The following is a 60948-nucleotide window of genomic DNA, read 5'->3' as shown; positions in this document are numbered from 1 at the left end:
TAAAGCAAAGGGACTGACTCTTTGCACTGCGGTGACATCCAGTCCTAATTTAATCCAGGAGGAAGTTGCCAGGGCACTTAAGAGTGGGCTGTTTCTTCTCACCTGAAAGTTGGGGTCTTCCAAAGAATGTCCTGAGAATATCCAGGGGAACAGTCATTTTATTTGTAGTTATAAATAAGTATAAATAGACATTAGACATCCCTGTCTTCTAGCAGTGACAACTACACACGTCTACTAACCAATAGGCAAGCAGGATGTGGACTGTGTGTATCCGTGTGTGTGTGTGGGGGGGTGGTATTTGCGTGCATGTGTCAGAAATGGGTAATCTTCTCGAACGCCATATTGCTGTAGCTTTTGTCCTTCGGATCATGGCCTGGAATACGGACCAGGTTTTCTTGCCTGAGTCCATTCTGTAAGACAGATTCAGCCCCTTGTTTCCAGGAACTGCCATTCTCAAGGTTTTCCTGAGGAAAATGAAAAGACACATATTAGGGAGTTACTCTTGATGTATTCCAAATCACACGGAGAGAATCTAGCTGAGCACCTCCCCCTCAAATGATATATGATCACATGATATGATATCGAATCCAATGACATGTAAATATGAAAACAATGCCTTTCTTGATTGATAACTATGATGACTCAATCCATGTAGGTACTATTTCTAATGATAATAAAAACAGAAAGAACAATTTAGTAAGCATTTGCAATATATCTTGTGTTGTGTGAAGAAATGTATATTGTATATCTGTCAGTTAGTATCATAGCCCTGTAAGGTAATAGTCTCAGCTCCTGGGGAGAGACAAACCTATGTGTCAGATGGTGGTGGTGCCCTTCCTTCCTGTGAAGAGCAAGGCCTCTAGATCATAAGAGGGGAACCTGCAGGCAGACTCCCCCAGAGGCTGCCCAAGGTCATTCTTCAGGGAAGGAGCCCAAGAATGACACACTAAGTGTTTCTTCCCCCTCTCAGTGCAGCCTTGAGGACAGAAGCTGCCTATATCAACAGGATTTATCATCCATCCCTGGAAATTCTTGCCCAGGAACGTAAGTCTGTAAATCAGTAAATAACTTGATTATTTCCTTCTAGAACTTCCTCAAAAATCCATTTATCCAAATAATACAGTGCTCGATCAGCTGCTTTCTCAGCCAACTAGATTGCCTTCACATTCTGAATGCCCGGCACGATGGTGCTCTCCTTACTTCAGTAACTATTACACTCAGCTTTACTTCATCTACATGTTATTAGGGTGTTTGGGGGAAGGAGAACAATTCACAAACTAGGTGATGTGATATGGGTGCAGAGTTTGTCTTCTAGAGTACTAAAAGAACAAAATGTCTGCGACTGAAAGAATGTGAATAAGCCGCAACTAAGAAAAGGAAAAAAAACAAAAAACACTCCTGCACTTCAAGAGGCCAAGAGGACAGACATAGATAAGACCATTTGCAAACTTAACAGGAAACATTACATCTCCCAAGGTTCTGCTGTTGTCAAATGCCATCACAACGTGAGGGATTATTGCTCTCTCACCAAATGGGCCCCAGACGGCTTTGTTTTCATTCCCAGCTTCCCTTAGACTCCTCTCAGAATCCTTCAGTGGGAACCCAAAGCTTACAAAAGTCATGGCCAGAACCCCTCTTGTTAAGGGTGGCATTGCCTGCTTCCCTGGAGTGTCCGCACCGCCGGGAGCTGCATCAAGTCAACAAGTTCAATTTGGTCTGACCCCAGGCTGTTCCTGGTGGTCTTTGGCTGCTACAACCCTAATAATACTTGGATAGTGTCTCTAGCCCTGCCTGGTCTAAACATAATTCTCAGCGGGATAGCAAAGGTGTGCATCCTGCTGCTTCTCTAAGAAGATCCCCCTGTCCATCTGACTATATTTGCACTTCATGGAGCTAGAGATGTCTGTGTCCAGGTGGCACTGGATGATCTTCCCCCGGTTCCCAGGTAAAAGCTGAAGTTCAAAGAGGTTAAACAATTTACCCAAGGCAAGTAAGACGCGGAACTGGGATTCTCTCCAGGGCTGACCCTCAAGGCTGTGCTTTTCACCATGATACTAGACTGTTACCCCTGCTTTATTCCTTTTCTACTGTTCATTTTTATATTTTTCCTAGAATTCACTTTTAGAAGGGTTAACAGGATTAACCTGTTATCAATTTCTCTCTCTGAAATTGATCACTTGCTGGGCCAACAATTCAGCCTAAAGATACATTTACCTACCAACATATTTCTGTGCTCAGAAGCTAATTAACTGAGGTAACTGAAGTTGAAACAAGATACGGGTTGTAACATTCATAGTCTTCCTTTCTCACAGCCACTTTTCAGGTGGTTTAAATGGGCAAAAAGGGAATCCCTTTGAGCTCGTATGTTTTTCAGAAGTTCACACATCAGCTCACCTGCTCCATCCCACCGTCATGCTGAACACCACACCAGCACAGTCTTTTGTATTTCTCAGACCAAAAGCAAAATAAATTGCAAACCGGTCTAATTAGCAGTGGTTGAATATCCTTGCTGCTCTGGTGACCTATTAACAGAAGGACAGACGGATTAGGCTGATTGCATGCTTTCCAAGGCTTTGTTAAGGGTCTAAGTACTGTATACTTACTAAGCAGGTCGCTTCTTAGTATAAGGGTGAAAATAGGCCTGACTTGTTAATAGATAGAAATTGGTAATTGCTCAAAGTGAGTGTGGGGATAGTTTTTAAATATCCACGAACTGTCAGGTCAGGCAAACTCACAGATACAGAGTTAGCCAGAGATACCATACTTATTTTTAAATATGAATTATGGAAAACTCTACTCTTACACTTTGTAGGCTACCAGGAGGGATAGCACAAATCATAATTTCTTCCTCTAGGAAAACTGTTTTTCAGCCACATCGGATATATTAGAGGTCATCAGAGTCGTTATTTGTAAACTTTAAAATGTTCTTCTTACTGTTTCTTCTTCCTTCCACCCCAGCATCCTGAATCAGCAATACCCTCACATTCCCTCCAGCTAGTCTAGACTTTCTTCACACCTCCTTTCCAATCATTAAAACATACCTGTCCAATGTCCCATTCCTTCAAACCCTGCTGTGGAGTAAGAGTCAGTCACATTGATATTTAAACCAAGATTTAAAGACTAACAGTGCTTCCTGCTAGAACCTTTGTAAATTTTGGTATAATGATAACTGTTTGCAAATACCCAATCTCATTCAATGGCTGTCTTTAATTCAATAGCCAGTTTAGTCTAAATGTCCCTAGAAGGGGTAGCAGAGTAGCAGTTACAACCTTGATCCCATTCCTCCTCTGTACCAGACACTGTGCCTGTCCACAAGCTTTTTCCAAATTCAAATTTCTTTCTAAAGATAAAATAGATTTTATCTATTGCTAAAACTCCAAACTGAAGTTGAAATGATATATTCCCTGGCATTACATTACTCTGTCAAAAGACATTCAACCAAATAGAAATGTACTGCTCTTAATAATAATATTTATTTATTAGTAAGTACCTTCTATGTACTAGGCACATTTTATGTAGATTACAAAACATATCTAATATTCATGAAATAGATATTGTTGGGGCACCTGGGTGGCTCAGTCAGTTATATGTCTGGCTTTTGCTTTTGGCTCAGGTCACGCTCTCAGGGTCCTGGGATCGAGCCTCACATCGGGCTCCACACTCAGCGGGGAGTCTGCTTCTCTCTCTCCCTCTGCCTGCTGCTCCCCCTGCTTGTACCCTCTCTCTCTGTCAAATAAATAAATAATAAAAACATGTTATATATATTAATAATAATGTATTTGATAATCAGGAGGATGGTTTTGCATATCAGCTTGGAGAGAGTAGACATATGTCTCTGGGAAGAAGGGCTTCTTGCCATGGATCCAAAATCACCAGTAAGCCATCTACCTGGCCCACCAGTGCATGAGGCCAGCCCATGTCTTCCTTGGCCCCAAAGAGAGGAAGGTACGGAACCCACCTGTTATGAAGCTAATGATTATCCCAGCAGCAATGCATCCGAGGCAGCCCACGGTGCTGTAGTAAAGGTAGGAGAGCGAGTACCAGGTGTCGGCAATGGGAGGCCTGTGGATGACAACAGCACGTGGCAGCAGTTCCATGAGTTCTGATGTTATGGTCCACAGTGATGTGGAGGACCACTGACGGTTCACTGTAGGGCCTGGCATTTCTCAAAATCCCAACACTTTAATTTTTTGCCATTCGGTTATTATTTTTTTAAAGAATCAATTGTAGACTAGTTGTGCTTTGTATTGCACTCAATCCAACCCATCCTTGCATTCCAAATATTGCCCTGTAGATACTAAATGATGAGAGATACAGTGAGGACCATGCCTCCCATTTCTTTTGTATTATTCATTCTTTAGACATTTATCAAGCCCAGATTTAGTGCCAAGAACTGTGACAGACATTGGAGATAGAAAGATGAGTAAGCCACAATGTCTACATAGAGGAGCTAATGGGCAGTCATAAAGGAATGGTAGCACCTGGGTGGAATAGGAGCAAAGGATTCTGGGAACATTTTAAAAGAGTATCAAATCCAGGCTTATGTGTGAGATAATACCTGAGCTTATTTTTAAAGACTAATTAGTAGCTAATCAAGCAAGGAAGGTAGTTAGGGCCAGGATTTAGTACTCTAAGAAAGGAGGACGGAAAAAGCACAGCCAGGAGAGAAGAAACATGGTGGACTTGGGAACTATAATAGGTAGGTATTATTTGTAAGATTTATGGAAAGAAATGGTTCTAAACTAAATGAAACTCGGAGGCAAGTGGAAGCAACATAATGGAGTGCTCATAGACTGACTATGCAGCCAGGACAGTTCTAGGATGCAGTTCTACCTCCTTCATCCCTCAGCACAGGCCATAATAATTTTTCCACCTGATATGCAGAGTTAAGGAGCTATTCGACATTTCTTAGATTTGTTTCCACAAACAATGAGAGTGTGAGGATGTGCGTTTATTAAAGTCAGGGACAGTGCTACAGGCTATGCATATCTTCTCTCATTTAATCCTCTCAAACCACCAGCAAAGTAAGGATTATTACCCTCACTTTTCTTTCAAAGACTTGAGAATTCAAGAAGTGACAAGTTACTAACTTGTGCAGACATAGAGTGGATAAATGGTAAAACCCACATCCAAACCTAGGCATTTCTGATTTCAGAGGCCATGGTCTTTTCCCTATACCGTGTTATCTCCTGTGTTTGGTATCTTAAATGACCTACGCCAGCCAGAAAGAGAAGGAAGATCTTTTGTTAAACCCACTTGGGTTTGATCTAGAAGCTGCCAGTTCACATCAGTGCACCCAGCTGAGTATGTCCACAACCATTCTCCTCATTGCCCACAGACCTATTCTACTCAGGTCCTTTCCTCTTTCAAGGGCACCATCTCTGATCTTCATATCCACCCACCTATTTTCAAACCCTCCACTACTTCTCCTGTTTTGCACTTAGACTTCCGATTAAAGTTTTTGCTGAGTTCACTCTTGTGAATCCCGGGATGAGGGCAATGGATATCTGCGGAACATTCAACAGCCCTGCACGGCACTCTTCAATGCTGGGCACAGGCCTGGCGGGCTTCTCACAGGAAAGCAAGATCTGGCTCGTTGGACCTATCCTTGGAGAATGCATCTCCCTTTGTCCCGGTTACACACTCCCTGGGACCGAACACCACCTTCAAGGTCCACATACCTGCTAGGTAGCTCTGTGGGCACTGACTCTGTTACATTTGATGGGACACAATGGTCTGTGGATAAAGGCAGGGGCCATGTCTTGGAGTCTGGTGCAGGGTAGACAAAGGCTCCAATGGCCACCCAAAATGACAAGGTGATTCCAGTCAGCAGGCCACCTAATGCACCCTTGATGAAGGGAAAGAAAAAGTCAAGGAGAGATTAAACAAAGCTGTTGAAAGAAAAAGGAGATGAAGTGTCCATGCCTCAGAGATTCTTATTGTCCATCCCAAGTCTTGGCCACATGGGCTGGAAAAAGCCCACCCAAACTGCCTTTTTTCCAACTCCCACAATGCAATTGTATTTAGGAGTCACTTGTTCCTTCAATGAAAACATTGGAGAATGTCAAAATGGTCACTATTTTTAGATTTTGAGCAGGAATTTTTTCCCCTCCTTTTAGCTTCTTCTTACCATTTAATCTATTCAGAGATGTACAACAGGATGACTGTAGTTAACACTACTGTATGACATACACGAAAGTTAAGAGAGTACATATTAAAGTTCTCATCACAAGGAAAAAAAATTTCTTTTTCTTTTTTTATCTGTATGATATTATGGTAAATTTAATGTGGTAATTATTTCACTATATATAAGTCAATTCATTATTTTGAACTTCTTAAACTTATACAGCGTCATATGCCAATTATATCTCAAAACTGAAGGGACAAACACCTGTTGAGATCTCGGTTCCCAGTAGAAGAGTTTCAGAAGCTTGACAGGAAAACCTCAGAAACTGGAGACAAAGTGGTCATTTTTCATTGACAGCGATTAGCTGTCTCCCATATCTCTTCCCAAGTGATTCTGGCAGAGACCCTGTTCACAAGCTTGGAGGTTTTTGTTTGAGTCTAAATACTAGCAAGCATATTTACTAGTCTTGTCATTTAAGGGTTATATTCCTTGATAAACAGTGAAAAGTCAATGAGTAATTGAGTCATTTCTCCTGCATAGGAGATAGAGCAGTCTGGCAGTGACCAGAACTGGAAAATAAATCTGGATGCTCCCAGCCTCTGCTGGACAGCTGAGCCTTCTCTGTGAGAGAAAATAACTTGTTAGTTTATTTATCCGGGAAAATACTTTCTGATAAGAAGACTGGAATGTTTTGTTCATTATTGTTTGGGGAAACTAAAGCAATGTATATGATTCAAATACTTGTGCCTTGGTCTAGACCAGGGGTCCACAAACTCCTATTACAAACAGCCAGCTAGGAAATATTTTAGGCTTCACGGGCCATCCAATGTCTGTCACAACTACTTAGTTCTGCCCTATCACACAAAAACGGCCATACACAATATGTAAACCAAGGAGAATAATTATGACCAGTAAAACCATTTATGGGCACTGAAATGTGAATTTCATATATTTGTGGGTCATGAAATACTGTCTTCTTTTAATTTTTTCCAACCATTTAAAAATGTCAAAACCATTTTAAGCTTGTATGCTGTACCAAAAACTGGATGCTGGCTAGATTTGGCTTGAGGAGTGTAGTTTGCTGTCCCCTGGCCTACCAGTAAAGGGTGAATGGATTTCAGCCGTAGGTTCAACCTTCAGTGATTTATAGTAGCTGCCTAGAAAACCATCCTGAGAAGGATTCTGGGTTTTTATCCACGTTCTGTGGAAAGAGAACCATGACTGATTAGTAGTATCAGCCATGGACAATGACAAGGGGGGAAGTAACCCAAATTTGTAATGTGTTCTTTCCTTTACCTGGAACAAGGTGGTTTTCTGAACTAAATAGAAGGACCACAATTCATTAACATAGATAATAAGTTAATGTGTAGAAGGACAAAGATGTTATATATTATGTAGCTCATTATTAGTTTTTTCATGGCCAGGATATTGCCTTCCCTCATATCATCTCCCCAAAACATAGTTATCCTTGTCAACCTCAATATCAGAAAAGTTAATTAAAACAAATAAGACTGTAAGGGAAGCACTACAAATTACCAAATGCTCCCTACCTATCCATGCTCTTTACCTAGCTCCGAAAGATTTATCTAGAATAGAGATCAGTAAGGGTCAGATAGCTGCAGAGACGTAATTAGATATATCATGTGACTCAGGCTTCATCGAGCACCCTACAGTATTTAAACAATATGCAGTTAGGTTTTTTGTAGTCTGAAGACTTTTTTTTTTTTTTTTTTTTCGTCTAAAGACTTTCTAAAAATATATGCATGGAAAAGTATGGACAGCAATAAGTAAAAAAAAAAAAAAGACAGTTTTGCTAGATTGAGAAAATTATGAGTTTTAAGCTATTTTAAAGTTACTATTTTTCCAAATAAATGTTCATTTTGATTTATATTTATTATAAAGTCATCCAACCAACATTGACTTAAAGATAAACCATTAGCTTGTGAGATCAGAATATACCAGGATTGTTTACTTTCCCTTTCTTAAATTAGTTAATTAAGTTAATTAAATGTGTGATAATCTTAGGTGAAATATGGAAAAAATGAAATTCACATAGTTTTCTAAGTTTTCAAAATTTTTTTAACCTAAATTTTTCCTGAATTCAGTATATATTTTAAATTTCATTTTGTGGGCCCTGAATTCAGGGAGGACAATTTAAACCCTATAAGAGTCAACTTTGATGCCATGACAACTGTACTTCGTGTTCATCTCTTACTTTCCTTGTTTCCTGTCTCTAAGAAGGCTTCACTGAAGTCAGAGAAGGAGTTTAGTTTAGTTCTACTATGGAAAATAGCCACCATTTTTTTTTCCTGGTACAGAGAAATGGCCTTTCCAAGAAGTGGGAAGAGAGAGAAAATGGCTGCGCTTCAGTTTTATTTATTTTATTTTTATTTTTCAAACAATTGGAAAGGTAGATCCAGGAGCTTTTATTTTACTTATTTTTTAATTTAAATTCAAGTTAGTTAACACATAGTAGTTTATTGGTCTCAGGGGTAGAATTTAGTGATTCATCCAGTGCTCATCCCAACAAGCTGGGCTTCAGTTTTAGCTGGGAATCATGGAGAGACATGCAGGATCCTTACCTTCCAGTTCACAAAAGGGAACAAGATTCCCAGAGAGAACAAGCCCAGCATTGGTCCCCCGCACATGCCATGGATGCTGAGAGCAGCCTGTGGAACAAGATAGATCAGATCAATGTGCCCACTCCCTGAATTCATGGTCACCTGGGATCACTCTTTCTTAGACTCGGGATAAAATTTAGCAGCAATGCCCACAATAGCCAAACTGTGGAAAGAGCCAAGATGTCTATCGACAGATGAATGGATAAAGAAGATGTGGTATATATACACAACGGAATATTATGCAGCCATCAAAAGGAATGAGATCTTGCCATTTGCAACGACGAGGATGGAACTGGAGGGTGTTATGCTGAATGAAATAAGTCAATCAGAGAAAGACATGTATCATATGATCTCACTGATATGAGGAATTCTTTTTTTTTAATTTTTTATTTTTATGTTAATCACCATATATTACATCATTTGTTTTTGATGTAGTGTTCCATGATTCATTGTTCATAACACCCAGTGCTCCAGGCAGAATGTGCCCTCTTTAATACCCATCACCAGGCTAACCCAACCCCCCAACCTCCTCCCCTCTAGAATCCTCAGTTTGTTTTTCAGAGTCCATCATCTCTCATGGTTCGTCTCCCCCTCCGAATTACTCCCCTTCATTCTTACTCTCCTGCTATCTTCTTCTTTTTCTTTTTTCTTAAAATATCTTGCATTATTTGTTTCAGAAGTACAGATCTGTGATTCAACAGTCTTGCACAATTCACAGCACTCACCATAGCACATACCCTCCCCAATGTCTATCACCCAGCCACCCCATCCCTCCCACCCCCAACCACTCCAGGAACACTCAGGTTGTTCCTGAGATAAAAAATTCCTCATATCAGTGAGGTCATATGATATATGTCTTTCTCTGATTGAATTATTTCGCTCAGCATAACACCCTCCAGTTCCATCCACGTCGTTGCAAATGGCAAGATCTCATTCCTTTTGATGGCTGCATAATATTCCATTGTGTATATATACCACTTATTCTTTATCCATTCATCTGTCGATGGACATCTTGGCTCTTTCCACAGTTTGGCTATTGTGGACATTGCTGCTATAAACAATGGGGTGCACGTACCCCTTCGGGTCCCTACATTTGTATCTTTGGGGTAAATACCCAGGAGTGCAATTGCTGGATCGAATGGTAGCTCTAATTTCAACTGTTTGAGGAATCTCCATACTGTTTTCCAGAGTGGTTGCACCAGCTTGCATTCCCACCAACAGTGTAGGAGGGTTCCCCTTTCTCCACATCCCTGCCAACATCTGTCGTTCCCTGACTTGTTAATTTTAGCCATTCTGATGGGTGTGAGGTGGTATCTCATTGAGGTTTTGATTTGGATTTCCCTGATGCCGAGCGATGTTGAGCACTTTTTCATGTGCCTGTTGGCCATTTGGATGTCTTCTTTGGAAAAATCTCTGTTCATGTCTTCTGCCCATTTCTTGACTGGATTATTTGTTCTTTGGGTGTTGAGTTTGATAAGTTCTTTATAGATCTTGGATACTAGCCCCTTATCTGATATGTCATTTGCAAATATTTTCTCCCATTCTGTCGGTTGTCTTTTGGTTTTGTGGACTATTCCTTTTGCTGTGCAAAAGCTTTTTATCTTGATGAAATCCCAATAGTTCATTTTTGCCCTGGCTTCCCGTGCCTTTGGCGATGTTTCTAGGAAGAAGTTGGTGCGGCTGAGGTCGAAGAGGTTGCTGCCTGTGTTCTCCTCCAGGATTTTGATGGACTCCTGTCTCACCTTTAGGTCTTTCAACCATTTTGAGTCTATTTTTGTGTGTGGTGTAAGGAAATGGTCCAGTTTCATTCTTCTGCGTGTGGCTGTCCAATTTTCCCAACACCATTTGTTGAAGAGACTGTCTTTTTTCCATTGGACATTCTTTCCTGCTTTGTCAAAGATTAGTTGACCATAGAGTTGAGGGTCCATTTCTGGGCTCTCGATTCTGTTCCATTGATCTATGTGTCTATTTTTGTGCCAGTACGATACTGTCTTGATGAAGACAGCTTTGTAACAGAGCTGGAAGTCCGGAATTGTGATGCCGCCAGCTTTGCTTTTCTTTTTCAACATTCCTCTGGCTATTCGGGGTCTCTTCTGGTTCCATACAAATTTTAGGATTATTTGTTCCCTTTCTTTGAAAAAAGTGGATGGTATTTTGATGGGGATTGCACTGAATGTGTAGATTGCTCTAGGTAGCATTGAAATCTTCACAATGTTGGTTCTCCCTAATCCATGAGCATGGAACGTTTTCCCATTTCTTTGTGTCTTCTTCAATTTCTTTCCTGAGTATTTTATAGTTTTCTGAGTACAGATCCTTTGCCTCTTTGGTTAAATTTATTCCTAGGTATCTTATGGTTTTGGGTGCAATTGTGAATGGGATCAACTCCTTGATTTGTCTCTCTTCTGTCTTGTTGTTGGTGTATAGGAATGCCACTGATTTCTGTGCACTGATTTTATAGCCTGCTACTTGACTGAATTCCTGTATGAGTTCTAGCAGTTTTGGGGTGGAGTCTTTTGGGTTTTCCACGTACAGTATCATAACATCCGCAAAGAGTGAGAGTTTGACTTCCTCTTTGCCGATTTGGATGCCTTTGATTTCTTTTTGTTGTCTGATTGCTGTGGCTAGGACTTCTAATACTATGTTGAATAGCAGTGGTGAGAGTGGACATCCTGCCGCATTCCTGACCTTAGGGGAAAAGCTGCCCATTGAGAATGATATTTGCTGTAGGTTTTTCGTAGATGGCTTTATGATATTGAGGTATGTACCCTCTATCCCTATACTCTGAAGAGTTTTGATCAAGAAAGGATGCTGTACTTTGTCAAATGCTTTTTCTGCATCTATTGAGAGGATCATGTGATTCTTGTTCTTTCTTTTGTTAATGTATTGTATCACGTTCATTGATTTGCGGATGTTGAACCAGCCTTGCAGCCCAGGGATAAATCCCACTTGGTCGTGGTGAATAATCCTTTTAATGTACTGTTGGATCCTATTGGCTAGTATTTTGGTGAGAATTTTTGCATCCATGTTCATCAAGGATATTGGTCTGTAATTCTCCTTTTTGATGGGGTCTTTGTCTGGTTTTGGGATCAAGGTAATGCTGGCCTCATAAAAGGAATTTGGAAGTTTTCCTTCCATTTCTATTTTTTGGAACAGTTTCAGGAAAAAAGGTATTAATTCTTCTTTAAATGTCTGATAGAATTCCCCTGGGAAGCCATCTGGCCCTGGGCTTTTGTTTCTTGGGAGATTTTTGATGACTGCTTCAATTTCCTTAGTGCTTATAGGTCTGTTCAGGTTTTCTATTTCTTCCTGGTTCAATTTTGGTAGTTGATACATCTCTAGGAATGCACCCATTTCTTCCAGGTTATCTAATTTGCTGGCATAGAGTTGCTCATAATATGTTCTTATAATTGTTTGTGTTTCTTTGGTGTTGGTTGTGATCTCTCCTCTTTCATTCATGATTTTGTTGATTTGGGTCCTTTCTCTTTTCTTTTTGATAAGTCTGGCCAGGTGTTTATCAATCTTGTTAATTCTTTCAAAGAACCAGCTCTTAGTTTCTTTGATCTGTTCTACTGTTCTTTTGGTTTCTAGTTCATTGATTTCTGCTCTGATCTTGATTATTTCTCTTCTCCTGCTGGGTTTAGGCTTTATTTGCTGTTCTTCCTCCAGCTCCTTTAGGTGTAGGGTTAGGTTGTGTATTTGAGACCTTTCTTGTTTCTTGAGAAAGGCTTGTATTGCTATATACTTTCCTCTCAGGACTGCCTTTGCTGTATCCCAAAGATTTTGGACAGTTGTGTTTTCATTTTCATTGGTTTCCATGAATTTTTTTAATTCTTCTTTAATTTCCTGGTTGACTGATTCATTCTTTAGTAGGATGCTCTTTAGCCTCCATGTCTTTGAGTTCTTTCCGATTTTCCTCTTGTGATTGAGTTCTAGTTTCAAAGCATTGTGGTCTGAAAATATGCAGGGAATGATCCCAATCTTTTGGTACCAGTTGAGACCTGATTTGTGACCTAGGATGTGATCAATTCTGGAGAATATTCCATGGGCACTAGAGAAGAATGTGTATTCCGTTGCTTTGGGATGGAATGTTCTGAAAATGTGTGTGAAGTCCATTTGGTCCAGTGTGTCATTTAAAGTCTTTATTTCCTTGTTGATCTTTTGCTTAGATGATCTGTCCATTTCAGTCAGGGGGCTGTTAAAGTCCCCCACTATTATTGTATTGTTGTCAATGTGTTTCTTTGCTTTTGTTATTAATTGCCTTATATAATTGGCTGCTCCCATGTTCACGGCATAGATATTTACAATTGTTAGATCTTCTTGTTGGATAGACCCTTTAAGGAGGATATAGTGTCCTTCCTCATCTCTTATTACAGTCTTTGTCTTAAAATCTAGTTTGTCTGATATAAGGATTGCCACCCCAGCTTTCTTTTGGTGTCCATTAGCATGGTAAATGGTTTTCCACCCCCTCACTTTCAATCTGGGGGTGTCTTTGGGTCTAAAATGAGTCTCTTGCAGACAGCATATTGATGGGTCTTGTTTTTCAATCCAGTCTGATAGCCTGTGTCTTTTGATTGGGGCATTGAGCCCATTTACATTCAGGTAACTATTGAAAGGTATGAATTTAGTGCCATTGTATTGCCTGTAAGGTGACTGTTACTGTATATTGTCTGTGTTCCTTTCTGATCTTTGCTGCTTTTAGGCTCTCTCTTTGCTTAGAGGACCCCTTTCAATATTTCTTGGAGGGCTGGTTTTGTGTTTGCAAATTCCTTTAGTTTTTGTTTGTTCTGGAAACTTTTTATCTCTCCTTCTATTTTCAGTGACTGCCAAGCTGGTTATAGTATTCTTGGCTGCATATTTTTCTCATTTAGTGCTCTGAAGATATCTTGCCAGTCCTTTCTGGCCTGCCAGGTCTCTGTGGATAGGTCTGTTGCCAATCTAATATTTTTACCATTGTAGGTTACATATCTCTTCTCCCGAGCTGCTTTCAGGATTTTCTCTTTGTCTCTGAGACTCGTAAGTTTTACTATTAAATGTCGGGGTGTTGACCTATTATTATTGATTTTGAGAGGGGTTCTCTGTGCCTCCTGGATTTTGATGTCTGTTTCCTTCCTCACATTAGGGATGTTCTCTGCTATAATTTGCTCCAATATACCTTCTGCCCCTCTCTCTCTCTCTTCTTCATCCTGGATCCCAATTATTCTAATGTTGTTTCGTCTTATCGTATCACTTATCTCTCGAATTCTGCCCTCGTAATCCTGTAGTTGTTTCTCTCTCTTTTTCTCAGCCTCTTTATTTTCCATCATTTGGTCTTCTATATCACTGATTCTCTCTTCTGCCTCATTTATCCTAGCAGTTAGTGCCCCCATTTTTGATTGCACCTCATCAATAGCCTTTTTGATTTCGACTTGGTTAGATTTTAGTTCTTTTATTTCTCCAGAAAGGGTTTCTCTAATAACTTCCACGCTTTTTTCAAGCCCAGCTAGTATCTTTAAAGTCATGATTCTGAACTCTAAGTCCAACATCGTACTAATATCCATATTGAGTAGGTCCCTGGCTGACGGTACTACCTCTTGTTCTTTTTGCTGAGGTGATTTCTTTCGTCTTGTCATTTTGTCCAGAGGAGAATAGATGAATGAGAGAACAAAATGCTAACAGGTTTACAACGTCCCCAGCAAATATACTGTATACAAATCAGAAAAGACCTGAAACCAGGGGAAAAGAAAGGGAAAGAAAGAAAAAAGAAAGAGAAAAAAAAGAAAAAAAGATAAAAACAAAAACAGAACAATACAAAAAAAGCAAAATATGATCAAATATGATCAGGCTAGTGCATAGATCAGTGCCACACACTAGATTTTGGGCGTATTTTGGTCTGTTAGAAAAAAGTGCCTCCTAAAATTTTAAAGGAAGAAAGACATATATGTACAAAATAAGGGTTGATACAATGAAGGGATGGAAGATGACTGTAAAGATGAAAATTATAAAAGATTTTATAAAAGGACTTGATAAGAAGTTGTTTGAAAAAAGAAAGAAGAAGATTTAAGAAAAAAAGAAAAGAAAAGAAAAAAGGGAGAGAATGTGATCAGGCAGGAGACTAGAACAGAGCCATACACTAGTGATTTAGGGTATATTTTGATCTGTTAGAAAAAACTGTATCTCAAAATTTTGAAGAGATAACAACTTATATATATATGCCAAAAATAAGGGTAACTACTATGAAGGGATAAAATATGACTCTAAAAATGAAAAATAAAAAATGTTTTTTTTTTAAAAAAGAGATTGATAAGATGTTGGTTGAAAAAGGGAAAAAGAAAAATAAAAAAAAAACAGTTAACAAAAATTAACTTTGATGAACTAATGAATCATGGTAAAAAAAGCCATGAATTCTATGTGCAGTATTCCCCTAGCGCTGGAGTTCTCCCGTTCTCCTTGGTCGGTAAACTTGGTTTTGGCTTGCTGACTGTTCGTGCTGATCTTCTGGGGGAGGGGCCTGTTGCTGTGGTTTCCAAATGTCTTTGCCGGAGGCTGAATTGCCCCACCCTTGTCAGTCCGGGCTAAGCAAGCTGCTCGGGTTTGATCTCAGGAGGTTTTGTTCCCTGCAAGCTCTCGGTACAGCTTTGGAGGACCAGGGCAAAAATGGTGGCCTCCCAATCTCCACCCGGAGGAGCTGAGAACTCGGGGCCCCGCTCCTCAGTGCGCCCCCAGAGAAAAGCAGTCACTCCCGTCTCCCCGGTCTCCGGCCGCACTCCGTGCTCACCCGGCCTGTGACCGAGCGTTGCTATCTCTGGCACCTGACCCCGTGTGGAGTCTCCAAACCCAGTAGATCCCTGCGGTGCGTTCCCGCGCTGCTCCTCCCCGGGAAGGAAGGGGAGTCTCCCCGGCTCTGCCGCTTGTTGGGTCCCTGCTGGAGGAGCAGTGGCCCGAGTGGGCCGCGGATCACAGTTTATGGCAACCCTGAGCTGAGAGCCCGTGCCTCGGCTCTGTCTCTGCAGCCAGCTTCCCCGCTCCGATACCTGGGAGCTCTGGCGCACTCAGGCACCCCCGGTCTTTCTGTGACCCCAAGGGTCCTGAGACCACACTGTCCCGGGAGGATTCCACCCCCCGCTTGGCCACTGCAGCGACGTCCCTCAGCGGAGCCGACTTCTAACAGTTCCGATTTTGTGCCCCGCGGCTCTAGCACTTGCCAGAATCGGCCGGCGGAGGCCCCCTCCCCCGCCGTCTATCCTCCAGAATATCGCCTCGGATTCACTTCTCCGCACGTCCTACCTTCCAGTGAGTGGTTGCTTCTCTGTTCAGAGAGTTGTTGCTACCCTCCTCTTCGATCTCCTGTTGTGTTCGTAGGTGTTCAGAATGGTTTGATCCCTATTCAGCTGAATTCCTGAGACCAGACGAAATCTAGGTCTCCTACTCCTCCTCCGTCTTGCTCCGCCTGATATGAGGAATTCATCTCAGGAAACAAACTGAGGGTTGCTGGAGTGGTGGGGGGTGGAAGGGAGGGGGTGGCTGGGTGATAGACATTGGGGAGGGTATGTGCTATGGTGAGTGCTGTGAATTTTGCAATACTGTTGAATCACAGATCTGTACCTCTGAAACAAATAATGCAATATAGGTTAAAAAAAGAAGAAGAAGTAGAAGATAGCAGGAGGGAAAGAATGAAGGGGGGGAAATCGGAGGGGGAGACGGAGCACGAGAGATGATGGACTCTGAAAAACAAACTGAGGGTTCTAGAGGGGAGGAGGGCGGGGGGATGGGTTAGCCTGGTGATGGGTATTAAAGAGGGCACGTTCTGCATGGAGCACTGGGTGTTATGCACAAACAATGAATCACGGAACACTACATCACAAACTAATGATGTAATGTATGGTGATTAACATAACAATAAAAAACTTAAAAGAAAAAAAATTTAGTCCTAATCCTGATGGTGGCACTCATTAATCATGTGCTTTCTGGAAGCCATTTTTCCCTTCTGGGGAGATAAGCACTATGTAAAATAATAAAAATACATACCAACATATGTTTGTGTATTTTTGTGTGTGTGCATGTATATACACACACACAGGTAATTTGGATTTGGTAGAAGTAGTTTTTCCTTAAGGTGGAACTCATTGATTTGCTTACATTTTCTATCTTGTCAAAAAAAACGCTTTCTTTTTATAATGTACCAAATAAATATATCTGTGACTAATGTTTCATATCTTACATGACTGATCACCTATTCTAACTTAGTTTGAACAATTCTATCATTTTGATAATAATAGATTACTCCACTCCCACCATCTCACCCAGAACACCTCAAGGATGTTGAATCATTAAGTTAGGACATGACAGGGAGGCCACTGGACACTCCGTATCTCATGTCTCATTTTCACAGCTCTATTTTCTTTGAAAATTGAGGGAGTTTGACAAAGCATTTCTATATCTCTTAGCCTCTGTCACTGAGCCCACTGAATTGGTAAGGAGTTTTCATTAAATTAATTTTCTATTGACCTGTAGCCTTTTCTATGGCCTTCCAAGAGTCTTGGACATATACATGCACTGATATGCATGCAAGTGCCATGCATGTGTGTGTGCACGCGTGCACACACACACACACACACATACACACACACCTAGCTATCCTGCAGTGCAGTCCCTATCTTGTTCTATCAATGCAACTGTAGGACTCTTAGATCAACAATTGAGAATAGGATGCTCTAAAGATCCTCTATATACCTTACGTTTGTCAGGCACCACCAATGTGCCAGATAGTTAAGATGAACTACCAGGCACGCAAGATAAATGACTTCATTCAGCCTCACAATTACCCTGTTTAGTAGGTATCACTAACTGAATTTTATAGGTGAGAAAACTGCACTGACGGAAAACATATTAAAGGTATAATTCCATTTAGAAAATGGGAAAGGTAAGATTTAGGAGATGTAATCTAAGTTTGTTAGGCTGTAAAACCCACATTTTCTCTCCTAAAGGAAGTCTGCAGAAAAAAAAGAAAAAGAAAAAAGTCAAGAACACAAACCCTCTTAATGGCCTCCTCCTATTGTTTAAGGGAAAAAAAGTTCTGAAAGATTCCATCACTAAGTCGGGATATTTGGATTCTAACTTTGGCCCTGCCTGTCATTACTATGACTTGGTGAACCTTCTGTTATTAATGCAGATACATTCTATTTCAGAGAGTCTTCTTTATGAAAAATAGATAAGACCAAGAGGCCGTCAAGTGCCCTCCATCTGTAACGTAATTATTTTTCTCTAGAAGGATGAGCTGCAATGCATTGTTATGTTTCTTCTTCCAGGTTAACTTTTTTTGAAGTCAATGCCACAGATGGATCTTTGACAAGAAGGAGGCAGATAAGATTAAAGTCAATATTCTTCCTCAAAGTCAATAATTTAATATTCTTGACGTTTCCTCTGTTGATTGATAGCATGAATTCATAGTTGTCGTGGTTGCTGAATTTGGAAGCTAATTTACTAGTTATTATATGGGAGAATCAATACGTTTAGGTAAGGCATCATGTCCCCCAGTGTAGGAAAAAAAATTAACCATCTCTTATAAAGTCATCAGCCAATATGCTTCTGGAAAAGAAATGGTCTTCACATGATAGAAAGAAAAAAAAATCCAACAGTTTCTGGCTTTTGAAAATATATATTTCTGTAATTTACACGACTAAACTAATTTTAATTTTTATCTTTCTTTTTGTTATTGTTCTTAAGCAGGTTCAGTTGGAGGAAGGCGGAAAGCTCATCCAACAGCTTTTTCCTCAGTGGGCAAATCTCACATAAGTCGCTCCTGTAAGCAGGGGGTGATGGCTAAGAACATATGTTTGGGGGGGTTGCCTTGCTGTGCCTTAGCTTTCTCATATATCAAGTTGGGATCACAATGCCCGCTTCCCGGGTTTTCTTGTGATTGTTCAATGTGGGATCTGAGAAAGGCCAGAATAGTGACTAAGCATTCAGGAGCACGTAATAAATATCCCCCAAATGTTATCTACTATTATCCTTTGTTTCTTTTTCTTAAGTTTTAATTTTAATTCCAGTTAGTTAGCCTACAGTGTTATACTAATAAATGTTTATTAGAAAAACTATGCCATGCCGAGATAATATAAAGGATGTTGAATACAAGTGGGATGGAGAGGGCCGAAGCAGAAGGTGAAGATGGGCTTCTCTGCTGTTGTTTTGAGAGGTGGGCGATTTGTGGAGGGAAGAGAGGTGGCTCAGGAGACAAGGGACGTAAACTCAGCCATTGATCGGCTGTGAGAACCTGAGCAGTATATGTTCACTCTTTTCTATAATCATCTCCAAAATGAAGATGCTGAAACAGATTATCCTTGAGGCTCCTTCTAGCATCATCCTTTTCTGGAAATGGGAGTTGGACAGATGGGAGGCAGGTAGAGGTGGGCTCCCCCACTCCTTAACTCTGTGACTCTGGGACAATCCCCTCGCCTCTCTACTTCTTAGTTTCTTCATCTGTAAAGTTAGTCCATGAATCATAGTAACCTGGAAGAAGTGATTAAATGAAGTAATACATCTGGGATGGTACCTGGAACATAGTAAGTCTTCCATTAATAGCAATTGTTCTAATTTTTTTGCACTTATAATAATCACTTCTACTTTTATTTCAGGATCATATATTCTCAGATCTGGATTTTAAAAGGGCTTCTAATTTAATTACAGTGTCCCATGTCACTGACTTCCATTACTGGTTTTTAATAGCTTCTCCTTCTGAAAGTAATTTCAGTTGAAACTTCACATGTATGTTTAACTCGGACCCGGTATCAGGGAGTCTCAGCATATGGTGCTTGGAGGAACAGGCAAAGCATTAGCAAAGAAAGTGGGTAAACAGCTGCTCTGAAATCAAAGGTGTCTTTTTTCTCTTTCATTACCTGCACGACGCCCCCCATGAGGGATGCAGCCACAGCCATGGAGGTACACAGCACGCCAAACAAGAGACCTGAAAGAAAGAAAGCTCATGACCATGGTCCAAGCTGGCTTTGAGGGATTTCTTGAGCTCCTGTCCAGGACAGTCTCTGAGGCAAGCCCTTTTGGAAGGATCTCAGTGAGAACTGTCCTGGCCATTCAGCCATTGCAAGCCCCAAGAGGGACATGTGGTAGGCTTCGTTCCAGGTCAGGCAAAAGGAGCTGGAAGCCAGCCTCTAGGGGTTTTCTCTCCAGGATTCAGGAAGAGAGCCATCATGTGGACACAACATGAAAATGTGGAAACGGCACTGGTCTAGACTAATCCAGACTCCATCAGTGGGAAGTAATTCCAGTTTGACCACTCATCAAAAGTTAGCTGAAGAAGTTACTAACCTTTCTGGGATTCAAATAGTTCTTCATCTTTAAGATGGCTAACAAACTGAAGGATCTAGAGGGGAGGGTGGGTGGGAGGATGGGTTAGCCTGGTGATGGGTATTCAAGAGGGCACGTTCTGCACGGAGCACTGGGTGTTATACACAAACGATGAATCATGGAACACTACATCAAAAACTAATGATGTAATGTATGGTGATTAACATAACATAATAAAAAAAAGAAAAGTATCTAACAAAAATGTGAGTCTTTCAGCTTTATGAAAAGCCAAAATTTATGATTTATGTAAATAAACATTGTATTATTTGATCCAAAAAAAAAAAAAAAAGGATGGCTAAGTATCTCTATATTTTACCTCATGCCATTTGCAATTCTGGAAAGTTTTTCTAATCTCTTCCTTTAGTGTTTTATTCATATCATCCTTCTGGGCCTGAGTATATTGCGAAATGATTTATTTGTTTACATATCTACGTGAGAGCACCTCAAGGGCCATGAGTATGGGCCCTGAAGCTTCTCACGCAGGTCCTCCAGGACCAAGGGAGCTTGCTGAGTGAAGAAGCAGGTGCGTCTTGTCATCTTTCTAAGATGACGTTCTTTTAAACCACCTTTAAGAAAAGAATTGTTTTTATACATCTTTGTTTAAAAATCATTTTAAAATTGCATTAATTTCCCATTATAACCCCTAAACTAAATAAGAGAGGGAGAAAGAGATGAAGAGTTGGAAATATAGACAGAGACACAGGGACAGAAATGGAGAGAAAACAATTTTGTTTATTCTGTTTGAAATTATCTCTCAGCTAAATATCTAGCTCAGTTCCCAACACGACATGTCATAGCACGGAGTACTGACCATTTGTTAGGCACTTTACCGGTGCCGGAGCTATCAAGTCAGCACCTGACTCCTGTCCCAAAGATCTCACATGCTAGGAATAGATTACACATAAATAATGCATCCAGTTTGTCTGGTACATAGAAAGTACTGCGTGTTTGCTATTATTATTGTTGTTGTTGTTGTTGTTATCATTATTATTATTATATTTCAAGTTTAGTACATGATATTCATGACATTTATTATCAGGAACTCACTCTTTTTTTTTTTAAGATTTTATTTATTTATTTGACAGAGAGAGACGCAGCGAGAGAGGGAACCCAAGCAGGGGGAGTGAGAGAGGGAGAAGCAGGCTTCCCGCTGAGCAGGGAGTCCGATGTGGGGCTCGATCCCAGGACCCTGGGATCATGACCTGAGCCGAAGGCAGACGCTTAACGATTGAGCCACCCAGGCACCCCTCAGGAACTCACTCTTAAAATGAAATCATGCTAGCAACTTTCAATGCAATATTTTCCTACTTCTCAATAAGCCAGAAAAATAAGGAAGCTCACAACAACACTAAAAACCAAGTTTGATCAATCAAAACATTTTGGAATTCTAAAATTATTCTCATTATCTTTAAAGAGGATAGACTGGACTGCAAAAAACAATGTTTGCCCTGATTCTGAACTGCTTCATGAATAAGGAGAACTCTGTCTACCTGAAAAAAATAACAAGACATGTTTTCTGTCTACTACTGACTTCCCTTCTGCTGGGCCAACAGTTATATGTTAAATGAAACTCTAGGCAGTCATCTCTCAATCCAGGGGTTTCTACTTTTCTGTGCTGACCAGAGAATTGATTCATTCCTCCTCTCCCCCAAACATTATACTTCCACCAGATCACAATCAATAGAAACCATCGAGGCAGGAAATTTAGGGGAAATTGGTGGCAGTTCCATAGAGACCTGGAGTGCATGGCACCTCACACAAAGCAGTAAATGTGGGAGGGAGAGAAAGTTCCATAGTTGCAGCAAATGCTGTGGATTTTCCAAGTGCTACATCAGCTCAGAGGATCAGACAATAAACCATAGGCATAAAAGAAATCTCTACTGTCATCTAGCATATTTCTGAATATCTTTTAGAAATTGAGAATTGTACTGGAAGTAATGCCCATTCACCTGCTATTAGCTTTAATCCATTCTGCAAGATAGTGAGTAGAATCAAGGCAATTCACCTACCTAATTAACAAACATGTGATCAGCATTGATCTCTCCTTGTTCAAGCGTAAGTACAAAGAAAAAAGAAATGCAGGATCCATGCAGAATATCACCAAAGGAATGAATATATTAACCTGAAATACACAGTATACTTTCTAGAAATAATTTACCTTAGGAAGCAGAAAAAAGAATGAATATATTAATCTGAAATACACAGTATACTTTCTAGAAATAATTTACCTTAGGAAGCAGAAAAAAAAGTATTTAGAAAGTGTTTGGCAATTTTAATATGTTGCAAAAACACATAGACTCAATGAAGCAAACAGCTTCAGGTCAAGAGAAAGCAAGTGAGGTGAAAAATGGCAAGATAGGGTACAACACCAATAAATTTAGATGAAAATGGGTCCAAGTGAGCTAAGAAAGGACTATAAAGAAATTAAAAATGGTAACTGACCAAGCACTTCCACTCCTAAGTATTTCCCAAATCGAAATGAAAATATGTTCACAAAAAGACTTGTACAAGAGAACTCATAGCTCCTTTATTCATTATAAACTCAAATGAAACACCCCAGGTCCATCAACAGAATTAGAAGTTTAAAAAACCATGGTATATCCATACACTGTCATACTACTCAGAAATAAAAAGGGATGAAGTACTGATATACAAAACAACATGGATAAATCTCATAAACAAAAACATGCCAAGTGAAAGGAGTCTTACAAAAAAACCAGTGTGTACTGTGTGATTCCATGTATATGACATTCTAGAAGAGGTACAACTAATCTATGGTGGAAAATATCAGAATAGTACTTGTCCCAGTAGGGGGGCGGTGGTGGTGGCGGAAGGGATTGACTGTCAGAAGCAAGAGAGAACTCTGCAAGGTAATGATGACTTTTATCTTTAGTGGTTGAGTTACATAGGTATATGCATTTGTCAAAACTCAGCAAATGTATACTTAGCATTTGTCTATTTTATTGTAGGTAGATTTTACATAAAAATTTTTAAACAAGTATTCAATTGTAGTTAATAATGTGTATGCTAAAATAATTTGGGGGAAGTGTACTAATGTCTGCAATTTACTTTTAAGTGTATCAAATATATGATATATTAATGGATGGATAGGGAGCAGGACGGATATATGAAAAAGCAAGATTAAGACAATATTAATGGAGAATCTAAGGGGTACATACATATATACATATATGAGAATTTATGGCAAACGTCTTTAAATTTTGCTGTAAGATTGAATTCATATAATAAAATGTAAGGAACAAAATGCAATAGCAGAATTAAAATCATAATTGTTAAGAAATTTACTTTGTGGAGAACTCAAAGTAACATCAAGAGAGAATCTGAGTTCTTCAAGTGTGCAGAGAAAAAGAAAAAAGTTACGAAAAGAAGAGAAGAAGTAAAGCACATGGAGAACTATCAACCCAAATTAGAAGAATATTTAAGAATAAGTGGGTGATAAAACTCAGTATTTTCAACCACTTCCTAGAAAACCAATTAGAATTTTGAGAACCAACAAGGGTTGGGTAAATGGCCAGATATGTGCTCTCTACAAAACAAAACAAAGGAGAAACTATAGGTTTTCCACTTTGATAATAAATGGTTTAGAAGATACTATGGGGAAAGCATCCCATTCATAATACCATTAGAAAGAAGAAGAAAGAAAAAGGAAAAGTAGAAGAAGGGAGAGGAGGAAACGCTGGAGGAAGGTGTGAGTGTAATTAACGTCTAGGATAGAAAACATGCTACTACTAAATAGAAAAATGCTATTGCTAGATAGAAAGCTTACAAAGATGTCAATTCTTCCCCAAAACATTTTTAGATTTAATGCAATCCCATTGGGATGGAGGTGCAGCTAGATGACATACAATAAAGTATTTTAAAGTCAATGCAAAGCATAAATAAACATGTATAGCCCAAAATTTGTTTTTGCAGGAAAAAAAGGAAAGAAGAGCAACAATAGAAAAAAAATTTAATTTTAAACTAAAAGAAAAGTGACAAGATTTGTTCTAGCAGATATTTTAAATAAAACACTATAAAGCTATAATATACAAGATGGTATTCGTCCTGCAACTGGTAATTTAATTTAATGAAAATAATATATAAGATCCTTAAACAAATCCTTACAGATGAAAGAATCTTATATTGTATATTATCATCACTGAAATATTAAGAACCAGTGAAGATTATTGGATTAATGATGCTTAGAAAATTGGCTACAGGGCGCCTGGGTGGCTCAGTTGGTTAAGCGACTGCCTTCGGCTCAGGTCATGATCCTGGAGTCCTGGGATTGAGTCCCGCATCGGGCTCCCTGCTCAGCAGGGAGTCTGCTTCTCCCTCTGATCCTCCCCCCTCTCATGTGCTCTCTCTCTCTCTCTCTCTCATTCTCTCTCTTTCAAATAAATAAATAAATAAATCTTAAAAAAAAAAGAAAATTGGCTACATAGGTAAAAAAAACAATTTAGATCCTCATCATAAATCATAAATCAAATAATTTGAATACATTTAATATTAAATGTGAAATATAAAATCATTTGCAATGTAGCAAAAATAAGGAAATCTATAAATGGGTTTTGAATGGGAAGAAATTTGTAAGCATAAAGAAATGGATAAAATAGTAAAAGAAATGATACACATTTGATCAAATATGTAATTAGAACTTCTGTACATCAAAAATGTATTTTAAAAAATCTGGGGGACATTCTGCAATATACAAAGGTCACGTTTCCTTTATACATGAAGAGATTTTACAGACAAAATTTCTAGTATCTCATCAACAAACAGAAAGCATAGATTTTCACAAAAAATACAAATGGTTATTCGTCATCTGAAAAGTGTTCAAAATTCACTATAAATCAAAAAATGTAAATTAAAGCAAAAATTTGATGTTATTTTGCCCATGAATTTGGCCAATTTTTAAAAATACTAATGTCAAGTGCACAGAGAAATATGTCACTACTCACTGCTGTCACACATAAATATTATTAATTGGACCACGCTGGAAATATTTTTCATAATATATATCCAGAACTGTCAGTGAATTTGTATTATTTGATCTGGTAATTTTCTGTTGGAGCTTTTTATTAAGGAAAAAAATTATGGATGCCATCAAAGATTAATGTATATGGGTATCATCACAATGTTACAAAAAATGAAAAAAGATTCTAAAAAGCAACAATATAAAAATAAAAAAGTAAGCCATTTTGTAGACTATCGAGCAAACATTCAAAAACCATGTTTTCAAATAATGCATAAATGACACAGGAAAATGCTTGCCACACTATCCTAGGAAAAAGAACCAACCAGAACAAAATTAAGCATAATTTTGTTTAAAAAGTACATATATTTTCTCCAATTACCTACATTTTTTGTAATAAGTGAATAAACGTATAATTTGTTTATACTGAAAAAGAAGTAAACTCTGTAAAACTGTAATTCAATATGATAAGTGCTACCGTGAGCATAAACATAATATGCAACTGTGTGATTAAGCAAGGAGCAATTATTCCTTGAAGTGAGGTTACCAGGAGTTTGGTAATAAAAAATTCTTTAGAAAAGAATTTGGCACAATGTATAAACTTGTCAAATGTTGTACACCTGAAGCTAATGTAACACCATGTGTCAACTATACTAAAAATAAATACATAAATAAGTAAATAAATAAATAAAAATTATAAAAAAGAAAAAGAAATAATTTGACTTTATTAGACAAAGTGACTGGCCATAGTGAGCAGAACATCTTCCCATGTAGAGGGATGAATATGGTCAGAACAAGGCACAGGCAAGAGATGTTGAAATGATGAATCTAGAGTGTGGGGTGAGTACAGAAGAGTGTCAAATAGAAGGTTGGTGAAAGGTAAGCTAGCTGGTAATTCTTCCCTGTTACCCTCCTGATATCTTTGGAAGTGTGAATCCTTATGTGACATTCCTCATATGCTCAGTGTGCATTTGTGCCTGTGAGTCCTGAGTAGCAAGTACCATATGCACATTTCATGACATGGAGTAGAAGATGAAGCGGCTGTACCTACATAAGCCTTTACTGATCCAGGTGCTCAGCTTGTCGGAGAGATGGGCAAAACAGCTCTTGACAAAATCCTCAAAGGTCACCGTTGCTAAGGCATTGATGCTGGCAGCCACAGTGCTACAGGAAGAGAGAAGCAAGAACATAGTCCAAGCTAAATAAAGCTGACCAGCCTGCCCCATCAGTCAGGGCAAACAGACAAGGCAGGGCTCTAGAAACAAAAAACAGATGCAGACATATGTCCTTCTTCTGGGACTTCAGGTGAGCTACAGGGACTGCCTACTCACTCTTCAAAGCTGCCTCTGTGCTTTGTGCTCTTTGATTTCTTCAAACTCTAGTGAAGAAGCTTGATGTTCATGCTCTAATACCTACTAATGCCCCTGAACAAGACATTAAATGAATTAGGCAATAAAAAGTTGTGTGTGTGTGTGTGTGTGTATTTAGGTTGGACTTGAAGCAGTGACTATCCTAATCCAGGAATCAGAATCAGTACAGTTTGCCACTCATTAATCATTCATTCATTCATTCATTCATTCATTCATTTCTCCATTCATACCATTTATGCATCTCTTCATTCTAGGTACTAGGCATACAGTGATGAACCGGAAAAACATAGACCTTACACTCTGCAACACAGACATTCAACAACCAACTACACAATTGATCACAGTTGTTAGGAAGGAAAATAAGGTGCTACGAAAGTATGTCTTGCAGGATCTTAAGCTGATATGAAGTTAGGGGATTCTTCCCTTAGGAAATGATGATTAAGATAGGCGCTGAAAGGACCCATGCAAATCGGGAAAAAAGATATTCTAGAGCAAAGGGAAAATTACATTTAAATGCCTCTAGCTGGAAAGCTTATTGCGTTCAACAACCTGAAGCCCCCAGGGTGGTTAGAATGCAATCAGTAAGGGAGAACGGAGCAAAAGGTAGGACGGAAAATGGGCAAAGACTAAAACTACATAAAGATTTGATATTCTCTCTGACTTTTCAACCAGAGTCAAGTCTTGTGGCCCAAAAACTCACTTTGATGACAGAGAACCTGGATGTTGGGGTTTTATTTTCAGAATAGCATGAAAGCTTATTTAATTCCTCATACAGACCAGGAATATTTTAGCTAGTAGAATAGATAACAGTATTAAATTCATGTGATGCAAAATCACAACCACACACAAAAGTTCTGGAAAAGAAACCAGCTGATGAACACAGTCTGGCCATCTGTTTGTAAATTTTCCACTGATATTCAGTAGCTAATTGTTTTATTATCCTCCAGTGTTCATCTGAAGACAAGCTAGAGCTGTGCCAACAACATGGGAGAAATGTCAAACTTTTTCTTTTTTCTGTAATGCAGGATAATGGTATCATTAATTTTAACTGTAGCTTACTTTAGTTGGAATAGTTCCAGGTCCATCGTATGCAAAATTAAAAGTTCCTTTCCTAAGAGGCAGATACAGCAAGTAGAAATTTCCTAAGACCCATTTCTAGAGAATTGAAACTGTAAGTACTTTGAGATACCATTCCTTTTTCCTGAGAGTCAATGCATGGTACGTGTTTCTTGCCATACTCCCCTTCTATCCACCACAGCTCCATGAAAGTCAAATAAGGAAAGTAGGTGTCCAAATAAAAAGAGTCCACATTCCCAACAGTTTTGTCTCAAAATACATCATCTGAAAGTCTCGAACATTAGGGTGACCCTCAAATCCTTTGAGAGAGAGGAAGCAAAACCCTGAATTTGGCCCATATAGAACCTCTGCTGGGTTGCCTTTTTAGTCAGGTATATTATCCGTATGCCAATTTCTCAGATTCTAAAGCTTCTTTAAGATGGTAGAAATCTTTTTAATTTTTCCTATCCCTCAACCACTATCTATTTATTGTATCCCTATTCCTGTCTTTTCCTTTCTCAACTCAACATCCGACTTAAGGTTGTAGCAGAAGGAATCTCTCTATAGCATATACTGTCCACTGTGTCCCTCTCTTAGAAGTTTTGGACTTGAGACCAAAAGAGCCATCCCTTCTCTTACGGGGGAATTATCTGTTGACAACTACATGTTCTCTAATCTGGAGAGACTCAGCCTTTGAGTAAGAGAAAAAGATAAATAAGTAAAGCTCTATAGAGAGGGACAAAATAAAAGCTAGAGTGCCACCCTTCTTTGTGATTGATCCTCTGGTGCTCATTTTTTCTGTCCCGACTTTCCCTGAGATCTTAATCTCAACACCATGGAATAATACCACTTTGTGTTACTGAAGCAAAATCCTAAAAAGAATATTAGCAAAAATAATTCAGTAGTAAACTAAATCAGAATTACACCAGAAGCAAGTTCAAGTCATTATATGAATTCAAGGATATTGCTAATTTGGATATATATCAACATATTAATATGCCAAAAATTAAAGAAACACTTTAAAAATGCCAAAATTTTAATAAAATTCAATATCTCCAATAAAATCTTTCCTAAAAGTAGAATAAGTATATGCATTTTGTTCTTTTTTACGATTTATTAACTTAAATGAATATTCTTTTTTTTAAGCTTTATTTATTTATTTAGAGAGAGAGAGTGGGAGCACAAGCAGGAGGGGCAGGAGAGAGAAAGAGAGAGAATCTCAAGCAGACTCTGTACTCAGTGCACAGCCCAACACAGGGCTCCATCTCAGGACACTTAGATCACGACCTGAGCTGAAACCAAGAGTGGGACACCTAACTGACTGAGCCACCCTGGCGCCCCTTAAATAAGTATTCTTAAATGTAAATAATATCTTTCAAATTGAAACTTGATATCACATTTAATGTTAAAATCTAAGAGCCATTTACTCCTTTTCTCCTCACAAAATCATGCCCTACCACTTATATTCTACTGCAGACCCATCAGAAAGAGAGGGACTTGACCTTACACAGGTTTGACCTTGTACTTGGATACTACTCTATCCCAGCCAGAGGGAAAGCATCCCTTTCCCCCAGCAACCACTCAGCCAATGAAAAGCCACCATGCTTTGAACTCCCGGTTTACTCCAATTGGTCTTTTAGTTCATAACAGCCTTCCCAGCTTACTCCTTTTCTCCTCAAAAAGACAGACATCTCCTTTGTTCCTCACACTCACCTATGGTTTTGCCTCAACTTACTTGTCCCATATTGCAATTCTCTTCTATTCCCCAATAAACCCATTTTTTGCTGGTAAGATCATTGGTGGTTTTTATTTTTAAGGTTAACACTTCTAATGCCTTCCTATTGATCTTCAAATCCAAATTACTTCATAAAGCTTCACAAGTTTCCATCTCATACAACAAAGGAGCACATACAAATGAAGCATTCAGCAGGGCAGCCGACACACAGTAAGTATGCAGTAAGTAGTGGTGATTACGACCACCGTCACCCTTGTCACCTCACTGGCCTTGCCATCACCACTGTCATCATCCTCTACGTCGTCAGAGTGGAGAGTTGTCGACATACTAACCTCAGAGTTCCGCTGAAGGCACAAGCTACAAAGAGTCCGGGCAGTCCTGGCATCGTGGAAAATATCTCCATGACAAAGTATGGCATCAGCTGAAAGAGGTAAAACAAGGTAGGATTAGTGGCCTTAGCAGCAGAGTCTGAAATGTGAAAACATCACTTTTTAGCAAAAGGAGGTGGGAAAAAAAGACAAGAAAATAAAACAGAGGAGTTTGCAAGGACTCAGGTTGTTACATGCTGGCAGTTGAGGTTATGATTAATCAGACTTCATGGACCTGAGGTCCAGCTCCAGCTGGAGGGGAGATGGAGGGGTGGGCAGGGGCAGCTGATATTAGGGAAAAGGGTTGAATGGACTTTAGAAGGTTCAGGAACTTGTTTTATTTCTCCTATGTTTGCAATATATGCCATTTTCTTGCCTGTCTACCCTTAATGTTAGCAGTTAAATCCTAACAACAAATGCTTAAAACTCAACTTCAGGGAATCTAGGAATTATGGTTCTACCTTGTAGTCAGATTTGTGAGAGAGGAGCCCCCCTGGGACAGAGGGGACAGTGAAATATAGAGAGGGGAGAGAAGTGATGGTTCCTCTTGAACACATCCTCCATAAATGGAGTTTTTGAAAGCACTTTTTTAATTTAATTTTATTTTATTATGTTATGTTAATCACCATACATTACATCATTAGTTTTTGATGTAGTGTTCCATGATTCATTGTTTGTGTATAACACCCAGTGCTCCATGCAGTACGTGCCCTCCTTAATACCCATCACCAGGCTAACCCATCCCCCCACCCCCTCCCCTCTAGAACCCTCAGTTTGTTTCTCAGAGTCCGTAGTCTCTCATGGTTCGTCTCCCCCTCCGATTTCCCCCCTTCATTTTTTAATGTAGTATATTGGGGTGATGGCGTTTAAGCTATGATGAGAAGACATGAGCAGAAGCTTTATAGAATTAAAGGTCATTTTCTTCAATTTGAGAATAAAACATCTTTAATCAACCTTGAGACACATAGAAAAAAATAACTGAAAAGCCGCATCAACAACCAAAGCCATGGGTTCAAGCCCAACTTCCACTCTCCCCAGCCTTGCCCTGGCCCCTGGCCCCTGGCCTTATCTTCATGGACAAGGTGAGATACCTTTTTACGTGTCACGCCACCATTTTAGAACCTGGTGTGTGGTGATATCACCCAAGAGAAGAGGAAAGAAATCAACTCTCTTGGGCTTAGGAAGTGGCTTGAGATCCAGGTGGAAAAAAAGGAAGAACCCATATTACTCATTCATGGCCAGAAACCATAACACTCATTATGAACTCACTCATCTCAGCTGTTTCCCCACTGGTCCCAAGGGAACACATACCTGGTCTGGTGCTGAGATAATCCCAGAAGTCCAAGGGTCACAATCTTTGAAGTGGGAGTACATGATTAAGCCAGAGAAGACAGCACACACCAGAATGATCCAGAGACCCAACAAGTTAAAATACAAGGCTCTAGAAAAAAACACAAAGATCTATTGGTAACCTCTACACCATATTATAGTATGATAAAGACATCACTCCATGGTAAAAATTTTGGGGGATTTTTGCTATAAAATAAAATTCCACAGCCTTCAAGAATCATTACACTTTATACATTTGCAATTTTTTTTTGTTTGGGAACGTTACACTTTTAGACTGATGACAAAATTTGAATGAGGTAGATTTTTGATGGCTTTTCTTTTGAAATCAGGAGTTTTTCTGCAAAATCTCAATGTGTGGTGGATGAAATTTCACATACCGATCACTCATATTATATAACATACAGTGATTTTTTCCCCCCACTCAATTCATAAAACTGTCAAAAAGTGAACTTACATTTTAACACCTTTTCTTCCAGAGGGATAATGAGATAAATGTAGAAGTAGACACATTTTGGAAATAATCACTTTGGAGACTGATTTAGATGAAATTTAAAGTTGAGGGTTTTTTTTTTTTCTAAAGATAATAGAAAGTACGCAAAACCTAAGGTCATTTTACCCATATTCTGGGGAGCAATTCGTTTTATTTGTACAACACAGAGATACACTTAATTCCAGTTTGAGTGCTTTGGCAGTCTCCTATGGTTATTTTGTATTCATTGTTGGTTTTTGAAAGTCAAAATATTACTAGTTTTCAGGGTTTTTTTTTTTTAAGATTTTATTTATTTCCTTAGAGAGAGTGTGGGCGGGAGGCAGAGGAAAAGGAAGGGAGAGAATCCCAGGCAGTCTCCACGCCCAGCACAGAGCTCAACACAGGGCTCATCTCAACAACCTTGACATCATGACCTGAGCAGAAATCAAGAGCCAGACGCTTAACCGACTGCACCACCCAGGCGCCCCACTAGTTTTCTTAATCTCAAGGAAGACTTGAAAGTGGGCTGGATTTATATAAACAACCTCATTCTGGGGAGTTTCAAAGGGTCAGGGGAGCAACAGTGGGAATTTTCTTGGATCAAGTCATTGTTCGAAGGGAATCAGATACATCCACATTTAAATGTAAGGACACACATTAATTTCAAAGCCTCCGAAAACCCATACTGTACAGGTGTACCTAGTTTTCAGAAAACCCTTGAGCCAAACTACTCATTTATGAAGCCAATCTGGTTAAATGATTCTCTCATTTGGAAGTTTCTATTTCATACCATTTACATTAGAAAAGGGACTTATCCTAGAAGTTACTTCCTTTAGAGTTTTCTAACAATGTTTCTTGTGGGGTTGTCTTGGTCTGTTTTTGTTTAGAGGGGTTGATTTAAAGACAGCCTTTTGGGAATACAGGTAATACATGAGGTGGCCAATACCTGTTAACTGCACTGATTGTACTCTTGCTATCCTCCCTTCTGGGCCACTTGATTCAAACCTTTACTTAGGCCGCCTCCTAGAGAGCCCTCTCTGACCATCTTCATCTGAAATAGTGCGTTTCTGCTCTCTTACCTGTCTCTACTTCTTATACTGTTTTACATCTTTACAGCACTTATCATTATCTAAAACTGTATAATATATTCATTTGCTTATTATTCGTTTCCCCCACTCAAACAAACACAGTGCTATAGAATTGTGCTGGCACATAGCAGACATGAAGTTATTTTTGGTAATAAATAATTTTTTTAAAGACTTTATTTATTTATTTGACAGACAGAGACAGTGAGAGCAGGAACACAAGCAGGGGGAGTGGGAGAGGGAGAAGCAGGCTTCCCGCGGAGCAGGGAGCCCGATGTGGGACTCGATCCCAGGACCCTGGGATCAGGACCTCAGCCGAAGGCAGACGCTTAATGACTGAGCCACCCAGGCGCCCTTGGTAATAAATAATTGAATGAATGAATGAATGAATGGTAGAAATTCAGTACAATATGATTATATTCCTCATATCATTTATTTTTTTTAAAAGAACTTTGGGCCGTGAATCAGAAGACTTTATCCTCAACAACCATCTGATGTTAGTTAGACAAGTCGTGTGACACTCTGAGGCAGTTATATCATCTGTAAAAAGAGTGTTAGCACACCTGCTCTACTTCTATTATGGGACTAGTATGAGGAATGAGTGAGTTACATTCTGTAAAAAGAGATGTAGGTTATATAGCCATACATTCATACATTATCCAAAACAATTTTAAGCTTCACCAGTCAACTATGGGAAATGAGAAACCAATGGCAAAATTGTATTGAGTGTTAAAGTCCTTGTGTTGTGAATTTGTTTTTCATTAGAAATGGACTTTGATTCTTTATGGAATCTTGTAACTTAAGCCACTTCATTGATTCATTCAAAAAATATTTATCAGGCATCTCTATATACCAGGGTCTTCTAGGTCCCGGGGTAAAGCAACGAGCAAACACAGAACCCACCCTCATGGAGGTTAAATTCTGGGATTGGAAACAAATCATCACTGAAATGAAATAAATGAATGCAATGATTTTAGATGTAAATGAGGAAAATAAACTAAGGCAGTAGGAATAGAACAAAAGTGACTTGTGTGGGTGTGCTCGTCTTAGCCAGGAGATGGGATGGAGATGGGAAGGGACCAGAGAACATGCATCAGCCCCTATTACCCTCATGGCACCTTTTATGATCAGCAATCTTTAAAGATAAACTGGGGTCTAGAAACAAAAGGAGGTGAAGTCAGCTTTCAGGGAGCACATCTAAAATCACATGGTGGGTGATAGTATTTCCAGGTGTGAGGAAGGTAAATAAAGCTTAACATCAATCAGTGATGTGAGTAATTCGTGAGTAAGTAATCCGCATTCCTGGCCATGAAATTATATGCATATATAATGAGTCGCTCCTGGTTTTAACCCATGGACAAGTTCAGTACGAACGTTATGGATCTATTCTCACCTACGTATGTTTCAGGATGTATTTTCCCCAAGTAGCAGAGCTTTCCTTGAACTCTGATGGAATGTTTTAATGACACCAAGCTCTCAGATAATTGAACAGAAGTAGAGCATTTAATCAACATCCTGCACAGCCTCCTAGGTGAGAGCAAACTGGCAGCTGGCTCCGAGTGGCCTCCTGTTGCCCCCATAGTGACCTTGAGGCTTCAGCTGTGTGACAAACGACACATCCCCACTGCGGGCTTCCTTCCACCTGCATGCACTTCAACTGGACTGGCCATTTTGACTGATTTCTCTTTTCTGAACTGTAGTAACTAAATCAATTTGGATTCTCTCAGGGAAGTCTTTTCTAAAGAGAATTTTTATTTTTCCATCTTTCCTTATTCTCACAAAATTCCTGTCATAGCTTTGGTCCTTCCATAGAAGTGGGGATGGGTGGAAGCAGGAGTTGCAATCCTAAATGCTTAGGAAAGTGTGTACATTTTTTCTCCATGAATACCTCTCCTTTTCTGACAGTTTTCATACTCATGCAATAAATTCCAAACCCCAAGCAACTATTATGAATGTAATTGTATCAACTTTTGTTTGATTTAAACTAACTCGCTAAATGAGTCTTAAAGATGCACAAACACGAGCACACACTCGGGAGTACACACTATTATTGTTGTGATGGGGGAAATTAGATATGTTAACAAGAAAAAATAATATAACACAAATACATAAGATTAAAAACAATCTAGATGTAGCAGAGAATTATTGTTTATCTCACCAAAAGATCCTTTTAGAGATACAGTCAACTCTATTTTAAGGCAGAATTTTAAATGAATTTTAATTTTATCTATTTATTTTTGTGAAGTAGGCTCTACACCCAATGTGAAACTTGAACTTACAACCCCAAGATCAAGAGTTACATATTCTACCAACTGAGCCAGCCAAGTACCCCTAAATGAACTTTAATTTTAAAGGAATTTTGAGATCAAAGTCACACTTGATCTTAAATACATTTCCAGTAATTCAGCTATTTGATAAAGTGATGATCTTGTATGGAGGGTTTGTTAACATTTATTGTAACAGGATATGAATATGTTATCAGCAAATTAATGGAATACTAGATAGGCGTTCAATTCTTCCTTCTGCGAGTGTATGAAATATATAAGAAATATAGTCTCTTTTGGAATTCAAGTTACAAAACAGTGAACCATGTCCCAGCAATGTTATCTTCTATTCAGCCTATGCATTGAAATTTTTTTAAAATCTGTTGGGGAAATATTCACAGTAGCCATTTCTCACTCAAAGAAAAGTTAAGGACATCCGACAAATCTGGGGATGCTGGAAATTTGGACAGAACAATGAGGATAAAATGTCCATTTTAGATGCATGTCTAGTTTATTTCTGCCAGGTCTGCAGAATAATACAGAACTTCCTTCAATCCCCATTCTAGAGCACGGGATGCCTTGCAGGGCTTGGAAGAGGCTTCCTAAGCTGTGCCCCTGCTTGGGTCTGTCAGGGCGAGTGCGCCTGGCAAGACTGGTGACTGCCGGCTCGGCGGGAGCTGGGTTCGCAAAAGCCCCATTGTGACTTACCTCATTACCTTGGCTTTCCTTCTTTTAAACCTCTCCTTGGAAAATTTAAGGATATATCCATCACAAGAAAAATAGAAGCTGAATTGATTGAGACCACAGGCTGAATCAAGTTAGTCATAAGGGCTATCTCATCATAGAAACTCTGAGGAGGCAAAACATGCTTTTTACCTCTGCATTGCCCCCCAGGGCACCTAATTTCGCCTAGTAAGTTCTCAGTAAGTGCAGGCAGCAAATGGTGTAGAGAAGAGCAAAGGCAGAGAGACGGAAGTTCAAACCCACTTCCTTGCTGAGATGGGAGTAGTAATGCCTGCCTCAAAAAATTGCTTAGAGGATTAAATAAAATTTTCCATTTCTCTCTGACACACACACATACACACACATACACACACACGCGCGCGCGCGCGCGGAAGCATATAATAAGTACCCAATAAAGGCTAAGAAAACTGAAATATTTATTTATAACTTACAGTTTTGCATGTTTTTCTGTTTTGCAAGAGATGCATCGCTGTATGGTGGACTGATTAACTCCATAGATCCCGAGCCACGTAAAAGTTCCTCCCACTGAGATTGTCCAAAAAGTGTGGCGCCTGAGAGGATCTACATCAAAGCTATGAGGCAGAGAGAATTGAGTGAACAAAGATGTTCCTTTGATCCCCAAATATTATTTTAGTTATCGAGGGTATACTGCTAAATCTTTATAGAACACGAAAAACTAGTATTGGACGTACTCAAATATATTTAGTCGAGATCCATTTGTTGATTGCTCTATGACATTGTGTAATCCACCAGCATGAGCTGATCCTTGAATGAGAACTGTTAAAAATCCCACAATCATGACAATCATCTGAAATGTATCTGTCCACACCACTGCTTTTAATCCTCCCTGAAATGGAGAGAATAGATGTGAGTTCTCAGAAAGGAAGGCTGCAAGTCTTCCAATTCTTTACAACCTCTCTGCTGATGCAATCTTTTCCTTCCTTCCTTCCTTCCTTCCTTCCTTCCTTCCTTCCTTCCTTCCTTCCTTCCTTCCCTCCCACCCTCCCTCCCTCCCTCCTTTCTTTCTTTCTCTCATCTTTCTTTCTTGATCTATGTTATGAAGAATGGGTAGGAATTTACCAGGTACAGAGGACAAGAGAGGGGAACCACATATGTGAAGGATGGAGATGCATGGCTGCCTGGAGAAATGAAAGAATGCTAGAATATATAGATTGAGGCATATACAGAATGCCCAAAGGGAGGTTGCTGAATTTGCTAGAGGCCAGAACACATGGGGTTTGGCAAGGCTACTTAAATGATTTCTTAAGAGCAATGAGAAAGCATTAAAGAGATTTACATGATGAGAGATTTTATTTGTTCGCTTCATATTGGTTTCAAGGGTGGTTGTGTGGATAACAGATTTCTGGACCAAGGAAAAGAAGGAGTGAGAGATATACTCAGAGTTGATTTCAATAGTCTGTGCCCGAGGGCAGAGGTTTGAAGCAGGTTTGCAGCAGGGTAGAGATGGAAAGAAATGGATGGACTTGAAAGATAACTGGGAGGTGAAATCAACACAACTTGTGAATAATTGAATACAGATGATGAGGAAGTGGGGAAATTAAGGATAATCATCTGGGTCTGGCTTATACAAACATGAAGGGTTTTTTTTGTTGTTTTTTGTAAATTTCATGACAGTAAATAAATTTGGGGGAACTGAGATGCTAGAATGCTGAGAAAAAAAGAAAAGAACTAGGAAAGAATGATAGATTCCAGACATTCATGGAGAAAGGAGTTTTAAGAGCTAGACGATGGTCAAAGAGTGAGGTGGGCCAGGCAGACTTTGCGGAGGATAAATCTCACAGCAGAACTCAGGACAGAATGATGAGGGAAGAGGTTAGTGTGTTGGTTATCAAAACTGGATCCTCTGTAGAATACCTTGGGGAATTTGAAAACAAACAAACAAACGCCAATGTCCTAGCACCCAAGGATTCTGAATAAATTGAAGTCTGGGTTGGGATCCAGTCTTAAATATTTTTCTGAAAGCTCTCACAGGGATTCTAAAGTACAATTCTAGTTGAGAACACATGGGCAAGAGGAAAGGAGGCGAGAAAGAGGCTCCTGAAGTAATCCAGGTATAGAATCCCTGAGGATCACAGTGAGATGGAAGGAGCAAATTGGGAAAGAATAAACGAAGTGATATAAAAAAAAAAGTGCTTTGAAAATGAATAAGCATTATGAGAATGGAAGGATGTGGTATTTTTAACATTGAAAAATAGAATTGTCATCCCCAGTTACTCCTCCAGAGTGTCAAGAACTTCTGCGAAAAGATGACAGATTTCATCTTTATCTTGAGAAGAAAGAAGACGTTGGGGTTGTCCCACCATTTCTTTTGTAATTAGAATGCAATTTGATAAATAGACATTAAAGTCCCTGCCTGAGGCACTGTATTTGTATATTGTGTTCACATCCTGACTTGAGGAATAATCAATATTTACCTCCAACCTCCCGAGTAATAGTATTGTGATTTTCTCTAAAGACATTGAGCCTTCTAAATCCAAATCACAACATCAGATTTTAGTGATATGAAGACCAAATGTCACAGAGCTCAGTTTTCAGCAGCTACTTGCTATTGGTTATGCAAAAATATGCATAAACCTTATGCATACTTTTGAATTTCAGCTAGACATGAGGCAAGAGAACAAACCACTTTATCAAATGTACATCAAAAGACAGATTATAGGGGCCTCTGGGTGCCTCAGTTGTTAAGCGTCTGCCTGCAGCTCAGGTCATGATCCCAGGGTCTTGGGATGGAGCCCCGTGTCGGGCTCTCTGTTCAGCGGGCAGCCTGCTTCTCCCTCTCCCACTCCCCCTGCTTGTGTTCCCTCTCTCACTATGTCTCTCTCTGTCAAATAAATAAATAAAACCTTCTAAAAAAAAAAAAAGACAGATTATAGCCACCATGAAAATTTCTGACTCTAACTTCTTTATCTGTGAGACACCCCCCCAAAACACACATATTGACCTATAACCCTGATCGAGCAATGTCACTGATGTATTTAATCAGTCTGTGTTGTTTGAAATCTAATGTTTACTTCACTAGATTGCAAGCCCCTGAATGGCAGGAATCACTTATTGTTTTAATCTCTTCCACCGTTTATCTTGGATACGCAACCATCCGCAGGATGTTAAAGAAACTGCAGCATGAGCACCACATGTTGGACAAATAAGCCACCATTGTAGTGGGGTCCGAAAGCCTGTAGCCTGGCTAGAGAGAGGAAAGATGGGACAGAGGTGCGGTAAGGGATTAGATGGGCGGATTGACTCACATCATGAAAGATTTCCAACACTAGGCTAAGAGGCCTATACTTTATCCTGGGAACAATAGGCAGTGAGAAGAGAATTGGGTCAGTTAAGTGGCATGAAGTAACAGGTGATTAAGATTAATCTTCCAGAGGCATGCGGAGTGGAGAGAAGCACTGAAACCAATTAAGAGGTAGCAAATTTAGTTCATTTTAGCTTATTGCGATTATGACAATATCCAGACTTGTTTCTGACATTACTTTTCATTTCTATTTGTGCCTTCTCTGTTTTTATCCTCTTCTCTTGCTTAAATCACTTGAGGTTTTGTCTTGTTTTAATTCCCTTTTTTCCACTTTGACATTTTGTTTAAATGGGTCCCCTTGAAATTTTGCTACAAATTTTTAAGTTAGAATCTAAATTTAAAGGATGTCTTAATCCCCAACAATTCAAAGATAATAAAATTGTCAACTCTGATTACTGTTTTCTTGATTTACATGCTATTGTTGTCCAAATGAGGGTTATTCTTTTTCTTAATCCCAAAATTACATATAATAATAATAAGTAGAAGTAGCAGTAGTATATTATATTATAAATTATAATATATAATTAGATATGTATGTTATACTATACTATACTATAAAATTACTTTTTTATCATCGAACACCAAAAATTGCTTGACTAGACTTACTAAATGTTTACTATTTTATTTTCTTATCATTACTTCTTCTGTCCAAAACTGGATCATTTTCTTTCTTCCCAAAGTACTTCCTCTAGGTTTTTCTCAGGGAAAGATAGATTAGTGGTAAATTCTCTTGGTTCTTGACAGTTCCTAAAAGTTAGTGTTGCTGAATACACAATTTTAGGTTGACAATTGTTTTCCATCAATGTTTTGAAGATATTATTTCACTGTTTCTGCCTTCCATTATTGTTGCTAAGAAGGCTGCCTTCAGTGTCCCTGGCAATGTGTCTAGTCATCCTTGTATGGATAGATGCCTTGGAGCAACTAATCTGTCACATATGGCCAGACATATAAGGAGCAGGAGCTTATTTTTAACCTAGGTAAGAGATGTGCGTCTGGAATAGAGCTATGGTAGTGAGAATGGAATGGAAAAAAAAAAAAAGACAAAACTCTGTAGTGCAAAAGAAATGGTGGGAATTGTGTGTATGAAAAGGACATTTTTAAATTGTATTATTTCATGATCTATGTTCAAAGAGTATCTGATATGCACACAATACCAAAATATCTGGATGGTCGGCTCAATGATAATATAAGATTACTTTGTTTTTCTCTATAGAGGAGGAAAGAAAATCCAGCTTTCTGAAAACCAGTGCCATATTTTTAACTGGTTACTTACAGCCTCTGTCTATGGATGCCAATGATTCAGAAGAATAAAGCTTCCCATTGCAAAACATGATAAATAATAGGTGCTCAATGAATGTTTGTGGAACTAAACAGATTTTAACAATTACATAAATATGTTGCCAATACCACCCAGATTCCTTGATGAAAAACTGAGCATGTGTTAAGCCAAATGGTACTATAATGCAAGCTTATCCATAAATAAGAAAAAACAACAAGCTGTGGAATCCTCAAGTTTACAAAATACCAGCTATCCTTGATCATTCATATATGCATTGTGCATTTCTCAATCACTAGACAGTGAAGTATATGCTATCTAGGGTTCATAATTACTGTTAACAGGCACATTGTTTTCTTGGCAGTTGCACATGGTCACTTATCCTCTGAGCAAGAAGGGATTTCTTCCATGAAATCTTTTCTTTGCCATGGCTTTCTCAAATGAGCCCAGAATCCAATTCTGCTAATGGCACTGAAAGAATTTTAAATAAAAGAACAGCACCTTCCTCAGGAAACTGTGACAGAGAAGCCAGCAAATTGCTCTTTAATTTTGCAATAGCAATTTCTGCTATAATTAGATGCCCTGTTGTTGGAGGTTTGCCCTTATCCCATATTAGGAGATGGTGCTAAATACTTTTTCACAGTTAGATACATACCAGGGTACAGTAGAATGTGCAAACAATTCCTGTTGCAAACACAGAGCCCCAGAGATCAAACCCAGTCACTAGAAAAGAAGAAAAAATATGAAAGAAGTTTCTCTGAGAAAAGTAGAAGATCAAGGTTTATGAGAAAAAAGTCACAATATTTTTGTCAGCGTTCTTTGTGGGCAAATTGAAATCAAATTAGAATTTTCTCTTACTACATTCACCTCTGATAAAGACTGTTTTATTACAGTGTTATACTTCAACTCAGTCTATAATTTTTAGGTAATGTTAAAAGCCAAATCTTTCCTCCTAAAATTCTGTTGCTTCTGGTCTTTGCACCAACTGTTTGTTTGCTTTTTCTTAACGAAGTTAGTCTGAGTACTTTGAAACCACCTAAACATCAGCCTTGAATAAATGTGTCTCAATATAAGCACAGAGCATGATTAAATTGAATATCGAAGACTTCTAATATTATAGGTATTATTATGAAATTTATCTTAATCTTTTTTTAATTCTTGTTTCTAGGATTCTATTCCCTCAAAAAGGTCAAATATAAGTTTTAAAATAATTACTATGAGTACCTTTTACTCCTGTATTCAGATTATCGACTTCATGAAATCCCTGAGACGGGATCATACATTATAAACGTCTTTAGTGGTTGTGTGTAGGCAATACCAAAACTGCCATCATTTCAGTGATTAAAAAACAGGCAAACAAACAACCAAATGACAATCAAACTGGGTGTTTGAAACCTTGTGGGCAAATCAAGTAACTAATTCTTTACCTTCTTTTCTCTTTTTTTGTTTTTTTAGATTTTATTTAAATTCAAGTTAGTTAACATATAGTATATTATTAGTGTCCGGGGGTAGAATTTAGTGATTCATCAGTTACATATTACACCCAGCGCTATTTTCAATGTTTGATTTTTGGAGCTCTCTATCATGATGACTACAGTAATTGCAGCCCCCTAACCACAGGAATGTCTCCCCAACAAGATGGATGTATATCTCTCAAGGTGAGAATGTAAGCATAAAAAGATGAAGAGTATCCAAGGGAGCATCAGTGACTCACCTTGATTGAGTGCTAGCGCAGGTGCATACACCACCACTCCTGTGTAGAGAATCTGTTGGGGAAGCAAGAGTCAAGTGAACAGTGTGAAAAGTGACACAGAAGGGAAAGCTGCCTCAAAGTTTCCTTATTGACCTTAGAGGGGTATTTCCTTCATCATGTCACTAAACATGTCATTGGCAACCACTCTAATCTTGAAATCGTTGATTACTGTCATTAGTGTGCAAAGCGGTTAATAAGCATTTGATGGAGGAAGAGCATTGGACTTTTAAAACTGTTGTGAATTTTGAGACTTTATGGCTAGATATGGGGTATTTCTGAAGGAAACAAAGATAGACTTCAAGGTAAGGTTTTGGTTCAGCCTTTCTCTACCCACCCCCGCCCCCACGTGTAGGTCACAATGACTCAACCTCATTTCAGCATGCCGCTAAAATACGGATTTTCGAACGGAGGCAGTACGGCCCAGGGAAGACGAACGTGGGTGATCTACTTCATGAGTACATCTTTGGACTCCCAGGGTTGCAGCCACTATGCTGAAGGAAGTAGGTGCTGTCTCATTTTTATTTTAAATGGGATTTCACCATTTACAGATTCCTGTGAGGGTTTTAGCAGGCAAAAGTGTAGGAGCAGTTCAGGGAGCACTGCTTTCCTCCTTTTCTCTCTCTTAAATCCTTCAGTCAGTGATCCTTCAGTGGGAGTTTTGATTAAGAAAGGGAAGAAGGTTATTTTCCAGCAGAAAGTACATTGTGAGTTGTAAGAAGCATACCAACAGTGTGCCCCACAGGTGACCCTGGGGTACAGCATGAAGGCACCCAGAGCTAGGAAGCAGGACAGGAGTCCCAAAGGGGAGAATGGGAGTATTGTCTTTTTTTTTTTTTTTTTGGAGTATTGTCTTAAAATGACTTTCAACAAAATGGGCATTTCTGGTTCAACGCAGTTAACTAGTGAAAACCAGTTATTGGACCATTTCAAACCCAAAGCAATGTGCTTTTAATGCTATCTTTTTCCTTTGTGGTTTATAATATACATTTGTTTTTTATTTATTATTTGGATGAATATACGTGGTCTGTACAATGTGGGTAACTTTCAATGTAATCACATGTCTCGAAAGTGCTATCCTTGGAAGAAAGTAGTTTCTTCTTAGTGCTAGGTCTGTCCCTTGGTTGCATTCATTGGCCTCCCCACCCCGGAGTAAACAAACCCATATCTTGTCACCCCACACTTCCCACATCTGTAGCAGCCCTTCCCCCTTACCGTCTGCACAATATAGATGACAGTGGCCGCATAGCGCACTGGTTTATTGAATCGTAGTTGTAAGTACTAGAAAGAACAGAGAGAAGGACAAGCAAAGAGTCAGTGAGTTATTTACATAAGAGCTGCTAAGAAGGTTCTTTTCTCTTGTATTCCTTTATGTCTAGTGCTTTGGATTTATAATATGACTTTATGCTATATATACTTGAGAGAACCAGAAAAATATGGATTGTTTGAAGTCAAAGAAATACCAGAGCTCTATTAAAGCTCAATTCTTGCTTAAGCTTCTCATGATAGAGAAAATAAATACTTTTTATTTTTAAATTTTTGTTGTTTGAATAAAAATTCAGAACCTCTGGCTTTCTACCCAGGGGTCTTCCTACTGACTATACTGAAGCCACTGTTTCCTTTTATATCCCATTCCCCCCAGTTTAGCCCAGACCTATATTCCCTCTTTCCCAGGTGACTCCCTCTAATTCCAATCCTTGCCCAACCATTCCATCAACCACACATCTGCCACATTGGTTCTCCTAGAGCAAGGCTCTAATCATGTTGCTCTTTTTCTTAAAACCTTCAGTGACTCTCTATCATTGACAAAGTGTACACCCCACACTTGATATTCTCTACTGTCTGATCTATACCCTTCCTAAGTCACACCACTAGCCCTCCCTTTGTTTATTCTCCACATAAAATCACTGTGTGTTTTTCAATCAACATGCTTTGTACTTCTCAGACTTTTGTTTTCTTTGCCCTCCTCAACCCTTACCCTAAGAAAATAACTATCTTATTTGTAGACCTTCCTTCTTCAGACGATAGATTTAGTACACTGTGAGTCAGTCCAGTGGGTGTGTGACTGAGGGCACCAGATATAAGGAAAATATTCTTAAAGAGGTAAAGAAGTCAGTGAGGAGTCAAGTCTCAGATGTCATAGGATGGAAAATGATGCAAAACTTTTGCGGTGAGGACAACTTAGGTTCAAATCATACACCTTTGGAGGGATTCATTTAATGCACTAAACAATGGCTTTCTTTTCTAAAATTGGTGCTTATAAGGCTCCAGTGACATAGTATATGATAATGCCAAGTACAAGCACAAGAATATAGTGGGATCTTAGTGACTGTAACAGTCACTGTGAGTGCAATGCCTGAGTTTACTGGCGCTCACTATTCCAGTACATGCTGATGGCTTCTAAATGCACCTGTGATCATTTGCTTAAGGGCTTTATTTCAGCCCTTGCACGGGGCAGGCTAGAAGTGCCCGGGGGTGTTATCATTGGCTGAAAGCCAGTGACCCAAGGGAGTTAGACAAAAAATATTCAGGCTTCTTTGCCGGTCAGGAAGGACAACCTTGAGACATGATCTGTATGTCTTCCAGAGGTCCCCAGTGAGACTGAACCTCAATTGCTCACAGTAGTAATCTGTTCAAAAACACACCTTTTATTGGCTTCATGTCCTTCCATATTTTAATTGCCACTTACCTACCAATGTTAAATGAAATACTTCCCCCAAAATGACTTGCATTCAAATCCTTGTCTCAGGGTTTGCTTCTGGGGGAACATAACTTAAACCAAATATAATGTAAGTGGTGACTTTAAAAATGCTTGTGTAAAAAGTTGTGTCCTGCTGATGGGAACTTTTTTGCCCCGTGACATAAAAGAACTCAAGACAGGCTGCTGGAGGATAAGGCCAAGTGTGATATAAACAATTTGTCTCATCTGAGTTCCTCTAGACCTACCAGCCACTAGCTAATGCATTAGCTGATGGCGGTCATATACAAGGCCACAGTGAGACCAGGAGGAGAACCTTACTATTTTACTGGACCCTACTGAGCCCACACCAAATTGCTGACCCATAGAATTGTGAGCAAATAAAATTGCTGTTCTAAGAAATTTTGGGGGGTGGGGAGGGTGATATGTTACACAACAATACATAAGTAATATAAAAATTGGTACCAGGAGTGGAGAAATGTTGTAACAAAGCCCCAGAATAATGCGGTATTGGCTTTGGGGCTGGGTGGCACCTGAGGTTTGGGAAAGCAAAGGGGAAATTATTCCCCAAAAATGGAAAGATAATGAGGAAACTGCTATAGGAATCTTCACAAAGTCAAGGGTTTTAACATTTCACTTTAGTTACACTAAATTCAGCCAATTCAGTCCAACTGGAGAGGCAGTACCGAGAAAAAGATATGTGAAAAAAAATAAAAGAAGTGGTTCAGAAGTAAGACTCCCTGAATTTTAGTTTGAGCTTTGCCACTGTGACCTAAGCCTTTGGTTTCTCATCCATGAAAGAAGAGAGACAATTCCAACTGTGTAATAATCCACCTGAAAGAATGTATTTACCCAGCCTTTCAATTACTCCCTCCCTCACTCAGTGGTCCTCTTGGGTGTGTATTTATCTATCACTACAATCAGAAGTAAAAATGGAAGTTCAACCAAAGAGTCGCATGCTTCATGCTTGCATTTGAAAAAAATTGCACAGGTAACACTTCCCATCATTGTATTTGATTATTTTCAAAACCCCAGGCCTGATAGAACCATATTCTCTTCCATCTTAGTGAATAATAAGTCCACTTCTCATGTTGGTTCAAACTCAGATACCATGGATCCATTCTTTACTCCTCTCTTTCTCTCACTCCTCACATCAACTTCATAAAGGAACCCTGGTGCCCAAGTCCCACTCTCAGAATAGAGCCACTTGCATCATCTCCTCTGTAGCTACTGTAATACCATCAGCTCTTGTCTGGGCTACAGCAGGAGCCTCTTAACTAGACCCCCTGCTACAGCAGTCAAAACCCCAGACTCATTGCCAACATCCAGCTAGAGCAACACTCAAGATGCAAATCACATCATGTCACTCCTCTGCCCAAACACTGTCATGACCCACCTCATGGAGAGTAGAAGTCAAGTCTTACAATGACCTAAAGGCTTTATAACATTGGCTCAAACCTTCTCAGACCCTGAATATCCATCTTAAATGAAACATTTTGTAGCATCATTTACTGTGCTGGAATAATATTCGATAATGACATCTTATGCACATCTAATTTTTGAAAGCTTAAATTACTACAACACCACAAATATAATTTAAAGGAGAAATAAAAGGAAAGAAATTTACCCCCCACAGTATGTCATCTATAATGTTTAGAAACCACCGTAAAAGATGATATTAAAAAACAGTAGCCTGGGGCGCCTGGGTGGCTCAGTTGGTTAAGCGACTGCCTTCGGCTCAGGTCATGATCCTGGAGTTCCGGGATCCGCATCCGGCTCCCTGCTCAGCAGGGAGTCTGCTTCTCCCTCTGACCCTCCCCACTCTCATGTGCTCTCTCTCTCTCATTCTCTCTCTCAAATAAAATAAATAAAATCTTAAAAAAAAACAGTAGCCTGTGCATTATTATAATGAAAAAATTTGGATTAAAGAGAATTAAGCAGTTCAGAACCCGTTTAGTTTAAGAAGTCCAAGAAAAATGAGGAAGCAGGCAGACACCAGCCTGAATAAGAACAGACTAGATTTATTAGTGTGTGCTGAGAGAAAGAAGGCAATAACTAATGCCAAACCATCCCTTCTATGGAGATAATGAAGCTGTATGACACTGCAAATGAGCTGAGCCTAATCTATAACGTGAGGGTAAGAACGATCCCTCATGCTTTGACATGGGACAGGCTAGTGATAAAGTTGTGCAGATGGCACATCTTGGTCTTGAAATCCCACTGTATATCAAAGAATTTAAATCAGTTGGCTATGTTAGTCACCATACAATACATTATTAGTTTTTGATGTGGTGATCCATGATTCATTGATTTCATATAATGTAACATAATAAAATTAAATAAAATTAAATTAAATAAAAAAATAAAATTTTTTTAAAAATTAAAAGAAGAATATAAAAAAATAATAAATCAGTTGGCTATCGCTGTATAATACTCACCCTGAAACTCATTGGCTTAAAAACAAAGGATTGAATCAACTATACTGCAATTTAAAAAATAAAATAAAAATAAAAAAATAAATGTAAAAAAGAATTTCATATATTTCATAAATTTGCGGATTGGCTGGGTTATTTCTCTACTTGCTTCCCGAGGGCCCTCATGAGACTGCGATCAGCTGAAAGTTCAGCTGGGTGAGAAGGTCCACGTGGCTTCACTCACATGTCTGCTAGTTGTGTTGGCTATTGGCTAGGGTGCCTCTGTTCTCCTCTGTGTGTCTGCTCATCCTCCAGAAGACGGACCAGCTAGCCCAGCTTCCTGATATGGCAGTGCCAGGACAGCCTTCCAAGAGGGCAAAAGCAGAACCTATATACAATCATGAGGCCTAGGCTCCAAATTCACACATCGCTTCTGCCACATTCTGTTGGTCAAAGCAAGTCACAAGGCCATCCCAGATTCAAGGGGTAGAAAAATAGACTCCACCTCTTTCAGTCCTTAGTACTTTAAAAGACCCTGGAAAGAATGTCTATGGATGGTAACAGGGAATGGAGGATGAACAAAGAAACTTAACACATTCAAGCTTCTCTAAAGAGCTCAAGTGGTATAAATTTGGGGATAGTAACCACACAAACAACAATAATAATAAATAATAATATAAAACTCTTATGTGGCATTTACCATTTGTCAGGTTCTGTTAAAAGTATTTGCATGTAATACCTCGATTACTCATCACAGACATCCGGTGAGACGGTTCCTTTTATTATCACTATTCCACATATGTGGAAATCAGGCACAGAGAAGCTAAGCAATTTTCCCAGTCATGCCACTGATGGGTGGCAGTGTTGGCATTTAAAGCCAAATAGTCAGGAGGTCATGCTTTTAATCCTTGTGCCTTCTGCCAATTCTTATAAAGCAAAAGGCAATCCCCAAATCGTCCCTTATGTACTTTACATAATCGGTAGTCCTTATTATTAGGGTACTAAAAATTTAAAAATATGTAGAGGGCAACAAACTTTATAAATTAAATTCAATGAAACACTTACATTTCCTATAACTGTATTAACTTAATAATTAAAAGGCAGTCTCAAATATCCTCAGTCACATATTTGCAATTGGTTTAAGGAAGTAACTGAACTGCTTTACTAAAACCAGTTACAACGAACTGGGTATTGAGTAGCACATCTGGAATAGATTGCTCAGTAAAGGTTTCAATAATTTCAAGAGAATGTTTTTATTCCATTCTAATTTTAGGGAAATAGACTAATTTATAGTGTGTGTGTATAACTTCTTATTTTAAAAAAGTTAACATTATTGGGCACCTCGGTAGCTTAGGTGATTAAGCGGCTGCCTTCGGCTCAGGTCATGATCCCAGGGTTCTGGGATCAAGCTCCGTGTTGGGCTCCCTGCTTAGCATGGAGTCTTCTCCCTCTCCCTTTGCCCCACTCCCCAGCTCATGCTCTCTCTCTCAAATAAATAAATAAAATCTTTTTAAAAAAAAGTTAACATTATTATGTAGCAAAGTACTACTAATTTCTATTTGCAGTAGGTTTTGAACATGAGGGCATTAAAAAATTTCTAAGTATGTGGTGGTACAATTATTCATTGCATATTATGTGCCTTACATACTGCAAGACACCTGGTGTCCCTGCTCAGGCCCCCTAAACTCAAGTAGTGCCCCCCACTCATTTTGACAACCAAATTACCCTATAAATATTCAAAGCCCCCTGTGTCTGACACCACACCCACTGGAACTGCTACTCCACCGAGTGGGGCCCCCCACCTCTTTGATCTCATCTCTTGCCTTTCTCCCCTTGGCTCACTCTTCTCCAAGCACACCGATTTCTTTGCTGTCCTTCAAACATGCTAATCACATTCCCCTTTTAGGGCCTTCGCATCTGTGGTTACTTTAGCTTGGGATGTTCTTCCCCTCCCATGGTGCAATTGCTTGCTTTATCCGGGTCCCCAATTAAATGCCCAATTATCCCTCAAGTCTCACCTAACCACCCCATATGAATTGTCGGCATTCTCCACCCAAAGCAGAACTACATTCTACCTTATCTTATTTACTTTTTCTCTATTGCACTTAGTAGGGCAGGATAGCATTTTGATTCAGCATGCCATCTCTAAAGTTAGACGGCTCAGGTTTGAAAAACGGCCACTTGTTAGCTGTGTGACATTGGGCAAGTTACTTAACTCTATGTGCCTCATGTTTCTAGTCTGTTAAATGGGGATGATAATAATAGAACCTATCGAAGAAGGTGATTTGAAGGCCAAATGATTTAATCATGTAAAGTAGCTAGAGCAGTGTTCAGCGCAAAGTCAAATAGCAAACACTTTTCTGTTATGATTGTCTTACATGGAATGTTTCTTGATCACCTTCTCTGCTATAAAGTAAGTTCCATGAGAGCAGGGGTTTGGTTTAATACTTTATCTTCAGGGTCTAGAGTGTTCCCGGAACATAGAAGATGCTTAATGAGTATCGAATGGATTATGGAATTGGTTGTAAAAATGATTTTCCTCATTTGGGTAGTTTATTTTTTTTAATAATTTAAAAAGCTCTTTTACACTTAACTAAACCTCTGCGAAAGAAGGGAGGTATTATTTTCTGCGTCAAAACCTGAGCTGATAAATACTTAGTAACTTGTACAAAGTCATCCTATTATTAAGCAATGGACTTTGAAATCAAACTCCCATTTTCTGACTCTTCTCTTTCTCTCTCTGTCTTCCTCGCTCTAGCAGTTACTGACTCAATTCTTTTTAAAATGCCAGCAATGCATTTGGGAGTCAAACCTTAATAACTGAATGGAAAAACCTAAGATATATTTATGTTTTCAGAAGTACACTAATGAGCAGCGAGGATATGTGCATATATATTGTAGGACTAACCATAAATTGAGTCGTTTCCCCTTGAATTACATCCCAGACAGTAGCTGTTGCATTACCTAATTCCAGTCACCTACTTTTGGTAGGGAGGGGAGTTTCAGACTGGATATATGATTATGATTATCTGCAGAATCACAAGTTTTAAAACCTTCTGTAAAGTGTTCCTTTGCCGAAGTGGCTTTTGAAGTCCAGAGTATCCTTTATAATCATTTAGTTTAAAGAGTTAAAAAAAAAAAAGAGGTCTGTTAAGAGTCCTCTGCTGTGACTTGGTAGGGATGGTGTTGGATAAGGAAAATAAACACCTTTCTCATAGAAACTGATTTATGATCATGCTTAAATATTGGACATGCAAATTCAGTTTTTAACATGCTATTTTTCTTGAGAAGTATTGCAAAATCATGCCTCATTTTGTTTTCATCCACATAAACCCCATATATATATCATTTAGCAATTCCCTCCCATTAAAATGTTTTCTAATTTTTTTAAAAACATTACCATTTCTCCACTGGTAGGAATAACCTATATTAAAGTACTCAGTTCTAGTATGTGACAGAAAGGGATAAAGATGAAATGGGTTCTCAGTAGGCCTTATCTACTCTACAATCTTGACTAAGCCATTTATCTCAGTCTCAGTTTTCTTATCTGGAAAATGACAATATTTACAGTGTATGTTCTGCTTGCTTTTCAGAAGACTGATGTGAATAAAACAAATATTTTCAGCTCTCTTTCATTGAGACTCTCCTACAAGTCAGACAATGCATTAGGGGTTTACAGATAGGTTCTCATCTAATCATTGAGATACCCTTGTCAGATTGGCTCCATATTTTCATTCTACAGATGGAAAAACTATTGTGTGTCCAAACATAAGCTTTTCCCAATAATAAGTATTTTGGTTTTTTTTAAAGATTTTATTTATTTATTTGACAGAGAGAGACATAGCGAGAGAGAGAACACAAGCAGGGGGAGAGGGAGAGGGAGAAGCAGGCTTCCCACAGAGCAGGGAACCCGATGTGGGACCCGATCCCAGGACCCTGAGATCATGACCTGAGCCGAAGGTAGACGCTTAACGACTGAGCCACCCAGGCACCCACAACGAAATGTGTTTTTACCATGATGCATCATCATCCCGAAAATAAATCTGCTTCTCAACTATCCCGTGTTATTAAGACCATGTGTATTATTAGAGAGTGGGGAAAAAAAAAGTCCAAGGGGAGAGAAAATAGCAACTCTTTCCAAAATGAAGAAAAATAGAAGAGTTGTCTTACCTCGTAGGTGCTGGTGATGCCAGATCTGTAGAACACGGGGACAAAGAGTTCTGACGTGAGGATGATGACAAGTGCATACGCGATGAAGAAGAGCATGAAGGATGCCCCAAAGCGGTACACCTCGGAGGGGGCCCCCAGGACAGTGACAGCTGACATGAAGCTGGCTGTGAGAGACAACGCTACAGGGCCAAAGCTCATTTGCCTTCCCCCGACCAGGAACTCCCTTGAAGTCGCCTTTTTCCTCTCCTTAATAGCAAAGAACACACCAATTCCAGAGGAAATGACAAAGAGGGCTGCAAATACAACATAATCCCAAACTGTGAAGCTCTTCACCTCCATGCTGGGAAGTATGGCACCAGAGAGTTGCTTCAACCAGATCTCAGGGAGAAGTTGTTTCCAAAAGCAAAGCTCAGGGCAGTAGATGTTTTTGCCAAGAGAAGAAACTGTGATTTTGGGAAGAGAATGATGACCACAGGCACTTCAGTGGAACTTCAGACACCAAACTGTACTCGGGGAAGACCTCAGAAGTTGACGACAAAGAAGAATCTGGTAATGGTATTGGTACCAGCAGATGAGAACTTGAAATCTGACCCGGCCGGGAGCTGTCTGTTCCCCTACTAAAGCATGTGCCAGAGAAGGAATTCAGATGTGTTCTGAAATTAATAACCATGGGGGTGGAATGGACTTGCCAGATAACATGCTCTTTTATCTTCTAGATTTTTTTGATTTAAGGTTAAACATTATCGAGGGAAAAATGGAAGTGATACAAGTTGACCATCTCAGCATTTTTAATTAGTAAAATGGAATCTGCAATATGCAACATCACCCTCACGGGTTGTCCTTTACCTGAATAAGGGAGGGTGGTGGAGGGGTACCTGTAATTTTCCGAGGCTGTGGGTGTGGAAGGAAAAGAGTAGAGGACTGCCAATCAAGAGACCTTTGCTCAAGTTGGCTCAGTTGTAAGCAAGCTGTGTAATTGTTGGCAAATCATTTAACCTTTCTGAGCTTCAACTGGAACATGGGGGTATTAAGACCTTAACGGGTTATTAGAGTCTTTAAGTGTCTCAAACTTTCTACCCTCTTTTCTCTGATCTGTAAAATGAAAGTTACTAATATCTACCTCATTGGCTATTATTGGTGTTTAGAGCAGAGCCCTCCTGAACATAATAGTTGATTCTCTCTCGACTCAGAAAATGGACTGTAGTCCTCTGTTTTATCTCCCTGTCTCTCCTTCGTGTTTGGTATTTACAACACTTGCACTCGTAGGCCAAGTCAGAGTTAGTTTAGGACAAATGAGAAAAGGTAGGTGAAAATCCAGTTATAGATTCCCGTTTCTGTTCTTGTTAGAGGGTCAATTGTCCTGAAGTATCCCCACTAAGCCTTTGGGGGACAATTTCTCTATTGTTCTCTATTGTTCATAGTTCTCCTCTTTCTCAATGACCTTCCCTGAGACCTAGCTCTACAAAGCCTGGTTATTCCATGAGATCTAGTTCCTGTCTCCTCTGCTCTGTGAAGCCTTCCTTGACTCACACCTGCCCTCTCCACCCCAGCTCCTGTGAGAAGCAGCCTCCCTTGGTACTCACTTTGAACTCTGAGAGTATCCTCAGCTATTTTAAAGAACCTCTATATATGTGTCTGTATAAGGCGGTCAGCTGTTGTAGATGACCAGCTTCTGAAAGATAGAGGCACAAGGCCTGGTCCATAGTGATCAAGAAATAGTAGCCACTGTAGAAAATAAGGAAATTGGGTGCCTGGGTGGCTCAGGTGATTAAGCATCTGCCTTTAGCTCAGGTCATGATCTCAGGGTCCTGGAATTGAGCCCTGCATCAGGCTCCTGCTCAGCAGGGAGTCTGCTTCTCCCTCTCCCTCTGTCCCTCCCTCCCACATGTGTTTGCTCTCGCTCTCTCTCAAATAAATAAATAATCTTTTTAAAAAAAGAAAATAGGGAAATAATAAAGCAAAAGAAGAAAATATAAATTATTCAATATGCCCCAAACCAGAAACATTTTGGTCAAACAGAGGAAATTCTAATTTTGCTTTTGACATCTGGATAACTGAACACATCTTTGATTATTTGTTTAATCTGGATACTGTCTTCACTCCCTACTTTGCTCCATGGATTTCAATTAGGCCACAGGAAGCTCTGATGGCCAAGATACACTTTTAGTCACAAATAAATATGCAAAGACTCTGCCAGGAACTATCTGTGTCTTGCTGTTAAAATTCCTCCCGTAAATTTGCAGACTTGATATGTTCCGTGTTAATGGGAAACTAGGCCTTTAATATTTTTATTTTAACCTAGGCTTTTAATTATTTTTATCATGCGATATTATAATTATATAATGGGGTTTTGTAACAGTCTCAGCAGAAAATCAGAACTCCGGTTTTCAGAGACTTGACTACCTTACGCTTTAATATTAACACCAACTAAGAGTTAATATTCAATCCACAAGGCATGTGAACAACTTGTTCCGGTCAGGTGAATATTTGTTCAAAACATTATCATGTTTTGAATGATATATCATTATCAGATAATGATATATCCTTGAGGTCCCAGGGTTAAATACCAGAAGCTTGCAGCTGATGAATCTATGAGTACTGCTGTTTTTAATGAACCACTGTCAAGACACAGTATTGTCTACATAACTTCCATTAGTCTTAGATTTCAAAACCATGGGGAAGTAGACTGGTTAATGGTTTGGTATGTGAAGGAAGCTTCATGCCTCTCTTAATAAAATATTCCTTGCTCTCAACATTTTGTTGACTATAGGCACAGCATCAATTTATTAAGTTAATTCTCAATTATTTCCCATATAATGTGATGATTTGATACACTTATATATTGCAAAATGATTACCATAAAAGGGTTAGTTGACTACATAATTTCCCATAATTACCTTTTTGGGGGATGGGGAGTGAGAACATTCAAGATCTATTCTCTTAGTATCTTTTAGGTATATAATGCCATATTGCTAACTATAGTCACCATGTTGTACATTAGGTCCCCAGATAAATGTTAAAATTTTGTCATGCTGTACTGGAGTGTAATTCCCTTCTGTATCTCAACCTCTGTGGAAAAGCTGCTACATCACTGAGGTTATATCGGTGTATATTCATCATTACACTAAAGGGAAAAGAGGTTGTGATCACCTTTGGGTTCAAAATGCAGAAAGAGAAGGAAAACTATTGAAGGAAGTATGACACATAGGGGAGACTGAGAACCCAGAACCCAGAAGAAACAAAAATTGGAAAAAGACCTCCTGACAGTATGATCTTTGAGACTGAGGTATGGAAGAGCATTTGGTATCCTATTCTATCAAAGTCAGGAGCTTTCTAGTCTTTTCTTTTTTTTTTTTCTTTTGCCTTTGTCTTTCACTCTTTCTTTCTTTCTTTCTTTCTTTCTTTCTTTCTTTCTTTCTTTCTTTCTTTCTTTCTTTTCTTTCTTTTTTCTTTCTTTCTCTTTTCTTTCTTTCTCTTTTCTTCTTTCTTTCTTCTTTCTTCTTTCTTTCTTTCTTTCTTTCTTCTTTCTTTCTTTCTTTCTTTCTTTCTTTCTTTCTTTCTTTCTTTCTTTCTTTCTTTCTTTCTTTCTTTCTTTCTTTCTTCTTTTCCTTCCTCCCTCCCTTCCTTTCTTCCTTACTTCCTTTCTTCTTAATGTAAAAAGAAGGGTGCTCTGAGAAGGGTGGAGGATTTAGGGCACCGAGGATTTGACACTTGAATTTCATTTACATACTCTCACTAAAGAAAAAAGCTATTCCTAAGCCTCGGTGTAATATAGTGGAAAACATCCTTTATCTGCATCAAGAGACCCAGTTTCTTTCTCTACCCTGTCACTAAGCTGTTTTGTGATTTTGTTACTATTTTCTCTAGTTCTTAGTTACCACATTTGTAAAAATGATGGTATATCCTATTAATAATTAGATACCTAGATTAATATAAGTAACTAAATCACTTTTCAAGTCTACTCAACTGTTACCTTCTTTGATCAACCTATTTAAATTGCAAACAACCACTTCCAGATCTTTCTTCTCCACTTTATTTTTTTCTTCAAAAATGTATCCTCTACTAATATACTATATAATATTTTATTTTTTTAAAGATTTTATTTATTTATTAATTTGAGAGAGAGGGAGCACGAGCAAAGGGAAGAGCAGAGGCAGAGGGAAAGACTGCACTGAACACAGAGCCCGATGCGGAGCTCCAATCCTCAACCCTGAGATCATGACCAGAGCTGAAATCAAAAGTCAAATGCTTACCCGACTGAGCCACCCAGGTGCCGTACTGTATATTTTAAATATTAACATCCCTCCACTAAAATGAAAACTTTCTGAAGGGATTTATCTATTTTGTTCTCAGAGGTACGCTCAGTATCTAGAAATTTCTGTCCCATAACAGACACACCATAAATTAAACTAAATTATATAAATTCTAGGGGTCCATTCCATCTTTATAATCTACATTTAATTCCTATTTTCCTGAGGGGAAAAAGGGAAAAACTAAGAAAAATCTCTTCAAGATTTGTTTTAAAGCTGAAATATTAATCTACCTCCAAACACAAACTGAAATTTATATTCCACTCTATCAAGTTCCCAAATTCATTGTAGCTAAATGTGACCATGTTTAAAACTTTATTCACTCATTCTATAATACTTAACAAATGTGAAGAGATGGTAACTCAAACCCTTAAGAGGCAAATTTCAAAGTCCAGCAGATAATGTTGTTTAAAACAGACTAATGATATCACACATCTACTGTAAACAAGTAGAACATTTGAAAGGAATATCCAGTTGGAAGGGCAAATGAGCATGAGGATCAGAGTCCTTCAATAATTGCCCTTAAGTACCAAGCAACCCTTCCGTGATAGAACAACAACTCCTCAGTGCTAAATAAGCATAATGGAAAAAAACATTTCCTGTTTAGTTCAGGCTTTAAGGCATTGAAATAGAACTTTTGAATAAGTATTAAAAGGACACAGAATCTGCTATTCATCTGACATGTTCATGTATCATTTTGGTCCTATATGGCTATAAAAATCTAAAAATTTTTTAAATTAAAAAAATAATAAAAATCTGTAAAAATTAGTGTCAATAGTCCCACTTTACAAATGGAAAAGAAGAGTACATACAAGTGCTTTGTCCAAGGTCAAGAGCAAGTTCATTCAGCTTCTGAGAAGTGGTTTTAGACTCAAGTAGAACCTGGATAATTCCAAAATCTATGTTGTTTATACTATTTCCTACAAAGACATTTTTTTTGTTTCAAATTTTTATTTAAATTCTAGTTAGTTAACATATAGCATAACATTGGTTTCAGGAGTAGAATTTCGTGATTCATCACTTACATACAACACCCAGTGCTCATCACAAGTGCCCTCCTTGAGACCCATCACCCATTTAGCCCATCCCCCAGCCACCTCCCCTCCGTCAACTTTCAGTTTGTTCTCTATATTTAAGAGTCTCTTATGGTTTACCTCCCTCTCTCTTTTTTTTCTTCCTTCCCCTATGTTCATCTGTTTTGTTCCTTAAATTGCACATATGAGTGAAATCATATGGTCTTTATCTTTGACTGACTTATTTGCTTGGCATAATACATTCTAGCTCTATCCATGTTGTTGCAAATGGCAAGATTTCATTCTTTTTTATGGCTGAGTAACATTCTATTGTATATATATTACAAAGACATTTTCAGCTTATTCACTTTCCAGCTGTAATGGACAGACTTTTTAAAAGTCTTGAAGGAGTGCCTGGATATGGTTCAGTTGGTTAAGTATTCGACTCTTGATTTTGGCTCAAGTCATAATCTCAAGGTCATGAGATCAAGTGTCACATTAGGCTCTGTGCTGGGCATGGAGCCTCCTTAAGATTCTCTCTCTCCGTCTCCCTCTTCCCTTCCTCCCCATTCGCATGTCCTCATGCACACATATGCTCTCTCTCTATATAATATATATATATAAAAAAATATTGAAGAAAAATCTAGGTTTTTCTTTACATTTTTTATTGTATTGTTAATCTCCATATATTACATCATTAGTTTGTGATGTAGTGTTCCATGATTCATTGTTTGTGCATAACACCCAATGCTCCAAGCAGAACGTGCCCTCTTTAATACCCATCACCAGGCTAACACATCCTCCCACCCTCCTCCCCTCTAGAAACCTCAGTTTGTTTTTCAGAGTCCATCGTCTCTCATGGTTCATCTCCCCCTCCGATTTATTCCCCTTCATTCTTCCCCTCCTGCTATATTCTTCTATTTTTTTTCTTAACATATATTTGTTTCAGAAGTACAGATCTGTGATTCAACAGTCTTGCACAATTCACAGTGCTCATTAGCACATATCCTCCCCAATGTCTATCACCCAGCCACCCCATCTCTCCCAACCCACCCCGACTCTAGCAACCCTCAGTTTGTTTCCTGAGATTAAGAATTCCTCATATCAGTGAGGTCATATGATACATGTCTTTCTCTGACTGACTTATTTCACTGAGCATAACACCCTCCAGTTCCATCCACGTCGTTGCAAATGGCAAGATCTCATTCCTTTTGATGGCTGCATAATATTCCCTCGTATATATATATACCACTTCTTCTTTATCCATTCATCTGTCGATGGACATCTTGGCTCTTTCCACAGTTTGGCTATTGTGGACATTGCTGCTATAAACATTGGGGTGCACATACCCCTTGGGATCCCTACATTTGTATTTGGGGTAAATACCCAGCAGTGCAATGGCTGGATCGTATGGTAGCTCTATTTTCAACTGTTTGAGGAACCTCCATACTGTTTTCCAGAGTGGTTGCACCAGCTTGCATTCCCACCAACAGTGTAGGAGGGTTCCCCTTTCTCCACATCCCCGCCAACATCTGTCATTTCCTGACTTGTTAATTTTAGCCATTCTGATGGGTGTGAGGTGGTATCTCATTGAGGTTTTGATTTGGATTTCCCTGATGATGAGCAATGTTGAACACTTTTTCATGTGTCTGTTGGCCATTTGGATGTCTTCTTTGGAAAAATGTCTGTTCATGTCTTCTGCTCATTTCTTGATTGGATTATTTGTTCTTTGGGTGTTGAGTTTGATAAGTTCTTTATAGATTTTGTATACTAGCCCTTTATCTGATATGTCATTTGCAAATATCTTTTCCCATTCTGTCAGTTGTCTTTTGGTTTTGTAGACTGTTTCTTTTGCTGTGCAAAAGCTTTTTATCTTGATAAAATCCCAATAGTTCATTTTTGCCCTTGCTTCCTGTGCCTTTGGCGATGTTTCTAGGAAGAAGTTGCTGTGGCTGAGGTCCAAGAGGTTGCTGCCTGTGTTCTCCTTTAGGATTTTGATTGACTTCTGTCTCACATTGAGGTCTTTCAACCATTTGGAGTCTATTTTTGTGTGTGGTATAAGGAAATGGTCCAGTTTCATTCTTCTGCGTGTGGCTGTCCAATTTTCCCAACACCATTTGTTGAAGACACTGTCTTTTTTCCATTGGACATTCTTTCCTGCTTTGTCAAAGATTAGTTGACCATAGAGTTAAGGGTCCATTTCTGGGCTCTCTTTTCTGTTCCATTGATCTATGTGTCTGTTTTTATGCCAGTACCATACTGTCTTGATGATAACAGCTTTGTAATAGTGCTGGAAGTCCGGAATTGTGATGCCGCCAGCTTTGCTTTTCTTTTTCAACATTCCTCTGGCTATTCGGGGTCTTTTCTGGTTCCATACAAATTTTAGGATTATTTGTTCCATTTCTTTGAAAAAAGTGGATGGTATTTTGATGGGGATTGCACTGAATGTGTAGATTGCTCTAGGTAGCATTGACAGCTTCACAATATTTGTTCTTCCAATCCATGAGCATGGAACGTTTTTCCATTTTTTTTGTGTGTCTTCCTCAATTTCTTTCATGAGTATTTTATAGTTTTCTGACTACAGATCCTTTGCCTCTTTGGTTAGATTTATTCCTAGGCATCTTATGGTTTTGGGTGCAATTGTAAATGGGATCGACTCCTTAATTTCTCTCTCTTCTGTCTTGTTGTTGGTGTATAGGAATGTCACTGATTTCTGTGCATTGATTTTATATCCTGTATGAGTTCTAGCAGTTTTGGGGTGGAGTCTTTTGGATTTTCCACACACAGTATCATATCATCTGCAAAGAGTGAGAGTTTGACTTCTTTGTTGCCGATTTGGATGCCTTTGATTTCCTTTTGTTGTCTGATTGCTGTGGCTAGGACTTCTAACACTATGTTGAATAGCAGTGGTGATAGTGGACATCCCTGCCGTGTTCCTGACCTTAGGGGGAAAGCTCTCAGTTTTTCCCCATTGAGAATGATATTCGCTGTAGGTTTTTTCATAGATGGCTTTTATGATATTGAGGTATGTACCCTCTATATCCCTATACTCTGAAGAGTTTTGATCAAGAAAGTATGCTGCACTTTGTCAAATGCTTTTTCTGCATCTATTGAGAGAATATTATGATTCTTGTTCTTTCTTTTGTTAACATATTTATCACATTGATTGATTTGCGGATGTTGAACCAACCTTGCAGCCCAGGGATAAATGCCACTTGGTCGCGGTGAATAATCCTTTTAATGTACTGTTGAATCCTATTGGCTAGTGAAAAATCTAGGTTTTTCTATCCTGTCAATCTACGCAGTGACTACCAACATATCTCCAGTGAAATAGAGCAGTGATAACTGAAGCCCCTTGTGTCCTGTAATACTATCATCTTCTCAATACCTTATCAATCAGTCAATCAAATGTCAAATGAATTCAAGCTAATTGTAATATTAAGTGATTTTTATTTATTCACACTCTTTAGAAATACACTTGAACAATAGAATATAGTTGGCAAGTTCTGATGTAATTTTATCAGTTGCTATGGAAACACCTTTGTTCCTAATTTCCTATCCATTCCAGGGTTCTTCGTGCCACCCTTGCCACCACTAGACACCGCTATGATTGAATGGCTTTTTTGCATCTCCTGAACACTTGTTATTACTAGGAATACACAAATATGTCCTAGCCTCAAAGGCAACATCAAGAGAAAACTGCGAAAATGTGCAATGGTGACTGCAACGTAGATTTTTTCCAACAGTGACACGTTTGGGGCCATGGTGTGGGTGACTGTGTTCTCACTTACTTAGTGATGAATCAAAGACATCATTGTCTTCCTTTATAAGAGTTTAAGGTGGTCATATGGAGGTCCATCCACACCGGTCAGAAGGCACTCACTCTTCAAGTGCCGAGTCTCTTTGTAATATTTGTGTGTGTCTTTTAGAATTCCAGTCTAAGAAATAATTCTTAGAAATTTTATTCTAATTCTACACTTTCTAATGCTATCCTAAGATGTAATTTCCTCACCAGGTTAAGTTGCCAGGCCTTGGATTGTATTTTATTTTGGTTCATGATACACAAATACTTCCTCCTAGAAAGAATTCCCATCAGGATTTAGATTTTTCAGGTACCTGTTTCAATATTGTTTACATTAGTGAGAAATGTTTCATGTTACACTGAAAACAGAAAAGTGAATTCAAATCTCATCACAGTCAATTACCAACTTTTTTGACCTTTATCAAGGTCAAAAAGTGATGAAGAGCGCTTTATGTCTTTCTTCATCATAAAACTCAGGATAGTGGCTAAGTTATACACAAGGCATGATGGGCTGTGGGGCAGGGGGATGTTAGAATAAGTTGGTGCAATTTGCCAGTGTAGCTTTCTGCAGGCATTCTATAGGCATACCCATACAAGTCCCGTATAAAGATTTTTAGTGGGACCTCCTTTGCTGGGAGCCTTGAATTTATTTTATTTCATTTGTATCTCCTTTTTATTGAAGCTTGCTTTTG

At 38.9% G+C, this 60948-nt stretch overlaps 1 protein-coding gene across 1 annotated transcript; it reads right to left on the bottom strand.

Annotated features, from left to right (window-relative positions):
- Window positions 1–311: 311 nt before the first annotated feature.
- On the bottom strand, window positions 312–51470 carry SLC5A12 (solute carrier family 5 member 12). The gene is made up of 15 exons (XM_028117741.1): window positions 51132–51470; window positions 43065–43130; window positions 41814–41865; window positions 40755–40822; window positions 36194–36348; window positions 35933–36073; window positions 30901–31030; window positions 29554–29642; window positions 26112–26224; window positions 19620–19687; window positions 8710–8796; window positions 5682–5848; window positions 3959–4062; window positions 2395–2522; window positions 312–464 (listed from the first exon to the last, which is right to left on the bottom strand). Exons 1-15 carry the CDS (start codon window positions 51468–51470, stop codon window positions 312–314), a joined length of 1860 nt encoding a protein of 619 aa, XP_027973542.1.
- Window positions 51471–60948: the final 9478 nt, after the last annotated feature.

The sequence above is a fragment of the Eumetopias jubatus genome, unplaced genomic scaffold (genome assembly GCF_037043125.1).
Source record: "Eumetopias jubatus isolate StellerSeaLion01/CBP00866 unplaced genomic scaffold, mEumJub1_p1.0 scaffold_13, whole genome shotgun sequence".
Lineage (NCBI taxonomy): Eukaryota > Metazoa > Chordata > Mammalia > Carnivora > Otariidae > Eumetopias > Eumetopias jubatus.
The sequence above is the reverse complement of the archived record's forward strand: the minus strand, read 5'-3'. Positions and strand labels throughout refer to the sequence as shown.

Bases quoted from the DNA above. Each gene is read 5' to 3' on its own strand.
- SLC5A12 (XM_028117741.1), bottom strand. From the start codon at position 51,470: ATGGAGGTGAAGAGCTTCACAGTTTGGGATTATGTTGTATTTGCAGCC. The intron at 5,849-8,709 runs GTAAGGATCCTG...CCCTTCATCAAG, and splicing joins TCCCTTTTGTGAACTGGAAG to GGTGCATTAGGTGGCCTGCT. The intron at 4,063-5,681 runs GTATGTGGACCT...TGTCATCCACAG, and splicing joins CCCACAGAGCTACCTAGCAG to GCCTCCCATTGCCGACACCT.